Source organism: Ziziphus jujuba, chromosome 8, assembly GCF_031755915.1.
Source record: "Ziziphus jujuba cultivar Dongzao chromosome 8, ASM3175591v1".
Taxonomy (NCBI): domain Eukaryota; kingdom Viridiplantae; phylum Streptophyta; class Magnoliopsida; order Rosales; family Rhamnaceae; genus Ziziphus; species Ziziphus jujuba.
The window spans coordinates 15,176,904-15,248,478 of record NC_083386.1 but is presented as its reverse complement, the minus strand read 5'-3'; the positions used below and the strand labels follow the sequence as shown (position 1 = coordinate 15,248,478).

Below are 71,575 nucleotides of genomic sequence, written 5' to 3'. Positions count from 1 at the left end.
TTAGCCAACATGCCAAGCAATTATTGAATCTTTCATAAGTGTACAAACACTGTGCATGTGATTGAAACTCATTCTTTTTCTTTTATGGCTTAAATTGAAAACTCCAAGGAGGTAAGTTCTCTTTATACACAAACTCCATTAAAACTCTATGATCACACCTTTTAAAAAGTAATGGTGGTGATATATATGAAAATCTTGATCGACAATTATTTGTTAAACATCATTACTCCAAGGTGGTATGTAGTTGGTGAATCTCATATTCCCATTTGCATCTTGTTTTTACATACTAATTATATCATGTCCTAACCAAAAAAGGTGGTTAAATTAAGCCAACACATGCCAAGCAATTATTGAATCTTTCATAAGTATACAAACAGTGTGTATGTGATTGAAAACTATTTTCTTTTTTCTTTTACGGCTTAAATTGAAAACTCATTCTTAGACGTTTTAACAATCGGTTTGACTTTCTATATTGTGTTTCTTCAAGAGAAAGCAATTACATTATGCAATAATTAATGCATATTAGTATAGTCACAGGACTAATACAAGTCCGCATATATATATATATATATATATATATGCTTGTTGAGAGAAAAAGAGAGAGCATCAAAGCAGTGAGCTTCATATATCAACAGCTAAAGAAGTTCTTCAATATTACACTGTATATATGGCACCCATCACCACCTTTCTGTTCTTCATCATTTCTTCGTTCAATTTCCTTTCAAGGTCTAGGCCAATAATATTCTACACTTTCAACTCTGAACACTCCAATATTGCATTTCCTTCATCGGATTTTAATTTTGTTATCCCTCTTCTTTGATGGTCTTTGCCTTAAATATGCAAATCCTAGTTCTTCACGGATTCGACTCAGAAAGCTTTATAATTGATACTCGTAAAGTATTTTTGCAATTCAAATGATGAATTGTGCTGTTAAATTCATAGCTTAGTTTTGCTTTGTAAATTGTCACGGTTCAGTTAAAAGTTAATATGTTCATCTTTCATGTATTCAGCATATAGATTTTTAGCAATGTTTTAATTTCCATCTTCATATGGCCATTTCTATCAAATGAAGAACATGTAGAAGAAAGGAAAGAAGAAAAGGCTCAGAATTATTGGAGGAATTTTTTTTTTTTTTTTTTTTTTTTTTTTTTTGGCTTCGACATTTCATCAGTGTTTCAATTATATATTTATGAAAGTTTAGAGTTGACTATAAGGCGGTTGGGACCCTAGGCCTTTCCCATCCCTTCCCCACCCCTTACCATCCATTTCTTTTTTGTCATTTTCCAATATTGCAATAATGTTACATACCATTAATTTCTTATTTTCTTTTACTTTCTTTTTTTTTTTTTTGTGGACATTGAGAGTGAGGGATCTGAATTCGTGTCATTATTCAAAGAAACAACAGCTTTTACATTAAAGTTATCCACGCATGGACTTATTAATACCAATTTGTTTATCAGTTTTATTTAACAATAATATAACATATGTAGCAACAACTTTTTGTATTAATTTTTGAATTGAAATTTCGTTAGTGTTTTCATAATTTCATCTTTTGTCAACTCAGATTTTCGTTATTTAACAAGAGTAATGAAAAATGGTATAGATGGTATCTATGTGAAAAATAATAATAATAATAAAAGATAAAGTAAAAGGTTTAAACAACTTTTAAACTCACAAGTCAGTCCTTATCTAATTCATCAAAGAAAAAAGGATTAAAAAAACAAAAGAAAAAAAAAAAAAAAAAAGAGCAAAAGAACAAAAAACAAAACAAAACAAAATGCTGGTCAGTCCTTAACTGGATAAGCTACAGTACACGTTAGGCCTTTTGAACTTTTTTTTTTTTTTTTTTTTCCGAGGGGGATATTGTTTTGAGTTGCACTTTTCCTCTTGCTGTTTCTTCCATTTTCTCTTTCATTTATTTATTTGTTGTTTCTATCGGCCATTTTTCTCTTTACGTAACAAGGCAAAATGCAACCTCCATATACTTGAGAGACAACTGCATAAATATCAAAAAGAATATTTATCCAAAGCCATAGTTTTGTGAAAATGAGTTGTACTAGAAGCATCTTCATTGTTTCTTTTTTCAACAACAATGAAAATTTAGAAATTTGTACTAGTATTAAAAAAACTAAAATAATGTTAATAAAATTAATCATGAAAAAATTTGATCAAGAACGAAAATAGTTTGGAAAAAAATAATGAAATTTTTACAAAAAGATCAACGGAAAATCACTAAGTGATTTACACGCGACATACATAAAGTTCAAGGACTTAATGCCCAAGGAAAGAAGTAGAAAGCAAATGTGTAAAAACCGATATATATATATATATATATACATGTAGGGCAAACTTTATGGGGACCCCGTGGGGACCCCGTAATTGCATGTGGAAACTATAATTTTGAAAAATATCAATTTGCACCCTAAGGATGGTAAAAGTAACCGTGTGACTGGTTTGACCATAGAATTTGGTTATGGAATAATAAAATTCTATATAACAATTTATATGTCAAATAAGATTGATTCAGTTGATAAATCAATTATATCTACAATTAAAATATTATGCGTTTAAGATACCGAAGTGAAATGAGAAAATTATTATAAATGATAAAAAAATAGTTTTTATATAAAATTATTACTATTGTATAAAAAAAATTTCTATAGATATATATATATATATATATCTATGAAAGTCAATATAGTAGTAAAAAATCAAACTAACCGTCCATTATTGATAATATCAAAATTAATAAAACATTTTAAAATTGTTGAAAAACAATTTACCCAAAAAAAATTGTTTTTTTATGATAGTAATAATTTTTATAAGTACTAATATTATAAACATAAATTTGTTTAGTAATTTATATGACAAATAATATTTATGAAAATAATTAAATTATTAAAAAAATAATGAAGGAATATTAATAACATATTGAATATTGAAAATAAATATAAATGTTAAATTATAAAACTGTTATAATCGAAAAAAATTATTTACATATAGTGATTTTCATTTTTTTAAATTTCTCCAATAGTTTTATGTTCTCGATTTTTTTTTTCCTCAAATAATAATCTTAAGAGAAATTTAATGATAACAATATTAATTACATTTTTTTTTTTTGGCCCCCTCTTTCAACATCACCATATTCGAAGTCCCTACATGCTTTAGAGCTCTATTAGGGTTTATCTCGTATTGTTTACGAGTTTTAGTTTTCCTGCATGTTCTACAATAAGTTTGTTTTCTCTTTTAATTTCTTATTTTGCTGTGCAGGAAATTGAGACTTTGTTACATTGGCGGCTACGTCTTATGGATGAAAAGAATGATTCTCTGGTTATTAAGTCATCTCGTCTAGGTTTTGCAAGGTAGGATATGGGTAACTAGGTGCTGTTACAAATATATACAAAAAATTGATTTAATAATACTATCTTTATGGATTCTATTAATTCATTTTGGCGAACCTCTTGTCTGGTAGTTTTCAAGAAATTTCAACAAGATATCTTCTTGTGTTAGTTCCCAACTTTTAAGAAAAACAAGGATTGTAATGGATTCTCCATGGCACTTCGACAAAGCTCTTGTAGTCTTAAAACATATTGATTGCAAAATTATACCTTATCAAGTCTCGTTGCATTGCGCGTTATTCTAGGTTCAAGCCTTAACTATTCCATTAATTGGAATGTCCAAGGAAGTTAGAATTTTAATTGGTAACAAATTGGGAGAGCTGATAAAGGTTGATACAGATGAGGACAGTTCTTGTATTGGGAGACATATGCGACTTAGAGTTTTCATTGATGTCTCTAAACCATTAAGACATAGAATGAAATTTTAATTGGTAACAAATTGGGAGAGCTGATAAAGGTTGATACAGATGAGGACAGTTCTTGTATTGGGAGACATATGCGACTTAGAGTTTTCATTGATGTCTCTAAACCATTAAGACATAGAATGAAAGAACTAGAAGGTGGTAATGAATGTTGGATTGAATTTGTTTATGAACATTTATTAGACTTTTGCTTTATGTGTGATAAACTTCACCATATTCAAAAGGATTGTGAATTTGCAGATGATAAACAAGATTTTCAGTATGGTGCTTGCCTAAGAGCGGAATTTAATAATAAGTATTTGTCTACAACAAATAATAGAAGCAAGTCTAGCAATATAATGGGAAAAGAAGTTATGGAATGAGAAATGTACTCAATGAGGATAATGTGGTGGATAATACTGATAATGCTATTAAGAAGATTGAAGAAATTGGGATGAATTTTGATTAGGGCATAGGGTTAATGTCATCGAACATTGTTAATAATGATCATCATAAAAGTATGGCGAAGGAGCAATAAGACAGAATGACTGTAGATAATGTGGATCTGCATGAAATTCATGTGCATATTGATAATATGGTTGATAGGCAACAAAAGGAATTTAGGAATGGTTTCTGTTCAAAAATTGAGAATGATGGTTGTATACATTTTTGTGTTCAAGGTGAAATAGACGGTAATATTTTCTTGGTGGAAAAGGAAGATAGGGCTCAAGCTCGTCTTAAATCATGGAAGATGACAGCTAAAAAGGTCTACATTTGATAGTGCTTGTGATAGTTTGGAAAATTGTGGGATTGATGGTAGACATGTGAACATTCACGAATTTGGAAATAATCATGTTAGCATGGTGGGCATTGATGATCAACCCATCCATGAGCAATGAAAGTATTGAGTTGGAATGTTTGTAGGCTTGAGAACCCAAGAACATTTAAAGTGTTTAAGCAAATGCTCAATAAGGAAGCTTTCTATGTGGTCTTTTTATTGCAAACTAAATTATTGGTTCTTCAACTGGAATCTATAAATTCTAAACCAATATGGGTGGTTGTTTTGGAGTTGATAGAGTGGACCTTGGTGGCAATTTATCTTTATTATGGAAAAGATAGGTTAATTTAGTAATTTGTTCTTTCTTAGTTAGATATATTGATACTGTAGAAACTCATCCAATTAAGGGACAATTTCACTTGATGGGGTGTTATGGTAATTCAAATTCAAATATTCATAATTCATCTTGGAAATTGATAGAAAAACCCTCTTTAATTTTTCAATGGATTGGTTTCTTGTTAGTGATTTTAAAGAAATAATGTTTCATTTGGACAAATTGGATGGTTGATTGAGGCCATCTACTCAAATGAATCTTGTTAGGGATACTATTTATGCATGTTATAGTGCCTTACAAAGGACATAACCAGGAACAATGGTAGATAAAAGAGTGAAAATATTTAGGAATTACTTGACTAAAATTTTTTTAATGTGGATGGTAAAATGGTTTTCCATGTGCCTTGAGTAACCATGTTCCAAAACATGTTTAAGATCATTGAGCTATGATTTTGAATTTAATGGGAGCTAATTCATCTTGATTCCATTAGGGTAATCGATTCCATTTTAAAGAAGTTTGGATGAATGAAACAAATTATGGATGGATTTTAAAAGATGTTTGGAATTCTACTATATCTAGAACATTTGTTATTCAAAATATTTTAGACCGACTACAAGGGTGTGCTACAAAGTTTAAATCGTGGGATAAATTCCATTTACAAGTCAATAAAATTGTAACATCCCGATCCAAAAAAATGCCCTGAATTTGAATTTTGACCAAGTTAGATCAAGATTGACCAAGTGGATCCCATGGTTGACTTTTCACTACGAGAGGAATTTTGTATCGACCAACTTATCATGGTGAAGTACTCATTGATACGAGTTCGTAAACTAGTAATACGCCAAAATCATAGTTAAGGTTAGAAAATTATGGTCCAAACAGAATGCGATCTAAACTGATCAGTGAGTTTGAAGTTGATTTTTTTTTTTTTATTTGGGTTTTGATTTTGACCAATATACTATGTGACAGTACTTTATGCTATGAGTTCATAGACTAGTGGCACGCTTAATTTGGACTTAGATAGTACTTGGTGCTATGACTTCATCGACTAGTGGTACGCTTAATTTGAACTTATACTTGAAAAGATATGGATCTATAAAATTGGGATCAACATTTCTGGGCAGTTATTATAAGCATGTGGAAAATATTTTGAAAGAAAATGCACAAGACATGCCACATGTCACCAATCCACGGGTGCCAAGTGGACTCTTACCTTATCTTCTTCTTCCCTTTCCCTTTCTCCCTCCTCAGGCTTAAAACCACTTTCTCTCTCTCTCTCTCTCTCTCTCTCTCTCTCTCTCTCTCTCTCTCTCTCTCTATATATCTCTATCTCTTCCTCCTCAGATTGACCAAAAATGATGAACCTCTAGCCACCCATAAAGGACACGTATTCGCCGCTGGCATAACCCAGTTGCCGATGAACTCGGTCGCCAGATTTCACAGCTGGCCAACGAACGATGCTTTCAAATCGGGCAATGGAAGCTGACGACAGCGGTTTCTCTTTCTCTGATGGAACTGTTGTGCTTAAGCGTGCCCAAGCCACATCGCCACCAGTGTCTAACGGCCCATCACATTAGCTTCACCGAGGTGTGCTTTGATGACAGGGAAAATCATTGATGCGCAAGAAAATGGCCATGGAAGCCAGCGGCGGACACACCATCTGCCGCTGGATTCTGGCCATCTCGGTCCCCCCCCCCCCCCCTAATTCGAGCCTCTGAAGCTGATGGTGGCCATTGTTTGCTCCAATTAGAGCTCATTTATGGTGACAGAGGAGGCAAGTTGGCAACGATTTTTGACAAGAATTCCAACCACTGCTAGCGATATCAAGCTCACTAAAGGTTAGTATCATGTTTCTCATATCTCTAACTTTCCATTAGTACCTAAATTGTGAATTATGGTGGTGTATTTCAAAAGTTGCCATTTTTGAGTGAATTTTTATAGTTGTTGTGAAAATAATGTGAAATTGAATATATACATATATATATATATATATATATGAGTGTGTGTATGTGTGTGTATGTGTGTGTGTGTATGTGTGTGCTTAGATGTATATGTGCATGTATTTGTGCGTGTGTGTTTGTGAATAAATATATATGTATACATATGTATATGTGTGTATGTGAAAATGTATATATATTTATATAGAGAGAGAGAGTGCATGAATGTATACATGTATACATAATTGTTTAAATATATTTTTATTAAGAGCTTTTGTATTTAGATATGAAAATATATTTATGTGAACATTATACTTATTAAAAATATGCTTGTTAAAGGTTTGTATGCTTATATTTAAATGTGAGAATATATATATATATATATATATATATATGTGTGTGTGTGTGTGTGTGTGTGTGTGTGTGTGTGTGTGTGTGTGTGAATATATATATGGATATTTATTGATGAATATATTTATATATATACATATGTGTGTATATATATATATATATGAATGTGTACATGCTTGCAAAAAGGTTGTAGTGTGTATGTGTGTGTGAATGTATATTTTGTGTTATTTAGCATTTTGAAATGTATTATGTATGGTTTAAAAATTAAAAAAAATTGTTATTTAAATTTTATTATGCTATTTTGTGTGATTTAAATATATTATTATATAATATTTATTATATGGTTTGGAAAAATTAATTGTGTGTATTTATTGTTGTATTTATTTCGTATGATAAAATTTATTTATGTGAAATTTAATTATATGTGAATTTTATGTGATTTAATATAATTTTTACATATATAAATTTTAATGATTTAAAAAGAATAATCAATTTGAGCATATAAAATATATTGTCTATTTGGATAATCGCGAAATTGAAATTATTATGGAAGAAATTAATTTTATGAAATTGTTGGATTTATATGGTTGTTTAAAAGAAAATATGAAATTTATGGATTTAGTAAAAGTGTATAAACCTTTTATCAAATCTCGGTTTTTGTGATATTGTAAAATTTTTATAGTTTTTAGATGCACCATATAGTACCAGTGTTTCGTACTGTATTGTCGATTAGTGCGCAAGCATATATGGTCGTCCTGTAAGAGCCATGGACATGAGGGTTGGTAAGTATACTTGCACAATAAGCATCAGCTGCTCCCCTTCTAGGCCTTAGAATAATTGTTTATTATATTATTGCAATCCTGTAGGAGCCATGGACCTAAGGATACCAAGTATATATGCACAGTGGACATCAGCCACTCCCACTTTGGTCGTAGGATGGTTGTTTATTATACTATGAATCAGCGTGCAAGTTATATTAATGGTTATCCTTGTGAGTTGTGTTAAGAAAAGGGTAAGCAAGTATAATGCAGAGTAAGCACCAGTTGTCTCTCCCCTTGGCCACAAGATGACTGTCATTACGGATTAGCATGCATACATGTAAAGCCATCATACAGGAGCTACGGACTCGTGGTATGGAAAGTATAGTGTACAGTGAGCATCGGCCACCCTCCTTTTGGTCAAAGGACGATTGTTTTAGCCATGTCAAGTTATTACCAATCAACGCCGCAGGATGCCAAGGTGAACGAATATAAATTTTTCTCTTTAACCTTCCCGTCAAGTACTGCTAGGGACATCAGGTACTGTCAGGGACATCAGGTACTGTCAAGCACCACTGATATATTGTATGCTGCATCAAGTATCTTTTTTATAACTACATATATATATATATATATATTATGTTATGCGTATATGTACCACACTGTACAGGAGCAACAATCTGATTGGCTCATGAATAGCTTAGCTTTGTAACTTTGATGCCCACGAGTCAAGTGAGTCGGACAACCATTATAGGCAACTATCCCGGACCGTATTGGTAGCAGTGTACCTGCAACAACTAATATCATAAGATTGCGTATTAACATGTTATATAGTATCTTATGTACCTCCACTGCAAATGTGCATATTTCGTAGTATATTTACTGATTTTAAATTTTTATTTTAGTTTAACTTATATATTCGTGATTAGAATTTTCTATTATTACCATTATTTGTTATTATTATTATTATTATTTGTTGTTAGTGACTATTATTATTATTTTTTTATTAATATTACTATTCATCATTGTTGTTATTATTAATATTGTTATTGTTATTATTATTATTGTCATTATTTATTTATTTATTATTATTATTATCGTTATTATTTGTCATTATTATTATTATTATTATCATTATTGTAAATTATTATTGTATTTATTATTATTATTATATGTTAGTCTTCGGGCAAGTATGATGGCCTTCGGGCAAGTATCGCAACCTTTGAGTAAATGTGGTAGTTCTCGAGCAAGTTGTACTATTGTTATTATTAATATTAGTATTATTATTATTGTTTTATCACCCTTTTATCTACATTCATGCATTTGATGTGTTCATAAAGCAATATAGAAATATAGAACCGTACTAAGTGGGTGGCATGGTGAGAAGAATTCTCTTTGTTCTCTTTGAACACCTAAAACATTGAATAAAAATCAAGTGTTTTAGTTTGACTTATCAATAGTGTAACAGCTCAGACTACCTGCATGTGATATTGTCTTTTTTGGGCCTGGGGAATCCTCTTGCAACCCAGCCCTCAAGTTTTTAAAAGGTCTCGCAAGAGAAAGGTATCCACACCATCTTATAAGGCATGCTTCATTCCCCTTTCCAACTGATGTGGAATTTCACAAATTGGACATCCATCATCTAGTGTGATGACTTCATCATATACCAAAGTTTCTAATCACAAGTTGGTTAGAGATTAAGGTGACCATTAGAACCTGAACTTAATTGTGATCCGAACTAATATAATACGGATTTAAGAACAAGTCGACCTAGGTTCATATCAAACCGTGGAAAGGAGGTAGGCCATCAATGAAATCTATAGATATCTCAGTCCATATTTGTGTTGAAATAGTTAGCGGTTGTAAAAGTACTGCTAGTTTTGTACTGTTGGCCTTACAGTGTTGGCATAGACATTGCCTTTAAGCGTGGCCAAGAGAAATCACATTTAACCATAGCAAACGTTCTATGGTAACCAAATGCCCACCAATTGGGGGGAAAGAGAAATGGGTCTCTGCCAATATTGTAAAATTTAGAGTTGAGTTAGGATCAAATTCCCTCTATTTTTTATCGTGTTTGAAAGTCTTCCCATATATATAGAGCACTCTCTTCAGTAGTAAGCCAAACCCAGTTCAAAGAAATAAAATATCAATGTGTTTAAAAATCATGAGTTTCTAAATTTCCTCACTCTTCTTAAAAGTCTTTCTTTATGCTCAAACCAAATGTTCTTTGAGTACGAATGTGCTCTATCTTTGCTATAGAGTTCATGAATTCACAAGATGCTTATATGATCCGATATGGACTATGATGTAATGTGATTTAGAGGGGAAACTCAAGGTTTACCCTAAAAGTTGAGATAAGGATTTGTTTGTAAAACAAGTCATCTAGATTAATCTATGTCATAGACCTTTATGGTAGTATATATTCACAGCGACAAACAAAAGATATTCATTTTTATATATATTATGTATGTATATATATATATATAGAAATGCTAGACGCACTAGAAAAATTTTTATGCAATCGCATTATTTTTAAATTTCCATAATGCCCTTATTATAAGTTTTTCAATTTTTATTTTTTTGGGTCAATGTCACATAAGAGAGAGAGAGAGAGAGAGAGTGGGTAAAGAAACATGAAACAGGACAATTTTCTTTTTCTGATCCATTTCATGACCCAAAAAAATAAAATGACAGAACAATCACCACCAATGACCCAATGTGGGTGATCAATCTCGTTAAACTCTCTTTCTTGATTCTACAAAAAAAAAAAGTTCTCCACTCTCTCTGTACTTCTACTTCTACTTCTTCTCTTCTTTGCTTCATTGCGGAATTTCAACAAATGGTACTGCCGGCAATCCATGGTGGACCTTCTCTATCGAATCACAACTCATCTAGCAATTCCTTTGCTCCATCCTCTCTTAGCACAACCGATCGGCCCTTCCCTATCCATGGACACCAAGTGGCTGATTAGCTAGCACCTTGGCTCCCACACAATAAAGACCTGCTTTTAGTCCCACGCACGATATCAAGTAGCTTTAGCCCAGGTGAATCTAGATGGTTGAATTTTTTTTTTTTTAAATATCTAGGTTGGATATTACTTGTAAATATTTTAGTTATTTAAACTTTTACAGAATTGTATAGAGTTGTTTTGCATTGCAAAAAGAACTTCCTATACTTATATTGGTAAATTTGAGATTTTGGTATTTGATGTAAATTCATTTAGTGCGCTTATTTTCATAATCATAAATTCTTTTTTTTTTATTAGCTGAAAGTTTTTTTTTTTTCTATAATTAGCTTAGATATCTATGCAATAACATAAAATAAGTAAAAAAAAAAAAAAATTTAAAATGAGTAATGCTATAGATGGTAATTTTATTTACTCATTAATATAGAAACTACGGATGGATGAATTTTTAAGTAAATAACATATATATATATATATATAGAGAGAGAGAGAGAGAGAGAGAGAGAGAGAGAGAAATGTTAAACTCTAATACATTTTTTTTCCAGCAAAAAAAAGGAAAAAAGAAAAAAAATCTTAACTGGGTAAGCATATTTTTAAATTAAATAATTTTAAATTTTAAAAATTATTGAAAAATAATTTGGGGTGCCAGGAACCTTAAGAATTCCCCGAACTCCAAAACTTAGAGCTTGTATAGAGCGAGAGAGAAGATGCATCTATGGCCTTCAACGATGCTCAGGGACTCATTCAAGCATGCTTATCTGAAAAAGCTCGAATGGAACCTAAGCAGAATGAAAAGCGAGAAGAAATCTTCATCGTCTACAGAGGAGAAACTGTTGGATAGCGAAGAAGGTGAAGTCAATGGAGAAGTGGCAGGGACTAAATCACCAACTCCACAGGCTCCCAATGGGTTTCTTCTACTTTGCAACGAGATACTGCTGCTTCTCTCTTGCTGTTATTGTTGCTTCTGCTGTGGAGGTTTTATGTTTTTTTTTTTTTTTAATTTGTTTTTTTCTCTAATTCACTCCCTTTTTCAATTCCATGCGTTTCATTCATTTCCCATATCTTGTATTTGAAGCTTTTCATTTTCTTTCATTCTAATATGGGTTTTGATTATATGTGAATTTGGATTGTGGAAACTGCTGAATTTTTGTGGTGGGTGCTTTTTCCGGGGACTGTTGTTTAAAATTCTGCTTAATCTTTCCAAATTTTTAAGTATTTTCTTTTGTTCAAGAAAGAAGAACAAGATTGATGGTGAGCAGCTTTTGGTGATAATTAACAACTATAGAGTGGGATATTTTTTTATTTTATTTATTATTATTTTTAGGATATTTTTTATTTTATTTATTATTTATTTTTAGTATCTGATCATGGGGTCGAATTGGGAAAAATGATCTTCTAAGTCAAATACGTTACTGCTTTAAATTTGAGTTGGTGTTTGAGATTCTGTAACTTGATTCTTCATTTTTTTTATTGAGCCTTGAATGGTTAACATACATGTCTATAAATTGAAAATATGGATGTTTGTTTTTACCTTCTTTTTTGTGAGTACATGGAAATAGCAATGTTGAATCATTTTCTGCTTGTTATAGAAGGTTTGGACTTGGGAACTTGCTGGCTGATAAGGTTACTAAAAGACATTAGGTTGTCAAAGCATAAAATCTGGATGTTCAGTTAGGAAGCAAAGGTTTGGCAGATACAGGAAGATCATTCAACTTTAGCGAAGAATTCAAGTTGGCCAAGTGAGGGAAGGAGATTTGGGGCCTATAGAGCTTCATTTGCATGAAGATTTCTGGTAAAAATTTCAAGTGCTGGAGTAAAATAGGAGGACCAGAGAGAGTAACAATTGGCCTAGGCTGGATAATCAGGTTTGCATTATGAGAGTTTATGTCTTTGACCTGTCAGTGGATGGATTCAGAGAGGAGGGCTTGACTGAGTAAATAAGAATATCACTTTGAAGGAAAATAGCAAACAGGGGTTTGAGTCATTTAGGGGAGTTTTATGGCGTGAGCAATGACCTTATAAAGTTAGTCAGCTTTGGACAAGACATTAGCCTAAGAGTGCAATTACCATTGAGGTTCTAAAAGAGGTATTGGAAGTTCAGTCCTAATAATAGTGCAATTTTTCAAAGTAGTCTGCAGGAGTCCTAGCATACCAGAATTTTATGGCTACGGTTCTTACAGTCCAAGCTTAAGAAGATTAGTTTATCAGAATGATTGCATTTGGGGTACTAGTTCTATTCAAAAGTGAAGGTTTTGATTAGCTATTCGAAAGTGTATTCCTATGGATTTTGGAGATTCCATGGCATACAACTGATACAGAGGTCATTTCTCGTTTCTTTCTTCAACACATCAAAATATACTGTGTTTAACAAGATTTCAATTCAATTATCTATAACTTTGTTTCAATCAGTTCTTCATTAGTTCATTGGCCATACCCTGGTTCTAGTTTCTTGTTTCAATATTTGACTTTGTTATTTTCTCTACAATTTGTTTTTCCTTTTGGTCTAGCTTAAGTCCTTAAGATTCTAAGGCAAGGGAAAACCTTTACGGGATAACATTTTCTGCTTTTATTTAGTCATTTGTGGTGAGTTACCCTTGTTATGAACTTGCTTGCACATTTACATTTTCAAGGAACTTTGATAGTTTGCTTTCAGGTGACTCACTTGTAGATTAGGATAACAGGGTGTTGACTTACATAACATCTAATCCATTTGAGGTGCATGTTCTTCTGGTTATGGTTGTATGTCAATTTGATGGACTTATATTTTTTGGTTGGCCTAGGTTTTAAGCTGTAAACATGGGATATCAATGATGAACAGATTAGATACATTAACACATAAAAACTTCCTTGACAAATGAGGAGCACATTACATGCTCTTGGATGCTTGAGCATAAGAAGTCTTAGTTAGAAGTCTACGTTATTTTGATGTTATCACCTTTAATCTTTCTTGAGGTGAGGGTGTTGACTTTAAGTCTTAGTTAGAAGTTTACATTATTTTATGTTATCACCTTGCATGTCTTTCTTGAGGTGAGAGTGTTGACTTTGCACATGACCTTATGGCAAACCTGTTCATGCCTGTACCATCCTAAAACAAGGACATGGGGCCATTAACAGTATTAGGAATGAAATTTGAGTGCCATTTCCATAATTCAATGAAAGGAAGCATCTGGAATGGATTTGCATTCATATTTGGAAACTGGATTCTTCTTCATTATAGGTCTTGGAAAGAAATAGCTGGCACTGAGGAAAGGACCTTGCTTGGAGGCAAACTTCCCGCAAAATTGTTCTCTCTTAAATCTTAATGCTTTTCCTGGATTATCCATTTAAATACGCTCGCTCAATAAATATACAAAAAAACCTTGCATGTTGAGGCGCAAGGTGCAGTTCAAGAATATTCTGTGTTGAGGTTTTATTATTTAGCTAAAGCTACAAGATATTTTTAGATAAAATTTGTTTTAAAGTAGTGATGTTTAGAAGATCCATATATTGTAATCTTAATCTGCAAAGATTGATTAGTATTGGTAGGGTGTTCTGCAGAGTTTTCCATAGTGTTGGAGAGTATGACATCAGTTTTTATGTCTGAAACTGAAATGATGCTTGCGGACTGTTAAGGACTTTTGGATTAGTGTTGCTTATACAGAGTGAGAATCCTCTTGATCGTGTAGTAATGCAGTTCCTCTATTGAAAAAACATTATTTAACTCTTTTTTTTCGGGTTGATCTTTCATCAGCTGCTTCATCCTTATTATTTTTAACTGCTAAGGTGTGAACTTATCTAACTACCACTGGTCTCAGCTAAGAACACCAACTGTTCTATCATATCCATTTTCAGCGTAGGAAACCACTTCTTCTGCACATTTCAGTTGGTAATGACCATAAGTACTGGATGGGGTTGCTTCTTGTTGAGTCACTTGTGTTCTATATCATGCAGCTTGATACCATTGCTCTTTCAATATAACTAATTTGTGGTTTTTTTTTTTTTTTTTTTTTGGTTTAATATTTCTATACTTGCACGCTAGATATGCTGATGAATTTCTGAATGATCATAACTTATTTCCCAGCTGTACTTATCATCTAAACAGTATAATTTCACGTAGTTTGCATAATTGAATTAAAAAGGAATTTTTGGAAAGAATTTTGGTGATCTTATATGAGAGTTTTTCTGTTTCAGCTTGTATCGAAAATGAGAACTGATGCAGTATCTGTCCGGACATTTGGTTGCTGATGTACTTTCAAGAATTTGGATTATGCAGATTTAAAATTAAGGACAATATTCTGTACAGTATCTTTCACTGTTTTTATTTATTTTTATATTCTTGGGTTATATGTTAAATTGTAAAAGGGAATTTTTTTACCTGAAGCCGAAAGCAGGGCATGGTGATTAAATATTTGAGCCTTATTCGGCACATGGGACTTAGATTGGATATAATGTTATAATGTAGTTCTGTATTTAGTTTTGGGATTGGAATCACTATTTTCAGTTAAAAAATAATAATAATAATTTAGTTTATCCCTTTTCTTTTTTTTCTTTTTTTTCCTTTTTTGCGAATAAGGTTGTCCTGTTATTGCTAATTTACAAATTAAACAAAATCAATTAAATTGGATAAGTATAATATAATAATTTATTCAAGTATTATTTGTCCTCTGAATTCGTAATTTTAAATACAATATTCTTACTATTATCTTCAGATTAAAAAAAAATAGTTTATTGTAAATTAAAAAACTGTAAGAAAAGAAGATAATTAATGGCAGTAGCTGAAAGGAACCAAATTATTAATGTGCATTCAAGTGTGCAGCATGGTGTTGACGAATGAGGCTTTTGGAAATTAAAACAATGGATCTTCCTGTGATTGTCGTCGGTTCAAACAGTAAAAAACTGTGAATCCTTAGCAGTTGTGGTTTTATAACTATGGGTCTCTTTGTGATTATCTTCGATCCAGGCGGTAACTGTGGATCATTAACGGCTGTCTTTAACGCCCTTTCCCCCATGGTGTTTGCACATAGCACTCAAATCAAGGCTTAGATGGGGCTTATCAGAAATCGAACCCGCAATTCTTATAGCAGGGGTAAGGACGTGTTGGCTTCCTACCATCTGATTCATCCCCTTGGGTGGTGTTGATGAATGGGGGTTCATTCATGGCCCCTGCCAACCATAAAATTGAATAAATGTCGACAAAAATAATTTTTTTTAAATATAATTAAATACGGTTAGTCCATCCTTTTTCCAATACAGATGGGTTGATACTAGATTCTTTTGCTTTAAATTTGTTAAAAGGAAAAAAAAAAAAGTTAAAACCAATAAATAATAATATGATTAAAGATATTTAAAAAAATCTTAAATTTAGTTAAATCATATCAATTATTTAATTCAGGATTAATCACAAATTGTAGGAAGAGTAACATATAGATTTGATAATATATCATGTTAAATTGTATTTGTTTCACATTCATAATAAATTTAGTAAGTGAATGCGAACATTAACTCTATTATTCTTCTTCTAAAAATATCCAAATTTTGATGCCTAATACCCCATACATGGTTGGAACTGTATATGAACATTAATAAATTTTAAATCAAATGGTTTATAGAGGAACCCTTTCTTCTTTGATCCATTTGACATGTGCAATTTCTTTTTCCGTCGATATGCCCTGCAATTTGTACTTGAATTCTTTTTGTACTCTCACGCTCAGTTAATTCAATAGCTTTTTTTTATTACATTGCGAAATGAAACTTTATTTTTTAATTGTCTGGCTATAAATTCCGCAAGAATATTACGGTTTCTATTAGGGGTGGGCAAAATCCAATCCAACATGTTCAATCCGTCCAATCCAATCCATTTTTAACGGTTTGTATTGGATTTTTACATCAATTGGATTGGATTTGGTTCAAAATATTATAAATTGTATGGATTGGATTAGTTATGGATTGGAAATATAAATCCAATCTAATCTAATCCAATCCAAATAAAATATTATATAACTAAACAATTATATATTTTTTATTTTTTTCATTTTTATATATTAATTTTAGAATATTTTTTTCATTTTTATATATTAATTTTTAATTTTTTTTTCCATTTTTATATATTGATTTTTAATATATATATAAATATATATATATAATTGTTTTTTTTTTCTTTTACATCCGTATATCCCAAATTCCAAATCAAATTTTAAGTTGTAACCCTAAACTAAACATTTATCTTTGTTGCCGCCCACCACCAGTCCATCACCATCACCATAATATATATATATATATATATATTTTTACATCCCCATCATATATATATATATATATATATATCTACATATATTGTATCCAATTGTTACTTATATATATATATATATATATATATGTTTAAATATAATTTATTGCTAATTTTATTGTTTTGATCTTTGTAGAGCTTACAGAATCAACTAAAATTAGTGAACCTGTCAACGTTGATTGACTTATGATTTACCAAAGTTTTAAAGTTAAAAAAAAAAAAATTATGCATTGATTCTTGAGTGAATGAATTTTGACGAATGTATTGTTTTACATTATTTGTTCTAATAATTTTAATTTGATTTTATAGGAGTGAGATGATGACATTAATGTTTAGTATTTAATAAATGCATGATGTGTATCATTTGCTACATTTTCTTATTTATTTTCCATTGTAGACTATGTTGTATTATTCTAATTGTATTTTATGTTTGGATAATTATAATTTATTATTTATATTTTATATTTGAAAAATTTGTTTATTTGTATTATATATTTATAAATTAGTAAGTTTCAAACCGATCAACCAATCCAAACCAAACCGATCATAAATGGTTTGGTTTGGTTTGAATTTAATGCTTTAATGGTTTGGTTTGGATTGTAAATTAGAAAAACCGATATGTATGGATTGGGTTGTATTTCAGTCTAAAACCGAATCAATCCAATCCATACCCACCCCTAGTTTCCATGAGGGTTTTCAATTATTGTAACAGCAATGTTAAATTTTCAGTTCAGTTTTTGTGGAAAAATAAATAAATTTAAATATTTTTTTAAATTATCGTGTAATCTATTATTCAACCTATTAATTATGTTAAAAACATATATAAATTTAAAACTTTAATTTTAACTCAGGTTTCGAATGATAAAATGTCTTTTTATTTTTTTAAATCTTACAAATAAACTTGTTTATTTTTTAAATTTTTTAGAAATTAAATTAAAAAATAACAAATCATTACATATTTCAATAATACTTTCAAATATTATAAAGCTTGCATGCTTACAAAAATACCCATTTCCAATAAATTTATTATATTTTGTTAATTAAAATATATTAATTTATTGGATTTTATTATATGATATTAATACAGATTTAATATATCAATCCAAATTTATAAATTATTATATAAATCCATATCATATTATCATATTGTATAAGATTTTATCAAACCTAACCACATATGGTCTATTTACTTTCATTTTTATTATTATTATTTTGTTAAATCACGTCACCTTACCTATTTTTGTTATTATTAATACTTTTTTTTCATTATAATACCTATACAAATTTTGATACAACAGCATTGTGTAAAATCCTAGAAAGCTATTCATTATTACATGATTTACCACCAAGGTGCTAACAGACGGATGGACTCTAATCAAGGGAAAAAAAAAATATTTTATGCAACACTTACTTTGTCAGCATACATATTATGCTATTAAATTCTATTCGTCTCCTGCCATATTTTCCATCTAATCAAAAATGTTTTTTAATTCTCCACGTAAAATTTTTAAATAAAGAAGCCAAGAAATCATTTAAGTACAAAGGGAAAAAAATACTTAAAAGAAAAAAGTACAAAGGGAAAAGCCTAGGTCAGGGATGGCAAACAGGAGGTGGTGAGACTTGTGTGATCCTCCATGTAATCTGCCCCGTCCTCCAAAAATTAACCTCATCCTCGCATTGTACCCTCATTTCTCTTTTTTTTTCTTTTTTTCTTTTTTAATCGGGACAGGGAGGGAACTGGGGGCAACAGGGCTAATACATGTTAAATAATATTTTTTTATTTCATTTCATTTTACTTTTTGTTTCTATGAACATCAAATTGGATCACTATGTCAACGTTCCTATATTTTAGTCTAAAACAGAATATCAAATCAATATAAAGATTGTATTTCATTCCAACTCAATGCCTCAAAATATAAAACTCATAATATAAAAGCAATAAGTATAAAAAAAAATAAAATAAATAATAGTCAACAAAATTCCAACAAGATATGAAAAACCATGGGAATTGAATAGCAACCTTCTTTTCACCCGCACGCAATAACTACTTCCAACGGTCCCTCCAACGCTTTCCTAAAACCCCAATCACATTGATAGCACCGTTCCCAATACTCTCTTTATTACTCACTCTCACACTCTCTCCGCGTGCGTCGTTGGAAACGTATACCCACCGGCGCATTCTAGCACAACCCCCCACCATGTCTCAGTCTCACCCCATCGCCGACGCTAACGAGAGCAGCCCCTTCGGCTCCTACACACCCGACGAGTTCTACGCTCGCCATTCCGTCGCTCACGCCTCCAACTACATCACCAATGCCAGAGGTCTCAAGCTCTTCACCCAGTGGTGGACCCCACTCCCTCCTGCCAAAGTCATCGGCACCCTAGCCCTCGTCCACGGCTTCACCGGCGAGTCCAGCTGGTTCCTCCAGCTCACCGCCATCCACTTCGCCAAGGCCGGCTTCGCCACCTGCGCCATTGACCACCAGGGCCACGGTTTCTCCGACGGACTCACCACCCACATCCCCGACATCAACCCCGTCGTCGACGACTGCTTCCTCTTCTTCGACGAGTTCCGAGCCCGTTACGACCCTTCCTTGCCATCCTTCCTCTACTCCGAGTCCCTCGGCGGCGCGATCGCTCTCCTCATCACGCTCAGAGCCGGCCAGACGTGGGACGGGCTCATCCTCAACGGAGCCATGTGCGGCATCAGCGCCAAGTTCAAGCCGCCGTGGCCCCTGGAGCACCTGCTCTTCCTCGTCGCGTCCGTCGTGCCGACGTGGCGCGTGGTACCCACACGCGGCTCGATCCCGGACGTGTCGTTCAAGGAGGAGTGGAAGAGGAAGCTGGCCGTGGCGAGCCCGAGGAGGACGGTGGCGAGGCCACGCGCCGCCACGGCTCTGGAGCTGGTGAGGATTTGCAAGGAGCTGCAGGGGAGGTTCGAGGAGGTGGAAGTGCCGCTGATGATAGTGCACGGAGGAGACGACGTCGTCTGCGACCCGGCGTGTGTGGAGGAACTGCACAGACGCGCCGCGAGTAAGGATAAGACGCTGAGGATCCACCAGGGGATGTGGCACCAGTTGGTTGGTGAGTCTCAGGAAGACGTCGATATGGTGTTTAGGGAAATGGTGGAGTGGCTGAGGAGTAGAGCCCAACGCGCTTCGGCGGCGTAAGGTGATGCACGTGATTCTGATTGTGGATACCGGTGGCTGCTTTAGCCGTTGCAAAAACTTTATTAGGTATATATAAATATGTTATATTAAAACTAAGTTTATGGATTATGGTTATAATTTATAAATTAAAAAAAGGGAGGGGGAAAAAAAAAAAAAAAAAAAAAAAAAAACTCAATCGTCTTGTTAACAACCAATGGCGGCATGCCATGTAGTAGTACTTTCGACGAATTTTTTTGAAGAAAAAGTTGAATAGAGAAGGTTGTGAATGGGCATTTACTCCCAAAAAAAAAAATAATAATAATAATAAAAAGGTTGTGAATGGGCAATCTGACGAAAAAGCAATTGTACTAGTATTATTCGTTTTAGCAAAATAATAAAATAAAATAAATTTGACAAAGTATCAAATAAAATAATTGGAGAAAAGTTTGAATAAATTAATGCCAATTGAGTTGACATTTCCCTGCCCAAAAAAACAAAAAAAAAAACAAAAAGATTGAATGAACTTTTATCGAACTTTTGAGGTAAAATTTATAACTTTCAGTGGAAAATTTTCACTACTATTCTTAGTGTTTTTTAGTTCTGTTTAAAAATTTTATTTATCTTTATTGAAAGTATCTGGAACTAAATTATCTAGACCGATTTATGTATAAGCTAGTAAAGAGTTTTAATTATGTAATGCCACTAATCTATTGGACATCTCTTTTTCTTCTTGTTTCTGTTAATGACTGGGAAATATACCTTTGGGAATGACATATTTTAGTCTCGGTGCATATTTTTGTATTATGGCATTTTAACTAGTCCTTCTTTATTGCGGCCCCAAACAAATAATTGTAAAGTCAACAATCCCTTAATTTGCCACTTCTGGTGTCTATATAACTAACCCAAGAGGATACAAAATAGAGCTCCAAAAGCTTCTTCTGGGGAGATGGTTATGTGGTCCATATTAATGTTTTTTTTGGGTAAAAGTGATCCACATTAACATGTTTAATCTTGGAATAGGTCAGTGTAATCAGAATCACCCAAGTTTATAGGGGGCTAATGAGAAAATACAGATCTCAAAACCTCATTTTCATCAACTTGAAAACAAAAATTCTCACATTTTCACACTGCTCTAGTCTGTCTATCTATTCCAGATTCCATGTGTCAAAGCTCTAAAGCTTGTCCTTTACACACGTCAAAGCTCTAAAGCTTTTCCTTTATACATGATAAAGTTTTTCTCCTACATTTTCTATCATTTTGGTTGAGCAACCTAAGTTGGTGGGTTGCCTTTTTCATTTTTACTCTTTCTTTTGGTTCCATTTTCTGATAAAAATGGATGAGTTTTTTGGTGGAATGGATGGCAGACTTAGAGTCTCCATCACTGATTCAACCATGATGTGGATAGTTCACTATGCAATGGACAAAGCTCATGAGAAAGTGAAGTCGAAAGAAGGAGATATCGAGCGTTTGAATGAGATATCCAAATTTTACGAGTTGGCAGTAATGCAGCTTGATGGGTGTATGAAGTTTGTCCAAGAAGAGATTGATAACTACTACATTCTTGAGAGCAGGCATGAAGAGGTGCTAGCAGACTTGTCTGAAATAAGGGACAGGCTTCAATGCCGGCTTAACGAATCAGAGTTGGCTATAAGGGAGAAGGACAGAGAGCTAAAAGAGAGACTGGAGAATGAGTTGAAGCTCAGGCAAGCATTGGAGATAAAAGAAAGAGAATTGGATTCTATGCGTGCAAAAAACAAGCTTGGAAGGTCAAGGAGTGAGGGTGTTGATCAAGAACATGTCATTGGCAATTGGGCAAGTGCGGATGAGAACAAAGAGGGTGAATTTTGTGAGTTGAAGAATTCTGTGGATCAACAGGTTTGGAATATCAGACAGAAGCTTGAGCCTGATAACAAGTTCGATAAGGAAAAAGATCAAGAAAAAAAGATTGAACAGATGGGTTCAGATATAGATGTATTGAAGGAAACTTTGGATGTTGCTTTTGTGAAGATGCAGAATGCAATCATTTCATCTGAGGTTGCTCCAATAGAGCATCAATGGATATGGAGTATTGAGAAAGATACAATCGCCATCATGCTTAAAGGTTTGATGATGGATTTCCAGGAAGATTTCGAAGCAAAAGTATCGAATCAAGAGAAGCAAGTACCCATTGGATTGGCTGAGTTTTGGTCTGATTTGATAAATGAAGTTAAAGGCTTACGAAATGAACTCGAGCCTCTCGTTCAACAAGAGGAGGTGCAAGTACAAAGTGTTGATTCGTCTCAAACAGACCTCGGGTGCAAAATTCCAAATAAAACATCAGAAAAGCAATTATCAGAAGATTGTAGTCATAGCAAGTCTAGAAAGTCCTCCAATGGTGAAGAGTTGAATGTGGAAAAGCTTGTCGAAGAGGTTTCTGAAGAGAATGGAAGCCACCATGTTGCTAAGATGATTAAAAAACATCAGTCCATTATTCGGAAGAAAAGTGCAGAGGCAGAAGAGCTAAATTGGCTGAAGAGAGAAAAAATGTCTCCGTTTCAAAGAAGAGAAAAGGGTTCTGTCAGCCTCAAGAGAGAACTCCAAGAAGTTTTTGTTAAATTGGACAAGTTAATAGATTGGGATTCTAAGATTGGTGAACATTTTGAGAATCACAGAAACAGCCACAAGGAGGAAACAATTTTGGAACAAACATTTTTGAATTTTGATGCAGCTGATAAAGAAAAGTTGGGGATTCAAAGTTGGCGAAATGTTTGGGAGAATATAAATAAAGTACCTTGTGCAGAAAATGAAGAACTACCAATCAAGATGGGGTTGTTGATGCAAGAACTCGAAGAAATAAATTGGAAAACCATGATGATTGAAGAGACCTATCTCATTCTCTTTGAAGGTTTGCTAAATGAGTTTTACAGTGAGTTATATAACTCTGACTTGCAAAACCTGATAAGGGAAAGTATATGTAAGGATTTCTTAACAGAAGTGGTCAAGCAGTGGCATGAGAACACTGAAAGAAAAAATGATGAATCACAAACCAGAGAAGAGATATACAGCATTGTCTTAAGTGAGCTGATTAAGGATTGTAGCTCTAGTTATGACTTCATATTAGCAGAGTGTCAGGGAGTGAAGGCGGAAAATAAGGATATTGGAAGAAAGAATGTTGAAGCCCAAACTAGAGAAGATATTTCTTGCATTGTCTGCAGTGAGGTGATTAAGGATTGTAGCTCAAGTTATGACTTAATACTGGCTGAATGTCAGGGAGCGAAGGCTGAAAGTGTTCATTTCAAGGACTTGTATACTATAGAAAGTTCAGTAAGGGAGGATATGCATGCAATTCTCTTTAGGGAAATTTTTAAGCGATTCAATGGAAGCATGGAAAGCTATATTGTTAAAGAAGAGATCTGTCAAATTGTCTTTGATGAGATCATCAAAAGCATTGTTAACACCAACAGTTCTGTATTAGTTGATAATCAAGTGGTAAAACGTCCAGACAATTTTGATGGTGGCTTTCCATTTGCTAGCGAGTTTTCTCAAAGCACAGAAAGTTCTGTGAAGGAGGATGTTTATATGGTTTTCATTCAAGAAACTATAAAGGAGTGGGAGATGGAATTAGATGCTTACAGCGTGGAGAGTCTCCTTAGGGAAGAAATATATCAATTTATCGTTTTTGAGACAGCAAAAAATGCATCTGGCTTTCCTAGAGAAGCTGAGTCTGAAGGTAAAGACAAACTCTTGGAAGGTATGCTTTTTACTAACAAGTTACACAAACTTGAACAGGTCAGTCCAGATGACCACCTTACTCAAAAGCTTGTGTCTATATTCAACTGTCTAAAAATGGAGGAAGATCTAGTGCTGAATGCATGCTATGAAATAAAAGAATACAACACAAAAATTGACCAAGTGGGCTTAGAATGTGAAGTGTTGGATGTGTATCAAATTTTGAAAAACAAAAGCACCTCCACTTCAGTAAGTACTAAGCTAGAGATGGCTTTGCAGCAATTAGTTAAGAGTAAGAAAATAGTGGGTGAGTTAGCATCCAGTTTAGGCATAGTAATTAGTGATCCTGATGAGGTTCATACTCATAGTACTCTTGTTATGGATGTTGTAGAAGACAGAGAACCCTCCTTTTGTCCACAGGAAGAAAATGCAAAAGAGCAGTTAAACTTGTTCGGTTCTTCTATGCTGATCCTGGGATTTTCACAAGCTTTGGTAGATTTTGAGGTCACAGTGACAGAAAAGTTAGAGATAAACATTTTAAGGTACTATACTTCTCCACCACTGCAGCATAGGATTAACAACCTTTTTCATTTCCATTGTATATATCTGCCAAAAACATTATTTGCATTTTTTGCTAATTTAGCCATATATTTTATATTTCTAGACTTAAAGCTTACAACATATGATAATATGTCAGATCATATGGTTAAATAAAATTTACAATAACGGCAGTTTCTCCTTGTTTGTGTACTTTAGTTCGTTATCTCTCTGTTCACAAATAGTTTTTACAAATTTTACTTTTGGATACCAATTGATACTGTACAAAGTATGAACAAATAAACCACTGAGGTACAAGGTAGATTTCAAAATTTGATTGAACAATTTGATGCAGTAAAGTACTCTTTTATTGTTAGAAATGCCTTACCTGACACAACTTGGTCCCAATTCTGAATTTTCCTAGAAAGCACTCTACTTTTTATGTGGGCTAAGCAGAATCTCTCTGCTACTTCTTTATAGATTGGAAGAGATAGAGCACCACTTAAAGCCTATGATTGAACTCGTTTCGACCTTAAGAAAAAAAGAATCACTGTATAGGCAAGCATTTATGACAAGATGCCAGAATCTCAAGAAGGCTGAAATTGAGGTACTAAGCTGTAAACTAGTCTACCATCTTTTACTACAATATGTAACAGAATTACATTTAGACTGAAGCTTCCCTTTCTACAGTCCTGCTTGGACTTGGTAGATTGAAGCAAATTTCTAAATATTTTACTTTTAAAGTCTTCCTTAAATATTTTTACTGTTATGTAGGTGGATCTACTGGGAGATCAAGTGGATATGCTTCTAGGCCTACTTGAGAAGATACACAATACGCTGCATCACTATTCACCGGTTTTACAACAATATTTTGAGGTAAGAAAATGGTACACATTCTTAATTGGTGGTGCAAAAGCTTAAATTTCTTCTTGGTGGTTCAAAAGCCTTCTATAATACCATAGGGAGTGGTTCAGGGCGAGGACAGTGTTGAACTTCAGTGGCTTATATTTTGGTTCCCCTGCAGGTCTCGGACGTCATAGAGTTGATGAAGGTGGAACTAAATGGAGTTGCTTTTGCACATAAACATTGACATAAAGATCAATAAGTACCATAAAATTGATAATCATTTACTAATTCAATGTCCTTAGAAATCCTTTTCTCTCTTCCATTGTTACTTAGAGCGAATTATTTCAGTAGCCATGTTTTTATAAGTAAACATTCTAGATTTTCATAAGAACAAGATGGAATGTTTTAAGAAATAGCCGACAATGTTTGGTAGATAAATATATCAGAACATTTATCTTTTCATGAAAATAGTATTATTAATTAACAAAATTACACAGATAGATGGCAAAATATTTGGCAAGAATAAGGTTATAATTACCAAGTTGGTATAAAATGTCAATATGTGAGAATACATAAGCCGGCAACACTTTGAATATTCTGTTTTGAAGTCCTTGAGAAAACCCAAGTACCAGATAAGCATCTTTTTTGTCCATTTTAAAATATATCTATTAGGCGTGCTGCACTATGTTCTACAAAGCTCCAAGAGAAAAAATAAAAAATAAAAAATAATAATAATCCTACATACACCAGGCTTGACAGCTTCATCAAACTGGGTTTTTCCGCCATTGATGATCACTTCTTTGTCCCTTTTTCCATTCCTCTTTTTGGAAACAGTATTTGAACTTCATTTCCTTTCGAACCTCTTGGCATTTGCGATTCAGTTTCTCTTGGTCTAATGGCAAAACTAGTACTTCCATTGCATTGCCTATTTTCTTTACTAGTTCTTTCTCTCTACACTGACTTCCCGACCTTTGTGGATTCAGTAGCACCAGCACATGCTCCTGCACCCAACAATCCACCACCACCTCCTCCTCCTCCTCCTCCTCCTTCTCCACCTCCTCCTCCTGCAAATGGTGCTCCCCGACCACAACCAGGTAAGCATTTACCGAATCCACCTCCACCGCCACTGAAAGGTTCAGGGCTAAGTGGTGGACAGAAGGCAGGGATAGTGATTGGAGTTCTGTTAGGGACAGGGCTGCTGGTGTTTGGTGGCTTGGTGTACAAGAAACGCCGCCACAATATCAGAAGAAGCCGGTTCGGATATGCAGCAAGGAACACCTTACTTTGATACATAATTTCTGTTACATCTTTTGGATTTTCCTGGATCTGCACTTTGTTGTTTCTATTTTCTTTTGGTAGCAGATTGATTATAGTGCATTGGCTGATTTTATTATTGCTATTTTTTTTTTTTTGGGGGGGGGGGGGGGGGGGGGGGGGGGAGAATTCATCAGAGGAAATTACAAAGTAATAAAAATTTATTTTTTATCTTCCTTTATACATTACCCTTTATACATTACCAAAATCAAATTAACAGTTGTATGAAAATGGTAATTATGGCTATTTTTAGTATACACTTTTGCTAACATTTAACTCATATGAGACTTTGGAAGCTACGGCTAGGCAGAGGTTTGGCAGTGTATATATATATATATATATATGCCATATCTTCTTAGACTGCATCCTACTACCACTCCAACTCCATTCTCTCTTTTATATATATATATATATATATATATATATAAAGACACTCCACTCTCTTTTTGGCTGCCTCTTCAAACAATTCTCAATTAGTGAAAAGATTATACGTTTGTTCTATCAATTCATTTTTAATTAATTTCTCAACTAAGAGATACAATATGATCATATGTTAAAAATTAATTCTTGATTTATGGTTTTACAAATTTTGCGACCAATATTGCTACATGCACAAAATTGTTTACCAAATCATATGATAATATTTTATTAATTGAAAAATTGTATAATTAAATATGACTAAGTAAAGTTTTAAAAATTAAATAAAATTTAATTATTAAATAATTACATTATTTACCACGTTACTTTTTTAAATAAGTCGGTGAATAATTGGGTGTCCATAGCATTATTGATTTTTTGAATAACCTAAATACAAAATTTGAGAATTTATTTAGAAGATGGAGCCCATAAGTAGGGAAATAGACAGTGATTGATGGGCATGTAAAAAGTTAGCGCCTCATAATTCCAACCAGACAGCTATGGCCATACTAATATATGAAATTGCTTGCTGAAAAACAGATCCTATAATAATATATACTTTTTCCTTACAAAATAATAATAAAAAAAAAAAGGTAGTTTAATAAAGTCTATTGTTTTTTCTTACTCTAGTTTTATTTATTACATTTTTTTTTTGAAAATTTTCAAAATGCCCCTCTCAACTGTCATCCTTGTTTCAATTTGTTAAAGATGTAAAAATGAATTTGGAAGTACAACATGGCATGGGAACGACACATTATAATTCTGTTTTTTTATTTATTTTTTTTTTTAAGGTTTTAGATTTTCAATATCCAAATGGATTTCATCTTTTTTTTATCATTAAATCATAGGATTCCATTTTTTCAATGGTCATTAAGCCGTGACTATTCCAAATCAAACAGGGTCGGACCATAAAGGTATAAAGCTCTTCCAGAAATAATTTTTTCCATTCATAAGATTTAAATCCGAGACAAATCGAAACCTTATTTAAGAGGAACAAATGTCCAACCATCTGAACCAACTAGCGTTAGCACAACACATTATAATTCAACATGGCAAAAATACAACATGACATAAATCATGTTATTTGAGTACGAAGCACATAACAGATGATTCCATTTTATACACCATACGAGTTCATAATTGACAAAATATGACGCGTGCTCATGGCACAAACTAGCATAAATAATATACTAATATTATATTACAGTTAACTTATATTTTTAACTATATTGTTAATAATTTTCAGATCAATCAATATAATACTTCACTAAAATTAATATTTATGGTACCTATTCATATTTATTGTACTTTTGTTTATTTATATTTTTTAAAAAGTTATGTAATTGATTAATGGCGTAATTTTTTTTCTCTTTTATGTAAATATATATTGTTTAATAAGTCATAAAATAATTTATTATACTTAATTTAAGTTATTTATTATATTTACTTTATATAATATATTAATTTTAATCAATAAATGATTAAAATAAATCAAAAAATATGCTGATACGAATATGAATTAAATTGACAAGGCTGTATTGGTATAAATATAGCACGATAAATAAATAAGTTACACAAATGCGACATAATAAATAAATAGATCAATATGAGTACAAATATGAACACAATGGACCAACGTTTAAATGGATGCCATTAACACCTACAAAATTTGTCCCACTGTTATTAAAAAAAAAAGTTTCTCCCTCTAAACTTTTGTTTTGAAAAACTTTCCCCTTTAAAGTATTGCATAATGTTGGACTGCAGCATTCTAAAATTTTTTGTTTGAATTTGACTTGAAATATTCAAATTAACTATATGTAAACATTATATGTCTATATTATAATATTGAACTATAGCATCAATTAAAAAAAAATGTTTTATATTTTTTTTATCAATTTTGTTTGAATTAAGTTATAATTTTAGTCCAAGTCATTTATTTGAATATTAGTTTGTCAATTTCGTCAACTTTTATAAACCAATATTAGAGAGAAGACACATTATGCGATACCTTAGGGACCTAAAATTGCTTCCAAAAAAAAATTATAAGGTAAATCAACAAGGATGAAATTTGACAAGACTACTATTATATATATATATATATACATTTTTTTTTCACGTTTTGTTACGAGTTAATTACTACTTACTATTGAAAAGAAATAGAAAATAGCCTATTTTTATATAATATATTTTTTAAATAACGATTTTTATATTTTTTTCATTACAAGATTTTTATATTCAAGTGCTTAGAAATTTATTTTTGCTTTTAAAAAAAAGAAAAAAAAATGGGGAAAGACGTGAGAAACAAAAACATACAGACCAAAAGATAGAAGGGCAAATCAGTCAATGAGCCAATTATGAAGTTTCGCGTTTTACAGCGGTGATGTCATTGTTAAGCCTTTTTGGCCGCTCCAAATAAGTATTGTAAGAGAGAGGCTGATAGTTGTGGTTGAATCTTTGACCAAACTCCGGTTTCTCAGGTTTGTCTTCTCTCTCATTATTGTCTTTGCTTTACGCAATTGCTTCTCTTTGATCTTTCTGCTATCTGCAACTACTTTGTTTCAAATCCCATGTTCAATAATAATGACCCATGAAGCTTTTCTTCAATCCCATTATTTAAATTCACTTAATGGTGCTTGATATGCTAGTGCTACTGGTTTATTTCATTTTTTTTTTTTTTTTGGATGAAAACATCTTGATGGGTACTGCTTTTTGAACTAAGATTTGATGGTATTTTCCTCAAAAATTGTTTCTGTTTAAACTTCCATACTTTATATAGCTTCTATTTTTGTTTACTATGAGCTAATGTATTGGAATTGTGTTACTTGATAGATTATGAATACATAAATCATGTTGTAATGTTGTTTGATAAGATGATTTGTTAGATCGGTCAATGACTGTTTGATCAGATATCAGATTCATAAAATGTTGTGCTCACTATTCAACAAATTAGGTTTCTTTAGCAGTAGGTTGTGGGTCAGTTTGTAGAGATGGTTGAATTCTGAATCTGTTTTGCCAAATCTTATAGGCCCTCCTTACGATCCATTAGATTTCTGGATTCAATTTTTATTTGAAATCGAAAATTTTCTCTTTGTTTAAACGTTGGACTGAAGTTGAGTGACGAATCAGTGATTATTTGTGTGAGTGTCGCAAGCACCATGCAAATTAAAAGGATTGAACTGCCTATTTTGAGAGGATCTAAAGACCATTTAAGCCTTCCTAAGTTCCTTGTTTCAAGGGGATAGAAGTAACCTTCGAGCCAATCCCAATTTCGAGTGAAAATCATACTTCCCAGCTAGACCAATCTAACTTGCTGCTTTGAGAATGGAAGATAAATCTCAATTTCAAACAAAATTATTCCTTAACCTCCCATTTCCGTACCCCAATTCTACAGAGGATACAAATTTGGTCGTAGGCTGTTCTATGCCCAGAAATTATATAATTTGCAGTATATATTGTACTTCTATGCTTTTTTGGGCATGGGTAAGGCTTCAACCTAAATTGCAAGCTCATCTATCAACTAGCAAATGTATAAGTATATGTAGAGGAATTTTGTTGCTTTATAATTATTTGCAAATTAAAACTAATCTCTGGGCAAGGGTCTTAAGCCTGACGAGAACAGCAATTCAAACTTTTGCTGGTATGTTTGGGAAAATAGTTGAAACCGCAAGAACCTGGTTTGAGAATCTTTCTGAATCCATGGTCCAGGCTACCACTCACTTAATCCTTATATTACATCCTCCAAAGTATATTGAGACTATCGTGAATCCTTTGACATGTTGGACCCAACTCCCTCCTCCTTAATCATAATATGCTGTTGTATTCCATCTCTTGGATTTTGGGGAATCATTATTTCCAATGTTGGTGACGTGCTTGTCTATTTCTATGTGTAGTAGTTGTTCATTGATTGTGGTTTCCTATTATGGTGACCCAACTGCTGGTATTTGATGCACAGTCAGTCCATGCCTACTTGTCAAAAAATAAGAAATAGGTAGTGCAACTTGTAACTAGAATGCATGCATATTCAGCTCTACTTTGAGGGCTTCTTTTGCAACATTTATGTTTTATGTTTTTCTTTTTTGTTTAACAGACTAAACATACATGAAAATAGAAAACCAAAAACATAAATGTTACTAAATGAGGATGAGTAAACTGCCTTCCCAATTTATCCTATGAAGATGCAATCTACAGCATATATTTTATAGTATTAGCTTGCAAGATGACCCTGGACACTTCCACCATAAATTCATTAGAGGGTAAAGCAAACTTTTTTTCTCGACATCATTTTATCTCAACTACTAATAGAATTGTAATATCCAGGTTCAGGTGCATTAGCAATTCCATCAGGTATGGCAGCTAACAGGGGCCAGAACGGAATTCAACAACTGTTAGCTGCAGAACAAGAAGCTCAGCATATTGTAAATGCTGCCAGAAATGGTAATTGTACTTTTTATTGTTTTTACTCTATGAATTGTTTTCATATACCTTGGTGGTAGATATTAGAATGTACCATATTTTTTCATATTATATGGTGTTATGTAATATATTAATGAATTATTCTATATGTATTTGTTTGGAGAGAACACATTGACTAGGAGGGAGTATGATCTTCAACTTTTTATGCACTTATATTTCATAATATATCATTCAGTTTTATCTTTAGGTGCCCCCACAGAAGCTGGTTAAGGTCTTTTCTATATTTTTCATGCACTTTTTTCTTTTTCTTTTTTGTTGGTTAACGATGAGTCCTCTGTGGTTTCAAGTAAACATGGAAGATTATTTTATCTGTGTATTAGCATGCATGTTTTCTTGCTGGTATGAGAGTAGAATGAGCTATCTTTGTTGAATGCTGGATGCTGGCAACTGATTCAAACTCTATATTTGCAGCTAAAACTGCTAGGCTAAAACAGGCCAAAGAAGAAGCTGAGAGAGAGATTGCTCAATTTCGTGCTCAAATTGAAGCTAACTTTCAGAGAAAACTTAAAGAGGTATGTAGGGGTCTTTGATTGCTATTACAGTTTATTTCTCTTTTATTAAAAATTTCTTCTCGTCTCTAGGAAACTTTATGAATTTTTTGTGTCTAAAACTTTATAATTTTTGACACTAGCATCTGTCTCTTGATTCCCATTTTACTTTTGTTGGTCATTTTTGTAATTCGTAAATAGAAGTCTTCTTATGTTGTCACATTACTAGTATTAGATTTGTTAGTGGGAAGTTTCTTAGTTTTGGAGCTTTCAATTACCATATCTGTAATCATTATTGTGTCATTTTCTTGGTAACTAGAAATTGCTTTATATGTATTATCAAACAGGGTAGTGGGGATTCAGGTGCTAACGTGAAGCGGCTTGAGCAAGAAACAGAGGCAAAGATACATCATCTAAAGAACGAGGCTGAAAGAATATCACATCATGTTGTACATATGCTTCTGAAACATGTGACAACTGTGAAGAATTAAGATCATGCAGAAGCTTGGGCTAAATGCTTAAATACTAAGTTGCTTCCTATTATTATTTCTATTGAAACTTGATTTTTGCTTGGCAACAATAAGGGAATGTATTTGTTATGAGTAATCTATATTTTTAACTTGTATTGTTTGATTATGTTTCTTTTATGAAATAAAGGGCATTTTATGCTTGTTTATATGATTTCTTTACTCTACTAGTTGTTCATCTTTCGCCTGAAATTGTTATTTTTGCTTCACTATGAAGGTATTGGCTGCAAATTGCAGTTTCATGATAACGAACATGACTTAACTCAGAATTGCTGGGAAGTTCATATTCAATTATTTAGGAAATATGATGAAGACTAAATTTCCAACTCAGTTTGAACCTGTTTCCAGGCTTTCAGGTTGCTGCTTTGGTAGTGGCTGTCAATAGCGTTATCATGAACTAAGCTTCAGCAAATGGGAATTTTCAAGCCTATTTTATGAACCAGAAAGAAGACTGGTCGCAATCTCACAATGTCGGGGCCACAGTTTCCATGATGCCAAATATAGCTCTAAACTCATTCTTCAAGAGGTTTGTTATATAACTAGTACAACTATGACTTCAGGACTTAGAGTAGCATCAATCTTCTGAACTACAAGCGAAGTCCCTGAAACACATAAAGTACATATGCTAATCAATTGAATAAGGAGATTTAAGAAGCCATCTTCATTAGGATCATGAGATCAATGTTCAAGAAATTTTAAACCTGGAGATCCCATTTTACTCCTAACGAATACAGCTTAAATTGATTTTAGACTTTAAAAAATCAAATCCTCTATAGTCTTAAACTTATAACCAGGGAAACAAATGTTGCCGAGACGGCCAAGAAGTCGCCGATACTATTGGTTGTCATCCACCCCCGACACCGAAACGGGGGGGAGGGGGGGGGGGGGTTTCTGTCATGGTTACCGGAGAAATGTCGCCGCAGTTGACGCGTATCGCCTGAATCGCCATGTGTCGATGGGAGTTTCTTTTTTTGGGTGGAAATGGTGGAAAAAAGGTGGATAAATCGACGGCTTGTCGTCGATTGTCGGTGGAAATTTCGGGAAGATCTCAGCCTACGTGTGTGTGTGTGTGTTCGAGATCTAATCTAAAAATGGTCTGTGTGTTGTGTGTTTATGAATGTGATATGTTCTGTGTATTTGTGTGTTTGTGTGTTTAGGCCGAGAAAGAGAGGGAGGAAGAAGACGAAGGGAAGAGAGGAAGAAGAAGAAAGGATAAGAAAGAAATATTTCTTCCCACGTGGGGGAAAAAGGAAAAAGAAAGGAAAAAAAAATAATAATATAAAATAATAATACAATAATATTATATTGTATAAGGGATGACACATGGCTTGGTTTTTATATTGTAGCATACCAATACAATTCCTTTATATTTTTTATCTTTTTGTTTTAGTGTTTAATTTGATTTTATCTATTTAAAAAAAAAATAATACTGTTAATTTTTTTGTTATATAATATATAAGATTTTAGTATATATGTCTCATTGGATGAGTATTTTATTATTATTGTATTTTTATATTATTTTATTATATTAATTATCTCATATGTTAAAAAATTTGTATTTAAAATTAAAAATTTACAGTTTCCGTAACCTTATCGATAATTCCATCGATATCAACATTTCCATCGACATTTCTGGAAATTCATATCTTCGATATTTTCATCGATATCGATATTTTTTTCGCTGCTTATAACTAATGCCCTTACCTTGCATGCTGTATTTGTTTCCTGATTCCATCTTAATACTGAGTTGCGCGCCGGGGAAGGGGGGAGGGTGTGAAGTGGTTTGTAAAATTCATGTAATTATTTAAGCTTAAATTTCACTAAAGGAAGCAAATTTATTGATCCTTTATATATGAGAAGTCACAGTTTGGAAATTAATATAATCAGATTCATCAATCTACAAAAGAAATAAATAAAAGTTGCATTGAAAGACTATTATTAATGCATTTATTAGAAAATAACTGTCTTTGGAAAGTTTTTGACACCAAAATGGGAGACAAATTGAACACAAGTCAACAAGGCTTTGATATCCTATCGAATTGCTGTTTATCTCAAAACTTATATAGGTGATAGAAAATAGGTCCAACAATCTATAATAAATATATTTTTCAATAGAAATTACATGTAATTAGATCACTTAAAAGTTAAATTAGATGAGGAAATAATCTAATTGCTTCTCATAAGCCAGCAATAAATCACCTTGTCATATCTTTTTGTTAAGATCACCTTGTCATATCTTTACTAATCTTTTGTACGTGCTAGCTGTTAATTGCCGGCGTTTTATGAAAGTAATGAGTTGGTGTGAAACAAATCAGTTTCACAATATTATTGGTCACTTGGTCTTGGGATATAGACTGAGAAATTGCAAGCACAAGCAAATGGACTTTAGTTCAAAATGTGACACTATTTTAACTATTTAGTCCAAGCGGTAAGTTTAACAACAAAACTGGTTCCAAAACCCAATGAAGTAGCTGAACTGCATATATTTCATTTGCTATATGTATAAATATGTCAATCTTAATCTTATTAAGGCATAAATATTTTATTACCCAAAAAAAATGCTATAAATATTTTAAACCAAACATATATTATTTCATTTGCTCTTTCTCTCTCCATTATGTAATAATCTAAACATCATGATCAACATTGCAAGAGAGTGGAACATGCAGAGAATTTTCAATGCACCAGCACTTGATTAGTTTCCTAAAATTGGAATTTAACACTGCCTTTTTAGGCCCAAGTTGTAAGATCATGGCATAACTGGCTCCCCAAATATTAAGGGACTATATTTCCACCAAGACATACATACATATCCAGCATCACTAAGTTGTATCATCATGGTCGTATCAGATAGAGCTGTTATGAATCTTTTCCTTGTAATATTACTCTCATAAGCAAGTATCAACGTGGGTTTTAGAAACGGCACCGATGTAGTAGCATGCATTGAGAGTCAGAAAAATATTGAGTTTCAAGCAAGATCTTGTTGATCCTTCAAAGAGGCTTTTGTCTTGGGTTTCCCAAGAGAACTGGTGCAAATGGGATGGAATTGTTTGCAACATTTTATCTGGTCATGTTGTTGAGCTCCACCTTGCTAATATTCATCAGGATGATGAGAGTAATAGTGCTTTAAAGGGCAGGATAAATCCTTGGTTGCTTGGTATTAAACATCTAATTTACCTTGATCTAAGCAACAATGATTTTGGAGGGATTCAAATCCCTAGCTTCATGGGTTCTTGCGAGTTTTACATATCTTAACCTTACAAATGCAGGATTTAAAGAAATAGTTCCTCACCAACTTGGAAACTTCTCAAGCTTGCATTATCTTGGTCTTTGAGCATGTTACTATCCTAACATATATGCTAAGAACCTTCACTGGCTTTCTAGCCTTCCCTCACCGCAAAACTTAGATATGAGCTATGTGGATCTTAGTAAAGCTTCAAACAATTGGCTGCAGGTAATTAAAGGCTCTCTTCTTCGTCTGAATTACACTTATCCTTTTCTCAACTTGCTCATATTCCTTCTGTATTCCATGTTAATTTTACATCCCTTTCCTTGCTTGATATCTCACTGGACAAGTTTGATTCTTTCATCCCTGAATGGATTTTTAATATTAGTTGTCTGATCTATCTTGATCTACATGGAAGTAGATTTAAAGGCCAATTTCCCAATGGTTCTTCAAAATCGACTTCTCTTTTGAGTCTCAATGTTGCTTCTAATAATATAAATTCTTCTCTACCCAATTGGTTGTTTGGTCTTAGTCTAGTCTATCTTGACCTACATGGAAATGATCTTGAAGGACCAATTCCATGCAGCATCCAAAACTTGACTGCTCTCAGATATCTTGATCTATCAAAATGTTATTCTACTACATTCCAACTACCTCTATGATTTTTGGAAACTTGAACACCTGTACCCCAATTCAAATAAATTAGAGGGTGCTATTACAAGTTAATCGAAAATCTCACATCAATTGTTCATCTTGACTTGTCAAATAATGCAATTGAAGGGAATGTACCTAAAGCAGTAGGAAATCTTTGTAGTTCGAACTTTATTGATTTGGGAGGTAACTAATTTGGTGGAAATGTCTCAAATCCTTTTGATAGCTTGTCATCAGGCTGCCTCTTGAATAATTTGATCTCATTGAATTAGTATGAAAATTCCTTTTTTGGTTACATGACGTATCAAATTGTGGAATTCAAAGTCTCTTAAAGGTAATATGATATCTGGTCCTCTTTCATACTCACTAGGCAGATAATCATTATTGCATACATTATCAATTGGTAGAAACCAATTCAATGGATCCCTTCTCGAAAGCCTTGGTGAACTTTCAAATTTATATTTTGTTGACATTTCTTCGAACCTTTTTGGAGATGTTGTTTCTGATGTTCACTTTGTAAATCTCACAAATTTGATCAGATTACATGCATTTGATAATTCATTAGTTCTAAGCGTAAAACCAAACTGGATTCCTCCCTTTCAACTTGAAGCTGTAAATTTAAGATCATGGAACTTGGGACCTCATTTTCCAACTTGGCTTCAAACATAACGTAACTTTGAATTCATAAACCTATCAATCACTCAAATTTCAGAGATAATTCCCAATTGGTTTTGGAACTTGCCTTTTGACTTTACATACTTGAACCTCTCTCATAATCAAATCTATGGGAGATTTCTTGATGTGCCTAATATTGATGGAAGTTTCTCATCTATATACTTTGACTCCAACAACTTGCATGGTTTACTGCCTCGTATCTATTCAAATTTAAGAGAGTTAAATCTTTTCAACAATTCCTTTTCAAGTGATATCTCACCTACTATGTCATCCAATGGCTGCAACAAAGCATTAACTATTATTCATCTTGGAAAAAATCTTTTATTATGAAAATTTTCTGATTGTTGGATGCATTGGCCTTAATTACAAATCATAAAGTTGGGAAACAATAATCTGACTAGGGAAATTCCAAGCTCCATAGGATCGTTACATGACCTGTCTTATTCGATTATCCCTAGAAAAAGTGACTTGGAGCTTGGAGTAAATTGCCCTCTTTGATACTGACGGTTCAGCTTTTAATGTCCACCTTGTAATTTTGGTCCTAGGCACTGGAACACTAACTTGGGACTATGAGTTTGTAGTTCTCGGGTGACAACTTTAGCACTTTCAGCTCACATAACTCTATGGACTCATCTTTAACTTCATATTTGTACGTGTACAAAGCACCTTAGCGAACGGTTTGACCTTTTTGGTCTAATACTCCTTTTTAGGTTTGTTCTCCCTTTTAGTGACTTGGAGCTTGGAGTAAATTGCCCTCTTTGATACTGACGGTTCAGCTTTTAATGTCCACCTTGTACTTTTGGTCCTAGGCACTGGAACACTAACTTGGGACTATGAGGTTTGTAGTTATCGGGTAACAACTTTAGCACTTTCAGCTCACATAACTCTATGGACTCATCTTTAACTTCATATTTGTACGTGTACAAAGCACCTGAGGGAACGGTTTGACCTTGATTCTAGGGTTGGTTAAGTCTGAAACATTGACTGAAACCATATCCACTTCAATCAATGGAAAATGATTGCTGTCAACCTCTTTTACATCCTTCCTTTTTTATAGGAAATTCAAGGTGCCCTTGTTAATTAGTGCTTTGATTGCATTTTAGAACACTACATAATGAACAGTTTGATGTGTCAACATACCTGCCACTTGCAGTATGGTTTCTTCTTCATCTCTTCAACTGTTGGCAAAATATGGCTATCAAGTAATTTAATTACCTTGTCAGCTAACAAATGGTCAAAATTTTAGTTGGATTTAAAGATGTTGAAATTATAGACTTTCTCTGGCTCAAGTCCATAACCAATTGAGGAATCATATGGTTCCTTGTTGGTCTAACTAAAGCTTTGCATATGTATTTCCTAGTAGCCACTACTTCAGCTATATCGATTTTGATAACGGCATTCTCGATTCTTTGGTCCTCAGTCAATTGAATAAATCTCAACATTAGGGTGGTCTCTGTAGTATGAACCCCAAGATGAGTTCTTCCTCAGATATTCTTCCCCTAAAATGCTTTTATACCTAGATGTTCGAGAGATTAACTCGAACAAATCGTAGAACATCGTCCCTTTAAACTTATTTCAAAGCTTGTAACTTAGTCCACTCTGAGTTAGCTTGACAAACTCTCCTTCTAGTATATTCAGATGACATTTGATTATTGCCCTCTTAAATTGAACAATGTAGTTCTTCATTAATTCTCCTTCCATCTGACACAAACACTATAAGTTAGCCATTGAAATCTCTGGCTCAATCCTGTAAAATTGCTCATGAAATTTTTGCTCTAACTCCTGCCAAGTATGAATCAGATTTTGTTGCAGATTGATATACTAGGAGAAAACAGAACTTGTTAAAGAATTTGCAAATAAGCAGAGCTTCAAAAAGTCATTAGTAGCAACTTCTCCACACTAGATAGTGAAATAGCCCATATGTTCCACAGTAGACCGATTCTCTTCATTCGAAAATAAGGCGAACTCATGAAACCTGAATCTCCTTGGAAATTCTATTCGATCAATAGTTTAGGGTAGGCCTTCTGTAGGATGGTTGACCAACTCTTCTGAATGCAGGATCGATCATGTCCTGGATGATGGTCTCAACGACCTCCCTATCCATGCCATTACCATTGTTCATCCAGTTTCGGACATTATTTCCATGTCTCCAGGCCGGTCCGTGGTAATTGGCTTAATAGTGATGGTCTTCATTCTGACCATACGGAAAGTTTTGGTCATATTGTTCAGCATCCCACCTATCATGATCTTGATTATGGACAAGTGGGAAAACCTAGGCCTGGAAGCCTGCTCTTCCCCTATGAACATTATTTACAGCTTGAAAGGCCTGCACGCCATAGGGTGAAGCTTGAAAAGCCCGCACTGCATGAGGTAAGGCTTTAGGGGCTTGTACAATATGCTCTTCTTGGCCATTTCTAATGCTTTGGCCTTGGTTCTTAGTTGGTCCGCCACCATGACCTGGGTTCCGAGCTGGTGGGGGAATATAAGGTTGGACTTGTCATTCTGGCATGATTGTCCTTCCATTGTTTCCATTCGTTCTCACCGGAATGGCTGATACATCAATCCTTTTCGTGTTACCTTCATATATGGCCGAAAAGGCTTGCACTTATTCTTCCTGGCCAATAAATGGTCATGTGCCAGTCAACGAGGCTTGGGTAACCTGCAATTGTTGACACAAAAAATCCATAATGCCTTCTATCATTCGTTTCTTAGTCTCCTAGAATGCTTCCATCTTCCTTTAACCCTCCTTTAGATTATGAAATAGCTCACAGATTGACTCTTAAGTGGACATCTCTGTCGGATCTTGAGTTTTACTGGCTCCTTCCACCTTATTGTTGTCGTGAATGTCAAACTCCGGAGACATTGATCGAGTATGAACCATTGTCCTCAGTTGAAATCTTGAGTCCCACCGAGCGTGGCAAAAAGATATGTTAGAATATGTTGGAAACTTTCAAACAATCTGTTGTCTCCTAAATATACAAGCGTGCCACTTCAAACCTTGAATCAAACTATTATTGATTATTGGAGAATAATATAATCTACAAAGCTCAATTGCTTTAATAACTAAAGGGCTTTTAATAAAATTTCAACTAAAAAGAATAGACTAATGAAAATAAATTCTAATGAAAAACTAAATAGTTTATAGTCTAATAGTTGTATGTAGAGGTGTGTAAAGATGTCATTTCAAAACCAATGGAGCTTCAATTTATATAAGAAAAGTTGGCCAAAACACTTCACACGCTTCCGATGTGTGCGACTTTTTACAAACTTCAACTTCACAATTTTAATTTATACAAGTGCAAATCATATGACCCTTAAATCTCCAATTAATGTGGGCTATTGTCAATTAATTAATCCTCCAAAGAATAATATTGCAATAAGTTAAAGTATTGATTTTTAAAAATTAATATTATGGTCCAAACAACTTCATTTTGTTTACTTTGAAGTGTTGTATTGGAATTGGGTCACTTGATAGATTATGAGTTCCTAAATATTATAGTAATGTTGTTTGAAATGTTTCTCTTTTTTCAATCGTTCGACTGAAGATGGGTAAAGAATCCGTGATCATTCATTCGTGCGACAAGGATAGAATTGCCCATTTTAACAGGATCGAATCTCTATCAGAGGAGTAAGCCCTCCTAAGTTGCCAAAAAATGTATATGAAGAATATAAAATTGATTGAAGGTTTTCCTATGTTATACTTCTATGCTTTTTTAGCATAGGTAAGCATTCTACTTAATTTGCAAACTCGTCTATGAACTAGTATAATCATGTGTATGTAGAGGGGAATTTGTTGCTATATTAATTATATGCAAATTAAACTAACTCTTTTTCGGAGAGGTTCTTAAACCTGACGAGGTCAGCAAGAAAAAAAATTTGCTCAAATCACTTTATGTTGGGGAAAATAATTGACACAGAAAGAGCCTGGTTTGAGAATCTTTCCAAATGCATGACCCGCGAGATGCTATCTACAATAACAAATATTTGCCATCTACAATAACAAATATTTCACAGCATTAGCCTCCAAAATGACCCAAAAACTTCCACCATGAATTCATTCGGGTGTAAAGAAAACGTTGTCTCTACAATATTTTTTATCTCAAGCATTGATAGAATTATAATACTCAAGTTCAGGTGCATTATCAATTCCATCTAGTATGGCAGTTGACAGGGGACAATAGAATTCGATAGTAGAACAAGAAGCTCAGCACATTGTAAACGCTGCCAGTAATGGTAATTGCACCTCTTACTGTTTTTACTCTGAATTGGTTCCATATTACCTTTTTGGTGGACATTAGAATCATACCATATTATGTCACATTATATGGTGTTTTGTAATATATTAATGTATTATTCTGTATAATTTATTTTATCTTTTCTGTATGTTTGTTTGGAGAGAGAACAGTGACTAAGAGGGAGCATGGCCGTCAACTTTTATGCCCTTATATTTCATAATACGTCACTCAGTTTTCTCTTTAGGTACCATCACACCAAGCTAAAGCCGTTAGGTTAAAACAGGCAAAAGGAGAAGCTGACAGAGAGGTTGCTGAATTTTGTGTTCAAATTGAACGCATTTTCAGAGAAAAGTTGCAAGGAATCTGTTAGCCCTTTGATTCCTCTTGCAATATTTTTCTCTGTCATTATAAATCAGTTCCAATTTTCAGAAAGCCTGTCCAATTTTTTTAGTCTAATATATTTCAAGCATCAAATATTTTAATATAGGAGGCTCCTCAGTTTTGGAGCTTTCAATTACCATTTGCGTTGCACAGTCATCATTGTGTCATTTACCTGTTAACTAAAACTACTTTATATGTATTATCAAACAGGGTAATGGGAACTCAGGTGATAACGTGAAGCGGCTTCAGCAAGAAACAGATGCAAGATCCATCATCCAAGGAACGAGGCTGAAAGAATATCACATCATGTTGTACATATGCTTCTGAAACATGTAACAACTGTGAAGAATTAAGATTCTTATATACTATTTTGCTCCCTATTATTATTTCAATTATGATTGAGATATATTTATAACTTGTATTGTTTGATTATATCAATAACAGCATGTATTTTTCAGGTTGGCGCTTTGGTAGTAGCTGTCAACAGGATTTTCATGATCTAAGCTTCAGAAAATGGGAATTTCCGAGACTATTCTATGAATCTGAAAGAAGAGTCATTACAATTTCATTTATGAAAGTGATAGTTATATATTACAGATTATGTATCTATACATTTTGGTTCTGTAAAGAAATGCAGAGTCAACTGCCTTTTAAACTTCCCTTTCCTCCAAATAATAGCTAAGGAAGGGAATTTCCAAAATGGAAATTTTAATTGATAAAATTAAACATTGTGATGAAAGGATTCATATGTGGAAATAAGAACAGTGTTTATCCCGGCTACGATTGCAGTGCTAGGATATCCTGCAGTATTTGCTCCACCACAATCCCGCAAGCAAATATTCCTACTCCAAGAAGCAAGGGCCTTGCTCTGGATAATGCTTGTTGATCAGCATCTCCATCTTCTTTTTTATGCATTGCCCAGGCCATTGCTGGTGGGAGAACTCCATACAGCATTGTCATACAGTATCCTCCCTAATCCACAGTAATGTCAGTTAAAAGATTAATTTATGATAATAATAAAGTAATACAACTTTTTTAATGTCTGCAAATCATTTTTAGAATTCAGAAAATTGACATCCTATAAAGGAAATTTTTGATACTGATTTGAGACAGTATTCCTAAAAGTGTTTTTTTTTTTTTTTTTTTAATGGTAAATATCAAAATTTTCATCAGTTTCAGTTCATATAAGTTCATATATTTGGTTAGACTTGCTTGGAAACACTCTGTTAGGCTGACTCCACAGAAAGATTATCCTTTCCTATACTCCCAGAGCAAAATGATGACACTAGGAAATTATGCTATAAATGTGACTCTAATCTTGGCCAAGAAACTTGTCAGGAATAATACCTTTCAAAATCTGATTAAAACTCATGGAAATGATTGTGGCAAGACATAATATTGTAGCACTCAAAACTCTCCAGAAGTATACTGTCTTTGGAAATTGACTATTATTAAGTTTATTTTGGCATCAAAATTTTCTTCTACTTCTTTATTTGTTTGTCTCATGTTTTGAATGGTTCTTTTACTTGGTGTTTGATTTCCTCCCCTCTACTTACAGCAATGTCTGTGGCAGCAGAAAACGCATCAGGAATGGTGGTTGAGACAAAAAGAGATGGAGCAACAGCAACTGCCATTGCAGTGAAGCTGATTTTATTTCTTCCCCACCAACTTTGCAGCCCAAAGATCAAGTTTGTTCTCTTCTACAGTTCAACAACACATGTTAGTCATGCAAGTGCCATGCCTTAACCACAGAATTAACAAAATACACAAGCCTTACTTGAGGGGAAGACTTTAACCTGTAGCACCGGTGTGGTGGAAGAATTCCAAGAGAGGTTAGTAAGTTGCTCTTTGAAAAACTCAAAGAAGCCGAGAAGAGTGCCAATCAGTGAAGTTCCTACGGCAAGCAGTGAGAAAGCTTCTACCATATATGAAACTCCACTCAATTTCACACTGAAGGTGGGAAATTTGTGTTATTAGTCCCTCAAAAAAAGAAAGAAGGTAAAAATCAATTCTTGTTTCATTTCCAAATTGGCCGACAATATCAGATATAATAACCTCATAAGCAATTCAACAGGGTCAACAACTTGATCAGCCTGGGAGGAAAGGCTAAAGGCAATTGCATCCCAAACAAGCAATGTTATCAATGGAACAATACTACCAAGTAAAACCGAAACTCTTAGACGTTTTAGGTCACTTCCCAAATAAGCACATAGAACTGCAGAGAAAAAATATCAGATTTTGTAGGAAGTTATACCTCATTTTCATTGCCTACTACTCAACCAAACCAAACTTTCAAATACTTGAATTGTGTTCCTTACCTGGTGCTACATCATGATATACCAAAGAAAAGATTATCACAGGTATTGTAGGAGGGACTTTTGCCCAGTTTCCACTTCCCGCTAGTCCCGACCACCCACCCAAAACAACTGCTACCACCTCTATTGCTAAGAGTAAACCTGTCAATCAGTTTGTGTGCATTTATTAGTGTCAACATAAAAAGGTCATGCCAATTTCTCACTCTGAACGTCTGACAATTTATTTTTCTGAATTTTCACAATTTCTAAAAGATTGTTGATTAGGAAGGATATGAAAATCTGTATAGACAATAAATTCTACAACTTTGGGAGAAACCAGTGCTCTTCATAGTCACCTATCATGGAAGCAGTGAGCAGCTGATTAACTTTATCAGTTGCTACGGTCCCACCTAGGGAGATTAGCATAGTGAAAAGTAAAGTGAAAAAGATGCCCGATACAGGAGCTGGAAGATTGAGCAAGTGAAAGAGAATCTCCCCCGACTTTGAACTATAAGCAACCATAGAAGTGTAGCCCAAGAAAACATAAGTGGAAGTGGCTAGATTTCCACCCCAATCTCCTAATGTCTCTTGGGCCATCGTTCTAATGGAAATAACCTCCAATTCATTCTCTTCCTCTTTCTTTATCTTCTCCCTCCTCAGCCTCACATTTATCTCCACAAGCAAAAGTGCTTCAATTAGGAGAAATGCCCAAAATACTACCATGGATATTGAACTTGGAACCAGTCCCTAACCATCCCCAAAAAAAAAAAAAAAAAAAAAAAAAAAAAACAAAGTTTCTGAGATTCCATTTTATCAAGTTATGGTTAAACTAAATAAATAAATAAAATAGGAGTTACTGCTTGGGAAGCTTTCTGTGGGAGTGCCAGAATCCCTGAGCCTATACTGGTGCCGATGATCAAAGCAACTGCGCCGGCGACAGTTCCTTTCTTCTCAGGTACCTTGATGGGCTCTTCATTCAATAGTGAAACACCATTCTTCGGCTTCTTAGCAGAGGCTTCAGTGAGCAGCAATTTCTTCTGCTGGTGTTGGTGATGGTGAAGTTGAAAAGCATGATATTTAATGCTGCCGGAGTTGGGAGGAAGAGGTATATGCATGGAAAATCATTTTGAATGAAAGAAAAAAATGGGAATAAAATGGAAAGGAAAAGAGAGAGTTGGAGTTGAATAAATCATACATCCTGAATTGTATGTGTATGCAGCCTCTTCTACTGTTGTAATGGTGAACCCATGATGGTTTAGTGTATGGAAATCTGTGGGTTTTGGGATTCAAGGAGGAAGATGCAGTCATACACTGTAAATGTGAATCCATATGAATCACTGTGTTTTCAGTGTATGTGTGTGTGTGTGAGAGAGAGAGAGAGAGAGAGAGAGAGAACGATTTGATAATGGATGGATGGAGAAGATTCGTTTATGTTATTTATATAAATGAAGGCTTAAACTTCCCAATTATCTTGGAAGTGGGACAGTGTTAGAGTAGCATCTTTCAGATAAAGCAAGAGAGGGTAAAGCAAAATGCCGGGACCCATAGCCAGAAGATATTTACATAATGGCTCTCACTTGGCAATATTTTTCACAGGCTAAATAAATTGGTTTCTTAAATCTACTTCGTCAAGAAATTTACCACTAGTCCTTTTCTTACTCGTCAAAGGAGAAAATTTTAGAAGTCATTTTTGAATGAACATTATCTTACATTATTCATCAAGTTTGTAGACTAAAAAAACTACAACTACAGTTTGTGGTTTGCAAGACAATATTTAAGGATTCGTTTGAGCATGCTCAATTGTACTGAATTATATCGTTTATATAAATGTGACTTTATATTTATAGATGTAGGTCTTTATTTATTAAATATTTTTCTGTTTTTGCTATTTTTTTTTTATTTGTTAGAGACTGGAAATACTTGTAAGACACAATTTATACAACTTTTCTTTTACCAATTTTTAAGATAGACATGCTGGATAAAGCTAAATTCATATTTCAGCCATGTATGATTCGATAAATGTCATAGGAGGTTCGAATGATCTCTAGTTGGTGAACCATAAATATATATATATATATATATATATATATTCTCGAGGGGAAAAAAACATGTGAAAAATGGCTTTTAGAAATTGACAGCAACTCGGGTTTATAAGTTGATCTAGCGTGTGTGTGTGTGTGTGTGTGTGTGTGCAGCGTCTTTTCAGGTTTGCATAGAACCATCTTTTAGGTAGCCTCTAATGGTTTTGTACTGGACCCAAGCCCAGGCCCAAGGATGGCTTTGCAGAAACTTATGTTAATAGTAACTGTGAGAGACATGGTCACAATTTTTGGACTATGATATTTGAGCATCTCCCAATCATTTGGATCCGGGATTGGACCATTTCATCCTCAAAAAGAGTGGCCCTGTCACTGTCACCGGGGTGACAGTTATTGGATTTTAAAAAATATATATATATATATATATATATATATATTCAGTCCGTCTACGGTGTAAATGGTTTTTATGCGGATCATAATATTATTGACAATTTTTCATAATATTAGTGACGATTTTTTAAGAAACCGTCCTTAATACTATGAAAAACCATCACTATTACTGCTGTCCTTATGCGAACCGTCTTTACCATAAAATTTACGTATATATATATATATAAAATATATTTTAGAAAAATGGATGTGTAGGTAAATTTTCACAAACAAATTTGTAAATAATAACCATGTTATTTATGTTCCTTTCAATCTTTTGTACCAAAGAAGAAATTTTATGGAGAAAATTGTTGAAAGGCTCAAAATCTGGTTTGGAAACCCATAACTCGATATTGACAATGGATTAAGTTATAAAAAAAAAAATGGGCTCTCTTTACAGAACAACGGTCAAATGAACCATTTTTAATAAACTAGATTTCCATTAGACTATTTTAGGTTGAATCTAATTTAATTTAAAATAGTTCAGTTTAATTAGATTAAAATACAAAATAGTTGTTGACAAGTAAGAGTATCTAAGTTGTATATTTTTCAAACCCATATTTGAAAGATTGTGATTTGAATCAAATATAATTCTTTCCATATTAAAATTTTATTATAATTTTCACAAAAAAATAAATAAATAAAAATAGTAGTTAAATACCAAAATTTTGAATAATATGAAATTGCCAAGTAACAGAAAGAGCAATGGTGAGTTACAGGGTGACAACAAAATGAGATGGGGCAGACAGTGAACAAGGCGTGGGAATGGGTTAGAGATAAATGCGAAAAAGACCAGAGCATATGGAAGGAGAAGCAACTTGAAGGGATTGTGACAAACAAGCATGAGGCAACACAGAGAGGAAAGAAAGAGACTGAATGAACCAAAGTTATAGAAATAGGGTAAACATTACAAGCATTCTTGTAAGTTGTAAGTTAGAATTCCATGTCTTCTTGTCCCTCCAAAATTGAATAAAATATTCACCTCCCCCAATCCTAATAGCCCTCCTGTTCACTACATTCCAAAACACATTTATACTTTCCAACACATCCAACCTATACTCATGTTTCATTGTGGGTAAATGCTATGTTTCAACCAACGTCTATCTATAATCTTTTTTTTCTTTCTTTTTTTTTTTTTTTTTTTGGGCTAAAACGTCTATGTATAATTTTTATGTATATAATATTTATATGGATAATGAGATCAATAATACAAGAGTGGTAAATTTGGTTTTCAAACTTTTGATATCAAATTATGTGTCTTTATCATGTCCTTTTAAAAACAAATCAGTATCAAAATTACTCTTTTTAAAGAAGTGGGGTGCCTTTATTGTATTAGCTTGTGTTGGATTTTTTACTTTTGCATGCTGACCTCATGACTTTAATTTGTATAAAACATCTATATCGATATGAAATCAATAATATTAATACAGCCGCTAAATTTGATACTTTATCAAATTTTCTCTTTTTTTTTTTTTATGTGATCTTTTATTAATTTAGTGACATAAATGATCTCATTATAAAATCAAGGTTCGAATCTAATCTGTTCAATCTATTATGATATGTGTATTGATTTTGGTCTTGGAAAAAACTAAATATAAAAGAAAAATAAATAGACCCATTTACTTTTAGGATATAATATATTCTAAATCAATCACATAGATAAAATAAAAAAATAAAAAAAACTTCTTGATATAAATTATAAGAAGACCCATTATTATAATGGGATTAGACATTTGATTAGCCTAGCAACCACCTAAAATAAGTAAGTGGTGGTGGAAGAAAGAAGATAATTGTCTTTTAGAGGGTGTTTCGAACCAATCTTTTCAAAAAGCTAAATCGATTTTAGTGATTCAAATTGTTGGGGGCCAACTGTGTCTTGCTATCCCTTTCTTATCTAATCAAAATTATCAACAATCTTAAGCCTCTACTACATCAAAGACACTATTATAACCGGCTAATCAACGAAGTTCAAGATTAAATTTTCTCAATAGACAGAAACTATCTTCCCCAACCAATATTCTTTGCAACTTGACCACCAATTTTCAAAAGCAAGTTAGAGTAATTTCAAGACCACAAGCCTGTCACGTGAGGTCCATTAGCGCCTTAATTTGCGTGTACATTGCTTTTTTTTCCATACAGATTTATCGTGTAATTAACTTTACCTTTTTGTTTATCAAAAAATATTATTAACTTTACCTTTTTGCAAATTAAAGTTATTTATTTATTTATTTATTTATTCATTTTTTTTATTTTTTTTTTGGTATGAAAAAATTTGGTAGGTTTTGATAAGAAAAAAATATTTTTATAACAAAAGAAATAAAGAAAAACATAATAAGTGGACTTTTACCATAATGTTATACTAGGGAATGACAGCACGTTTTTAGTATTTCTGTAGTTTGGACTTGGGAGTAATTGCATTTTAAATTTTAACTTATAATTTAGATACCTAATTTATAATTTGTTATTTGTTTGATACAATCTACTAATAAAGCTATTATTTGTTATATATATATATATATATATTTAAGTTCAATATTTGAGTCTCTCACTTCTAATATAATAAAATAAAAATAATTGCAATTTGTGATATTACCTTAATTTCTAAACTGTTTGTGGAGCAAAATGGTTCCATCCTACTCTATATATAAATATATAAAGAGTATCAAATAAGATTTTTAATACGAGGTGTAATATAGAATTTTTTTTTTTTGATTTTTAAATCACATTAAAAGTTCATATTTAAAATTATATTTATTAATTACAAAATTTTAATACGGTTTACTTTTTTTATATAGCGTTTTAGTTTATTATTAAAAATATATTTGATTATTTTTAAAATTTAAAATTTTAATATTTAATATGATATAATGTTATCAAATATAAACGTTACTTTATTTGATAAGGTATATCTTACTTGAACCTAATTATGTATATATATTTTGAAATACCAATTTTACATATATAAACATTTTGATTTCCAACCTATTTTAAACCAAATGCATATGCCTCGTATGATGCGCTGATGTGTTATTAGCTCTACCATTTTAGAAAATTTAGAGTTTAATTAAAGTGAAACAAATTGTTAATTAACGTACTCAATTATAATGTTTTAAAATTTAAATGGATGAAAATTAAATAAACTTGGTTCAGTTGGTAAGCTATTTATATTTATAGGGAGGTTATGTGCTCAGAATATTTGGATTCTTTATTATGTAATTACCCTAAGCAAGAAAATAATAAATTGCAATTATATATTCCATAGAGTAGAGTATAGACTTATATTGATTCATTTTTATCCTTAGCTTTCATATCATAAAAGAGATTTGATCTCATATTCTAAGCATCATACAAAGAAACTTTACCAATTACGCTACTATATTATATGCAATGTGCTTGGTGAAAATACTACACCAGGATTTCTTTTAAAAAGCTATTATTGTGAAAGTTGGAGACAAGATATCAAAGCATAAAAAAGTTGCATATCAGAAACAGAAAAAAGATCATACTCGGAATTGGATGTCAAAAAAATTAAACTGCAAACTAAGAGGAAGATAAATTAGGGTTGGGTAATTTTTTGACATCCAAAAACCCTGTTAAATGCTGTCCAATTTTATTTTTTATTTTTTATTTTTTCGAAAAAAGGCCCAGCCAAATCCCCAACATATTATATGCAAAACTGATTGGGTAAGTATTTTTGTTTTTTGATTGTAATGTCTATTTTTGTTTGTTATATATTTTGAAGTATGGTAAAATAGTAAATGCAAATTCTCTATATTTGGAGCAGTACTTGAAATCTACCACCAAAGGAAAACCTAAAATAGAGAAAATTTTAAACAAATTTCTATTAAGAAATAAGAAAATTTGTTATTTAATTTATATATGGTGTATGTGATTTTATAACTTGTTATCTGATTTCACGTGCTTCATTTTTGTCCATTTCAATAAATTAGTGCATTTTAGATTTGATAGTGCACTAGTATTTTTCCGATAAATCAGACGTAAACAGGAAAAGAATTCCAAAATTCATGATCATGAATTAAAAATAAAATATTACATGTTTTTATCAAAAAATAAAATATTAAATATTATTCTTTTTCAAGGTTTAAAATTTGGATATAGATTCAAAATATGAAAATATCCATAAATGTATTGGAAACTATTGAATATCGATAAAAATTCATAAAAATAATAGAAATTAATGAAAATTTATTTAAAAAAATAAATTTTTTTATTGAAACTTAAGAATTAACTTATTTAATTAATTAATTAGCTAATTAACTATTAAAACTACAAAAATATTGAATGGATATTATATTTCTCTTAATCAATCGATTTATAATAAATGTTAATCATTAAAAATATATTATGATAATAAAAATACAAAAAATACATATTTAGTAAAATTATTTATTAATTAAGATATATAAAATAATTATTACAATTACTTTATATTTTATAAATATAGTTTCAATACTATAAAGAATTCTTTGACAGTTGAGAATTATTTGTATCTTTCTCATTTTCATTTTAAAATTTAAAATGTAATAATTAATTATTCCTTAATAATTTTGCATGTAATTGTTAATATACTATCGTTATAAATATTTGAGAGTTAAATTTGCATGTCTAAAATATTATCGATATTGAAATTTTGAATCTTAGTTTGTAGAAAATATATTTCCTACATATTTTTTAATTTTCGTCTACATTTTTATTTTTATCTATTTTATAACATTTATACAAATATTAAATTTATTATTGTAAAAAAATAATAATAGGTAAGTAAACTTGTAACTTGTTATATCAATCTTCTCTAAGAATATGACACGTAGACTGGTCTAAACTTGTAACTCGTTATATCAATCTTCTCTAAGAATATGACACGCAGACTTGTCTAATGCAATCTTGGACATTATTTGTTAAAATATGAATTTTTTTTTATTTGCCCAATAAATGGAAGACAATTAAAAGGTTAAAAAAAAAAACTATGGATAATATTAATTTGGCAAAAAGTTTTACTAAACATCAATAATATTTATAGAAAATTTTGATAAAAAATTATAAATATTTTAAAAATTTCTATAGAAAGTTTACAAATTTTTATAGAAATTATGGATTTTTTAACAAATTGTAAATGATTTGATGTAGATATTAGGATAAAAATTTCTATAAAAATTATGAAAAAATATCAAAAATTTTAATGGATATTATAGAAATTATATTCATTTTTCAATTTGAGAATTAAATTTTATTTCGATGTATTTAAAAAATAAAAATGTCGCAGAAATTTCATGAAAATTATCAATATTTTAAACTATTGCTCTTTTACGTCAATATTATTTTATTTCATTTAAATTGTTCATGACTCATAATTGCATTAAATGTGTAAATTAAGGTTTTACAAATCTAAGAGTCTATATACAGAGGGGAATGTTCTATATAACAAGATGATTTGTTCAAATGATTTGCCAAGAGGTAGTTGTTAAATATCTTGATATATTAAATGCTCTCTCTCTCTCTCTCTCTCTATATATATATATATATATATATTATACGTTAACAAATTAAATATGTATACAAGGGGGGTGTCAAATATAATGGATATGATCTTCTTTGTTCTATTTATTTATTTATTTAGAATAATTTTGTGTCATATTTTCAAAAAAAAAATATTTATTTGTTCTGGATCTAAGTAGCAAAGCCACTTTTTTTTTCCCCCCTTGTGAAGGGCTTTAGAGTTCAAACTACGTGTATTAAATTTCCACTGTCATTGATATGAATCGAATGGAATATCAAGGTAATTTACACTAATACGGCCAATAATTTTATAAATGATATATTTAAAATCTGTATTTTATTATCAAAAAAATACAAATTTCTGTATTTTAAAAGAGCATAAATTAAAGACTCTCTATCAAACATTATTTAATTTGACCATCTTCTTTTTAGTATATAATTTTTTTTTCAATTTTTTTTGTAGTTGAGGAAGGATTATTATTATTATTATTTTGGTAATTCTTAAGAAGGATTGTCTGATTTAAAAAAAGGGGTATATTTATTATGTACTTTATTATATATATATATATTTCGGATCAAATTAAGAACTAATGTTTAAATTTTATTTTCTAATTTTGGATCATATCAAAAATTAATATTTAAAATTATATTTATTAATTATCGATTTTCTACACAATTTATTTTCTCTAAATGTAGTTTAGAATATCATTAAATTTAAATTTGACAATTTTTTAAATTTCAAATCTTAACATTTTATATGATTTAAGAGCTAATAATAATATTAAAACCATCATATCATATTTATATAAACCTGACTCTCTCTCTCTCTCTATATATATATATATATATATCTATATATATATATATATATATATGTATATGTATTTAATTGCTATATAGTTTCAAGGATTATAGTACAACATATTCTAAACTAGAGGGGAGGAGATTTCACCTAGATCCGCTCAAACTTAGTTTCTATTCATCGGCCAATAAAAACAAAATAATAATAGTAATAATAATAATTAAATATTTATGAAAAGTCCAAGTAAAAACAAGATAATTGACAAAATACCTCATCAATTTTCACTCATATTTGTATTTAAATACTTGTTTTAGTGGTAAAAATCATTCAGAATATACTTTTAAATTTTAGATTCAAATCTTAATCTAAGTGAAATTTCCTTTCTATAATTGTAATGAATTTAAATATTGTCCAAAAAAATTTTTTCTTTCACTTTAAGTTGCCTCATAAATTTTAAAGCAATTTCCTTCTAGCTATAACATAATATCAAATTACAATTTCTCTATTTTTTTTTTTTTAAGTCTGACGAAATTGGCCATCTAATATATAAATTAAATTTGTTACATAAGCAAATATATGTCTAAATTATAAGTAGTTTTAACATCAAAGTTGATAAAAAAAATGCAATATATTGAAGTTATTTAATTTTGATAAAATGCAATTAGACCTTAGACATTTTTTTTTTTATATAAACAAACTATTTGAATATCATATAGTTAATTTTGTAAAATTCAACAAAAAAGACATTATGCCTTAGTCTAGAGGGGAACTTAATTCAAGAAAAAAAATAATTGAGGGATAAATTAAAAACTAGGTGAAAGTTGATGGTGATATATTTTTTTTTCCCTAAAAACAAATAATTAAAGTATACATATTTAATTACCCCATCATTATATAAAAGTGTGAGAAACTTTATTTTATATTTTATCAATGAGAAAAAAAAAAAAAGTGATTATGTTTTTACTATAATAGCATAACCAAATATCTAATAGCACCAAAGAGGCAGTTAGGTTAAAAACTAATTTAGGTCCTATAAAAGCACGATTATAAAATAATAGATAGAATTATTTTTGAAAAAAAAAATTAAAATGAAGCAGTTTCAGTGCCATTTGTCAACTTGTTGGATACTTAACTCTTTTGCAAACATATGCCAGGTAGTACTGTGTCCCTGCATCGAAAGCAAAGGTTTACTTACAACATGTTTATTTAGAAGTTAAAAATTGTACATTCAAAAAAATAAATAAATAAAAATAAAAATTGGAAAAGTTATAGAATAGTAGGCTTGGACTTTTATTGCAAATTATTTTATTTTTCACTTATCTGTATATTGAACTAAGACAGAAAAGAAAAAAGGTAAAAAAGAAGCAAAAACCCAACTATTAATTGATACTGATTTTTCATGGCTCTTTAGAAAAAGGAACAACCACTGAAAATATAATTTTGAGATAGAGTGTGTGTATATACTGATTGTGATTGTTAAATCCTTTTAACATTGCATAACTGATTTACATTATGTTTGAAAAAAAGAGAAAAAGAAAATAGAACTTGCATGTTGTTTTAATTTTAAAATATTAATTTCTTCTTTTTGGGACATTTTGTTATTTAAAATAGTAGAGGTATCAAAATATCCAACAAATAATGTGTTAATACTTAATTATTTTTTTTATTTTCATTTGTCCATTTAAAAATTTATTTATCTATATTTATTTTATATGAGTATGTAAACCATAGTCAGTTAAAAGACATGACAAAAATACTTTAAAAAAATGCATAAATTGAGAGTTTATAAATTTGTCACATACATATATAATACATTATAACGGGACTAAAAAATATGGGCAGTAAATATACATTAAAAATCAATTGTTTTTAACATACATGATAAAAACATAACTGTTAGTTAGATTAAAAAAAATAATTAATATATTAAAAATAGCAAACAAAGGCGAAAATAATTAATAGTTAAAATAATCAAATAATGAAATAAAAATATATTTTTTAAGTTGTCGTAAAAAAAAAAAAGTTGAAAATATTTATTCTTTTCAAAAATATGTGTTTTTTTACTTGTATAATTTGACAACACATTTGAAACATATTTTAAAATTTTTCATTAAAAAATGCTTTTTTTTTAAAATTTTTTTATTTTATATATATTTGAAATTGATACGACAAACTAGAGTTTTTCCAATAATATATTAGTATACTGTATTTGAAATCATAGTTAATCTCAAGTTCCTAACATAATGATTTATCATTCTCCATACAATTTTTATTGTTATTATTATTTTGGACATCTTGGAAGCCTTATTTGTGATATTAATTATTAATGATGCATAAATACTAAACATTTTTTTTTTGATAAATTGGGTAAAATAAATTTAACACTAGTTCTTTGAACTAAGACATAGGATTATCACCGTAATTAATCCTAATTGGGTTGTTTCAAAGAGATAACTTTCTCTATTTTACCTACATTTAATACAATAATATCATTTACCAAAACAAATACAATACTATCAAAATTAAAGAGAGAAAGGGTAAGTGGGGCCGCCTTACTGTCAATTCCTCATAAATAATTTGTTTATGGTATATATTATTATTAATTAATTTAAATTTATGAGATGTCATTTTTATGGTATAACATATATATATATATATATATATATATTGCTTCAATTTTATAGTATAATAATTAATATCACAATCAGTCTGTACTAGTTGTCTATATATTTACGCTACTAAATTTACATTACTCTATATATGTAATCTTATTCATTTAAACTGATGTAATATAATTAATTATAAAAATCACATCCTGTACTTATAATTCAAATTTTATAAAGATGAATAAACTGACTTTATAAAAACGAAAGCTCTAGAATCCCCCCCCCCCCCCAAAAAAAAAAAAAAAGCTATAGTGACTGAAAAAAGTTTCATTTGAAATAAATTCATACAATTTTTTATAATTGCTTGAACAATTTTTCTTTTATCTTGATGTAATTTTTTTTTCCCCTAAAAATATAAAACATCCCTCTTCAGCAAAAATAAAATATCGCTTCGTTGTTAGTAGTGGCTTTTAATTTGCATACTTAGATTTTTTTATTATTATTATTTTCTATTAGAGGTAGCTAAATTTAGGAAACATATAAATCCTTTCCATGGATATAACTTCCATATCAATTATGTTTCAAGTTTCACTTAACAGTATTCCAGCAAGAAAATAAGGAAAAAAAAAAGAAAAAGAAAAAAAAAAAAGTTTCACTTAACAGTATATGTTCTCTTGGAACAGCACATAACAAAGTACTATTTACTATGTGTGTTTATCTAATCAGAAATCATCCACATCAGAAAAAAGAAAAAAAAAAATGTAATAAAATATTTATTTCTCTACTTGATTGTATTCTATTCATCATTGATTCCTCACAATTATTGTTCCTATTGTACTATTAAAATACATCCTAAAAGATTTTATTCAATAACAATTATATTGTTTTTTTCTAATTTTTTATTTCTTCATTGCAAATACAGTTAAATTGCAAGCATGTATGTATGGATCTAGAAATTAGAATCCAAGAAAATTGTCATGTCACTCACAATCATTAGCAAATGGGGAATTGAAAGAGCAGACAGTCAAAACTCCTACAACAAGGTGTCACCAATCATCCCATCTAAATCCCCTATTATATATGGTCAATTAGTCATTATCATTTTATTTATTTTTATTTTTGAAAACTATGTTTTATTTTTCCTATTTTCACTAAATTACGGTTATCAAAAATTAAAACTATCATACTATTCATTAATGGATAACATAATAATGTTTGATTAATTTATTAATTATATAAATTTAATTATGATGGATAATATAATAATATGTAGTTAATTTTTTAATATGTATTATTCGATAAATAAATTTAAAATAAAATCAGATAATTTTTAAATTATTTATTTTTTTAAAATTTTTCAATACATGATATAAATAAAATAAAAAAATTTAAATATTAAATATATTAATTATTTTTTATAATTTATTTATAAAAAAAATTATGTAAAAATAGATGTTAAAAGACAATTGAATTTTTCTCCAATTTGAAAAACATTTTGTACCTAATATTACTGTTACAGTTATAATTCATTTTCATTTTGTAGGGCCAACCAATGGAGCACTTCGTACGAGGTAAGGACCCACCCTAGTCATTGACCCACTATACCAGTCACCACGTAGCCTTATACGCTCATACATTGGACCCCACCAGTCACCTCTAATCTCAACCTAATCCAATCTAAATTCAGGGGTAAAATCGTCTCAAGGAAATTTGATTGTCAAATTTTAGAATTCCAACATTATACAGTGTATTCTTCCAAGATAAACATCATACAGTGTAAATGTTAGAAAAAATAAAAAGTATAAATAGTTAAAAAATTGACGAGTCAACATACCGAAACCAAAAAAAAATTCAATATAACGTAATTCATTAAAATTGTTTTTGTTTTTTGAACTTTATGCTAAAATTGGGAAGAAAATATTTAAAACCATATAATAATCCGAATTCAAAAACTTAATGGTATTCACTTGTCCTATGATAAAATTCTTTATTTTCAAATATAATTTAAATGAATTCAGATATTATCATCTACAACATCTAAAACTAAAACTACATGATTTGGATATTCAAAAATCTAAAATAGGAATGCTTCATTATTATTTTAACTTGGTAAAATTGGAAAAATAAAAACATGAAATTATTAATTTTGTTTCTAAGGAAATAACTATTAAAGTTGTTTTTTGAAAGGCAAAATGAGCCGCGCAAAGAGAACCAGAAAAATGTTTTTAGTGCTCCTCCATTTTATTTCACCGACGACTGGGCCGCTGGGCCCCACGCGTAACGACAAGGGCGCGAACAAAAATATAAATTTTTTTGTTTTCCCTTTTTATTTATTTATTTTAATATATATGTATATTTATATATTTTTTTTTCTTCTCTTCTTTTCCTTAATTTGACCGTTGATCGCGGGCAAACATGGAGAGAACATCACGACCGTCTGATGAAACGGGTCTAGAAAATGACCACCCTAAACCGCCAGTGACTCTAGAAAAATAAAATAAAATAAAAATGGTGGCGTGGAAATAATAAAAAATTAAAATGTTACTGTTATATGGTTATATGCTTATTATATTTACAAAGGGGTTGGGGAGGGGTACGCTTTTATAAGAAACAGACATGCTCTCTGCAATTTGTGTTTTTGCCTGCTCCTTCTGTTTCGCTCCCTCTTCTTTCTCTCTCTAACTCTGTTTTCTTTTTTTGGTTTTCTGGTTCTGGTTGTTCGGTTTCGGTTCGTTGTTTTTCTCTCTGTTTTTTTGAGCTGCTGCTGGCAAGCTTTTGGCATGCTCTATTAAAACAAAAAAAAAAAAAACAACAAAAGCAAGAGAGAAAAAAAAAAAAAAAGAGTTATCAAAGGATTTTTGAGAGAGCTAAAGAGGGACAGAACTCTGCAGAGGATTAATTATTTTTTTTTTTATTTTTATTTTTTGTTGGCTTTCAACTGGGTGTTTGGAAAGGAAGAATTTTGACTAGGTGTTTTTTTTTTTCCTTTCTTTTTTCGGTTTAATTTGGTTTTTCTTTCTTCTGGGGTGATAGAGAAAGATGCAGTAGAAGATGATGATGTTTTGGACTGTGATGATTGGAGGAATGTGTTTAAGAGGTTGAGATTGGAAGCTTTCAATTTAATTCCTGCAACTCAGATTCCATTTCAAGCCCATTTTTTTATTATTTTTTGGAGGTTTAATTTTGGAATGAATTTATTGGGCGTGGAATTCAAGGTAAACTTCATTTTGCCTGGTTGAGCTTCATTTAAGGAAGAGAAAAGAAAAAAAGAAAAGAAAAAAAGAAAAAAAAAATTATTAAGAAAGTTGCTTTTTGTTCGTATGATTAGGAGCAATTGTTGTAAGCTGGGCATGCAAGGAATTTGAGCTTTGGACGAACTATTTCCTGGATTTTTTTTTTTTAAAAGGAAATATTGTTTGTTTCGTAAGAAAGTTTGTTTAATTGGAAAAAAATGGCTTCCAACCCGTCGTCGGAAATGCATGAGCCGAGCATCGATACCGATAAGTTAAGCTACGAGATATTCTCGATTCTGGAGAGCAAATTCCTATTTGGCTATGATGATCAGAAGCTCTGGGTTCCCAAACAGATCTCTTCTCCGACCACCGAATCCAAACCTGAAACTATACCTCAAACGCTCGCCTCCGATACCGGCGTCTCGGCGATCAAAAACCAGAGGGGCAAAATTTGCATACTCAGCATCGACGGCGGAGGCATGCGTGGAATTCTCTCCGGTAAAGCCCTAGCCTATCTCGAACACGCGCTCAAGGCGAAATCGGGCAATCCCGACGCTCGAATCGCCGACTACTTCGACGTCGCCGCCGGTGCCGGTTTCGGCGGCATTTTCACGGCGATGCTGTTCGGAACCAGAGACCAAAACCGTCCGATTTTCAAAGCCGAAGACACATGGAAGCTCTTGGCCGAGCAAGGGAGGAAGTTTTACCGTTCGCCGGCAGGTTCAGGCTCAAGCACCGGCGGTGGTTCCGGTTTCTTTCGGAAGCTTCGCCGGAGCACCGGAGGTTCTTCGACGAGCTCGTCCACGGCCGGTCTGGAAAAAGCCATGAAAGAAGCTTTCGAAGACAAAGACAAGAAAAGCTTGACTCTCAAAGACACGTTGAAGCCCGTTCTGATACCTTGCTACGACCTGTCCAGTACGGCGCCGTTTTTGTTCTCCAGAGCCGACGCGCTCGAGACCGACAGTTTCGATTTCCGGCTCTGGGAAGTCTGCCTCGCCACGTCAGCCGAACCGGGTATGTTCGAACCGGTTCAAATGCGCTCCATCGATAAACAGACACGGTGTTTGGCCGTCGATGGCGGTTTAGCCATGAGCAACCCGACGGCGGCGGCGATCACGCACGTGCTCCACAACAAACAGGAATTCCCGTTCGTGCGAGGGGTTGAGGACCTTTTGGTACTTTCCATAGGGACTGGTCAGCTTCTTGAAGTGAGCTTCGAGCACGAGCAGGTAAGGAAATGGAAGGCCAAAGAATGGGCCCGACCAACGGCTCGAATCGCCAGCGACGGTTCGGCTGACATGGTGGACCAAGCCGTAGCCATGGCCTTCGGTCAGTGTCGAAGTAGTAATTACGTGCGAATTCAGGTACTTACGAAAAAGAATACCCCTCAGAAAACAAAACTAAAAATTACAAATTTCTAACTTAGCCCTCTGTGCAGTTAATTCCGGTTCATTCTTTATTTGACCCCTAATTTTTTTTTTTTTCTTTTTACAATTATGGGTTTGGTTTTTTTGCATGAGACACTGTTGGCCAGCTGGTGGGGATATCAATCCCTTGTCCTTAGCAAGGGACACTATATCTATATCTATATGTATAAAAAATATAATATATGTATATATATATATATATATATATATATATTTTATATCTATATATTTGGATTGCTGACTTGGCTGGAGTGTTTAGTTTTGGGACTATGCAATTAAATGCTATGATGGGTTTATTTGTATAAAACGTAAACTTGGCGTGGTTCGGAGTGGGGAGCAGTAGAACCTATGATGAGGCAGTGACCCAACTGGTGCAAAATGGGGGACCTGTGCCTGTGTCTGTGTGGTGCTGGGTTTTGGGTTCTCTGTTGGATGACACGTGAATGTTGGGATTTTTGAGAAACTCTTTTAAGTCTGTTTTTTTTCTTCTGGGACCAACTCTGGTGGTCTTTTGGGATTTTAGGTTTTCTTTGGCGCAGGTTAGCCGATTGTAGGTATTGCATCCCCTGGACCATTTAGGCCTAACTTTGACAATTGTCCTAGAAAGTCGGTTACTTTAGGTTTTTGGATGACATTTTTTTTTTTGGGCGGCAATGATTTTCTCTACATTTCTCACCTACTAACATTCCTAATGCTACTACTTTACGTGTTTATTTTTAAGGTTTTCTGTCAGCTAATGTGATCTAGATTAGTACTTACCCAAACAAAAAAAAAAAAAAAATGTGATATAGATTAGTGATTTTCTTACACTTAAAAATTTTTAGACTAGAGATTTTCCCACCTCAAATTTCGCTATGGTTGATATGGGTAACCTTTTTCTCTATATCTTTAGCCAATTTAGTTGATGAGGTTTTTAAAAACCATGTTCTGAACCATGGTTAGAAAAATTTAGTGCTAATGACCATCATTTTCATACCCTTTTGTCTATGTACAAATAAGATCTCGATATGCTGAGCAAAAAGTGGTTGTTGTTGTGGGGGATATCTGATCCTGCAATGTTGCAGGAAGTAGTAAGGATAAAGCTGGAGTCTTGGGGAACATTATTGCTAGAATTGGTCTCCCTATGCTAAAAGCTTATAATTAGTTTGGATAACTTTGAAACACGCTTTCTATAAGTAGGTTTTTTGCCCTTTTTCATTAGAGCTGGTTATGGTGGTCTTCATGTGCTGTCATTATACCGGGAATTAAGTCTAATTTTCCACTGAATTTTGTGTCTCATTGTCCGGCTCTAAATATCAATGGTTGGGAAAAAGGAAAAAAGGAGTGGGGTGTTCTTTGGTTTGGAAACTGTTATGGATCTTCTCTCCCACATTGACAAAACTTTTTGGCATATTCAATCTTCTCTTCCAGCATAGTCTATTTTGGAGAAAGTGGCTCTAAATTGGTTACATGATGAAATTCATCTCTCCATTGGTGACAATTTTAAATATAATTTGATAAATAGTGGATATATTTTCTACTTTCCATTCAGTGGAAAATATCCTACTTGATTCTAATTGTGCAGCCAAAGCTGCCATTTCAGTATGCCATTGTTGCTATTCTCGGAGCTCATTGTTTACAATCCTACGATTATTCATCTTTTTGCTGCGTACAAACATCAGGCTATTAGCTTGGGGCCCTAGTTGGCATGGTCCATGAATTTTGGGGAGACTTTGAATTTGGTGCTGGTGTTTAATTACAAAATTTATTGCTGTTCCTAAAGTTTATTCTGAGCTGCCATAGAAATGTTTGACTTTTCTTCTGAGCTGCCATAGAAATGACTTATCTTTTTCTAGATAAACATTTCAATGCTTTTTGGGGCAAAGTTGGCAACGAATGCTGGAGTTTCCGTTACATTGACTAGGCCTTTTATGATCTCATTTCTATTTAATTTTCGTGGGGTATGAGTGGAGAGGGTGGTAGAAAATGGTATTTTTAACCAACAATTTCTGGTTGCTTATGCGTCTATAGTTAATGAATAGTGTGTATACCAGCATATGTAATGTAGCTAGAATGTGGTTGGATGTTTATGTTGTTGAACAACATTTGGCTAATCAAATATCAAAATTTTCAGGCAAATGGGCCAAGCTTGGGACGGTGCGGACCGAATGTAGATACAGACTCAAGTCCGAGTAACGTAAAAATGCTGCTTGGACTAGCAGAAGAGATGCTAAAACAGAAAAATGTTGAATCAGTACTATTCGGTGGTAAGAGGATTGTTGAACAGAGCAATTTTGAGAGGCTTGATTGGTTTGCTGGGGAACTGGTGCTAGAGCATCAGAGGAGGAGTTGCAGAATAGCTCCCACTGTTGCTTTCAAGCAGGCTACTCCAAGAACAACCTAGATAACATCTAGCAACAAAAATCAAAACCCAACAACTAAAAAAGGTAAGTGTTCCCTTCTATTATATTCAAAATTATTAAATGTCTCCCCTATAATCCATTAATAAATATTCCAAAGAAAAGAGTCATATTTTCACACACTGGAAGGTCTCCAACTTCAGGGGGATGACTAAAGCAGTCATCGAACGTGTAGCTAATTAAGTGGATACCAATTTTTTGAGGTCCAATGGTTTGACAATTCAGTACAACAATAACAAAGCAGTATGGGGCCCTGGATTTTAATTGTCTGCAACCATTAACTTGAACTTTTTAGTACTAAGTTCGAGTCGGTTCGAATTTTATTGACATGTCTTGGAAATTTCTTGAAAGCAAGATTTTCTCCAGAGTCCCTGTTCGTATATTGTGGCCTCAATTAAATGAATTATATAAACATCAGCCATAATCTATATATAAAGGTAATATAATTTTTTTCAGGTTCTGTTTCATCCGTGGGATGGTCTTGTCATTTTCTTCTTTGATTTAATAGGTCACAAGGCTTGGTAACAACTGCTTTGTTGTTGTTTAACAGAAAGGAAAAGAAAAAGGAGGAATGGCTGATGTGCAGGTGTCCATGGCCCCATTGGGCTGTCTGCCGACCGACACTGATTTTTTTCGATTTCATTTTAGAGGCGTGTACATAGTGGTCAATTTGTATAAGCAAAATTTATATTTAAAAAAAGAGGCTTAGGGTTGTTTTGGTCATTTTGAAAAACTGTCAAATCATTGTGGTACCCAAAAAGGCATATTTCCGTAGTCCGGAAATAAAAGAAATTCCCACCTCTTGATTATGTTTTGTTTAGATGTCTGTAGCAAAGTTGGTTCTTGTGCTTCTTATTGTTTTTGGCCTACAAAATCACATCTGCCTCTTTTGCTCTGAGGCTATTTTAGGTATTTTGTTGGCTAAATTTTCCTCGTTCAAATTACTAAAGTACCCCTTGTTATTTTATTTTCATAATTTGAATTCCAAATTATTAAAAATATATATATATATATATATATCATTGATTTTGCCTATGAACTATTTTGACAATGAATAGTCGCCTCTTGTTTTTCGGAAATTAAATGTACATAGTATTGTTTTGTATATAGACTAATTTTTCAAAATCTACTGACTTAACTGAGCCATGCTTCTTAATGAGGTTGTAGCTTTTGCAAAGAGTGGTTGGTCTGAATTTAATAATTGTAAATAAGTGAAGCATGTTTTGGGGGGGTCATATGCTTCCACTAGAAAAGTCTGGTCAAATGTGTTATTACACTGCCCAACTAACTTTTAACAGACAAGACTAGGGTAAAAAACAGAGATATGGTCAAAATGAACATAATGTAAAGCAAGTGAGAGACTTGCTCAGTGTTTGGAAAGAAGAGAAAGTGCATAAACTTGGCTCATTTATCCAACCAAAAAAAATTCACATTGTCTTGGCCCTTCAGTAATTTCTTCGTTTGAGTCAAACTTTTCCTTTTCTTGTTTATGATGTGGGTCTGTTAGACTCTTTAGTTTTAACTTAGCAACTACATTTGATATGTCCATAGCATATATGCAATGTAAATAAATACTCCACATGAATTTTGATGGAATTTTTTTTTTTGAATGCAGGGGAAAAGAGACATTGGAGAAAACAATAAAAGAAATGGGGAAAAAAAGGTCATATGTTTATAGTTGCTTTTTTTTTTTTTATATTTTATATTTTTATTTTTTTAGTGGTGATAGGAAGAAAAGAAGAGCTGGGGGAAGGGAATAGACTGAAAAGGACAAGTACTGTAAAAAAGATGCAAGATCTTAGTGCGATACTTTGCCTACCTTAGGACAGGCATTGGTGGTGTCCACTCCAACCTTTCTACAATGGCACAGAACCAAAAGAATAGAAAAGTGAAAGAGTTCAAAAAAGCTTTTGAAGGTCAAACAAGTATCAGGTGTGAATCTATTGATTTTTAAATTTGCTACTTTACCTTAGGGTGGGAAAACAGAACTGTTTCCATATATTTCCTTTACCCTTTTACCATCATAATTTTTTTTTTTTTTTAATGTTTTCCACTATCTTTTCCTTTTTTCGTCATTTCATCCCTAGTCTCAAGAAACTTGAGTGTGGGACTGTTGGATGGTGGGCAACCTTCTGATTGAAACCCAGAAAATATAGCCAAAGTTCTTTGTCCGTCTTTGGTTTTTTTTTTTTTTTTTTTTTTTTGGAAAGTATATTTTTCTTAGTTCAGTATAGATTGTAGTGGAGGAGAAGAATTGTAAGAATGGGTATCTTCCTAAAGAAACAGCAGATTATATATCTCTTGAATGGGGATTGATTGGTGGGCCATTATGGATCAGTAGTCATTTGGAACCCTTTTCTATAGGGGTGAAAAAAGAAAAAGAAAAAGAAGATAGTAAATTCTTGTACACTGTACTGTATCATACAGGATTGAAAGGTCCTCCATTTGGAATTACTCTTTTGACATTTTGGTGATTGTTTAAAAGCTTAGAGCAAGAAATTTCAACTTTTTTTTTTTGGTTGGTTGTATATGTTTGTATTACAAGTAGTATTGGTTGATGGTTTGGATTTTTCCTGGGGGTTATGCCTCTTGTGGTTTGCTTTTTCCTCTTTGCCTCTTTGTTGACCATTGGCAAATGATTAGTGGGTGCTATGTGCATATATGGTTGGTGGATTTGAAAATCTTCAATAGAACTGAGCAAATTGCTAATGGGTTTTGCCTTTGTCCTCTACCTTTCCAAAGGAGCTTTATTGCGTTTCTGGTCTTTATTTTCATGCACGAAAGGGTCAGCGAATGCTACTCCTGCTGCATGAAGCATGCTCTGCCTTCTTAATAAACTTTATCTATTAAAAAGAAATTTTGTGGAAAGAGATCCAAAATATCTTTTGGTTTTCCATACTTGGAACTGATTCCAGCAAATTTTCAAAGGTGGAAAAAAAAAAAAATGTTTCTTATGGATTAAAAAAAATAAAAAGAGTATAAAATGATTAAACAAGAAGAGAAAGATAGAAGAGGAAACAAAAAAATGTTTAAACCACTTTTTTTATTTTTATGGTGAATGGTTAAAAGACATTCGTTAATGTTTATGTTTTTGGTTGGTTTTATATTTTTCTTTCTTTATTTAAGAGATTAAACTTTTGGTAGGATGCATTTAGTATCTATTAGTTTGAACAAATTTTATTTAAAAAGTATTATTTGTTATTATTGATAAATTATTATCGATTTAAATAGTTATCATCTTTATAGGTTTTTAAAATAAAAAATAATAAAATTAGATGCCTCAATTAAAATTTGTAACATAAATTACTGATTATCACAGTAGCAAATAGTAAACCTCATTTTATTTTTGATTTTATTTATTTATTTTTGTTTTGTGTTTCCAATTCATACCTTCTAACTTTTATTAAAAAGTCACGTACTAATGATTAAACAGTTAAATGCTGATGAAACCCACGGTTTATCCATTTTTAATCCTTAATGATTTTTTTTTAATTTTATTAAATTTATGAATATTAGCCCATCCAAATAAATCCACAAAAGAAACTCAGCATTTATTAAAAAAGTTAAATAGAATAAAGAGAATTTAGGGTTTTTAAAAGATGCACCTTTTAGGATTGAGGATTCCATTAAATTTAGGAGTTTTCTCACGAATACACAACGTTTTGGAACTTAGAAAAGGAGAAAACCGTCCTTTCCTGTCATTGATTGAAATATTTCCATCCTCGTCCTATCTTTAAAGAAAAGAGAAAAACTAGGACAATGGAATGGAAAATTCCTCGTAGAGATGGGATTTTAAAAATTGATCCTGTCTTATCCTCGTTAATATTTTTATTTAAAATATATCAAATGTAAAATAAATAAATAAATAAAAAAATTTTAAAAATCAGAAAAAAAACTGTAAAATGAAATTTATCCAAATCAAAGAGTAATAAAGTGTATTTTAACTTTTTTTCTGGTTGCGATATTGAAGATACATAAATAATAAATAACAAAAAAAGAATGCTTATCAAAATGACCCTCATTGTAGCATTTTTTATTATTTATTTATTTATGTTTTAGCTATGAGAACTAATCTTAAGTATAAGCTAAAAAACTGAAAATATAAAACCAAAAACATAACTTTTACCGAGGGGTAAAGTTTTCAGTATATTTCCTTTAAAAAAAAAAAGGAAAAAAAAAAACACACACACACACACACCCCACAGTTGACCTAATTGATTGATACCATTACTTAATATTGTTCATAATAAACTGGTAAATAATATCATTAATACTCATATATAATATTAACTTTCAACTAAATTTAGTGGTTGTTTTAAAATAGCCTAAATGATGATATCTATGAACGATAATTCTTAAAATACTAAATTCAGCTAAAATCCTCCTTTCCAATTTATTAAAAAAGAAACAGTAAACTCAATAGGTAAAAAATTAAGCATTGAGAGAAATCAAAACATCCTCTTTTTTCTTTTTTTTCCTATTCCTTTTACCCTTGTTATATATATGTATATGTAGTTTTGATTTTTTTGTTTTTTGTTTTTGTTTTTGGCTTTTGCTGCTATATACATTCTACAAAATATCTAAACACAATTCAATATATTGGCAAAAAGAGAAGAGCAAATTTACTGGAGTCTCGAAGCTTAATCAGCCAGAATTCACAAGTATAAATGGTCTTTATGAAAATTTTATGCCAAATTTTTATACTTCATGTGAATCAACCAAGCTTTTTCTCTCTGCATGCAACACCAATTCAAAGTACTTTTGATGTTGATTATAGAAAGAATTTTGTTATGTATAAAATTATAAATCTTGATCTAATACATAACCTTTTTTTTTTTTTTTTTTTTTTTTGCCCTTTCTTACTAAAAAATAATAATTAATAAAGTGGTTTCTCTTTATTTTAAGCCACTTTCGGACCTGTTACCCCAAAACAAATTAAAAAAAAAAAATGAAAAAAGTTTCCGACTAACAACTTCCTTTTCACTATAATTCTTTTTCAAATTAACCTTTTTACACTAATCAACCAGTCACCATGCCAGTTAAGCTATTGATATGATATGCCTAATCTTGACTATGATGCCTGCCTAGTTTAAAGCCTATAACTATAAGTGGTATTAATCGAATTATTTATTTCACATCTCTGCAGCAAAAAAGTACCCAGCACTATCATTCAAATTCCCCTAAATTTTATATCTTGGCGGTTAAAGACTATTACTGATTATTGATTAACCATATTATAATAAGCAAGGAAAGGCAGCGCAAGTAAACCAAAAAAAAAAAGAAAAAAAGAAAAAAGTGAAGGTTATTCTTTTATTATTTTTTAAGCGTTTTGTCAAAAAGATGAATATGGGAATCTTTTGAATTGTACGTGATGAGTTAGATTATCAATTAGTCCAAAACTAAACCAAATGATATATATTTTTAATTATTATTTTTACTTATTTATTTATTTGTTTCGTGTGGGTGCCAAGTACGTCCTTATTAAAAAGGGTATATAAGTGGAGGGTAGGCTAATTTTTGTTAGCTTTCTCTTTCGTGTTCAAAGGGTTGGCTTTAATTTTGTAAGGATTTGGTTGGTCGTCTATCTATACATTCCCTCTTCTCTTAATTTTGTATAAATATTATGCATATAATCTTTGTTTTGGGTCACAATTAATGGATGGCTAAACTATCTTTTGTTGGGTTTGGAGTTTCTTGTGGCTTTTTATTTCTTTTTCTTATTCCCTGTCCACAATTTGCCATTTCTTATTTAATTTTTTATGATCATGATGCAACGAGATGATGATTGTGACCATGGATGATGTTGGGTGTTGTCGTGTAGTTGTTCATCAGCACACTAATTTTTGCTAAATTATTCAGCTAAACTCTCTCTCTCTCTCTCTCTCTCTCTCTCTCTCTCTCTCTCTCTCTCTCTCTAACTAATGTATATATATACAACAATTTAATGCTAGGCGTGCTCAATTTATACTAGGCCTCAAAGCTCTAACATCCAATTTCATTAATGTAATCCCCATTTGTGGGTATGTATTTCCATATATAAAAGAAATATGAAAATGAAGATAAATTAATTTTTCAATGATTGCAACTAACTTATGAATGCAAAATAATTAATTCTTTTTTTATTTTCTTTTATTTTGGTTTTTTGTTTTTTTGTCTTTTTTTTGGGATAAGGGAGGCTTCAGCCACCAAAGAAAATCATTCATTAATCCAGAACCAATATTTAACACCTGAATAGCTCAAAACACGTTTCTCAACTGGAGAAGCAATTGCATGCTTTAGAAGTATAAATTTTAATTATCTTAAATATGTATATATAATTGATTTTTATTAATTTGTCATTAGGTTATATTCTTGATCAAGTTTTTATTAAATCGAGATTCATTTCTAAGTATATATATATATATATATATATATATATGTAGTCGTTCTATGGTTATAGAGTCGTTTTATGGTATGGATGCCCATATCTTTTTTAGAGAAGTTCTAATTGTATTACTAAATGAATTCTATACAGTTTCATTGTAAATTTATATTTTTATTCCCATTTAAAATTATCATTAAGGATATTTACTAATTAAACATATTGGTATTTAGAAGTATAAGATTCAATATTTCAAATGTGTTAAAAAAATATGTGATTGAGCAATTTAAATTTATTTAAAAATATGCTTCAAATGTTTTTAGATATGAATATCTTAGATGTGTTTAAAAGTATGCGATTGAACATCTCAAATGCATTTAGAAGTATGCGACTAAATATTTTCTTACATGAATATTTTTAATATGTTTAGAAATATGCAACTAAACTTTTTAAATGTGCACTCATACAGTACTGATATTCTGTACTATATATGTGGATGAGCGCGCAAGTTATAATGTCTCCCGTAAGTTGCCATCGGACTGAGGGCAGGCAAGTTTTATATAGTGCACATAAGCCGCCTCCCTCCATGGCCGGGATGACGGTTTAAGCAGCGACGCTGTCGGGACGTCGAAGCGACCGTATGCAAGTTTCTCTCTTTAACCTCCCACCGGACGGTGCTCGGGACGCTGGGTTTCGTAGGGCATCACTGGTATATAGTGTGGTGCGTCAAGTATAAATTTCAGATAGAAATTTCAAATCCTAAATGTTTTAAAATCGTATTTAAATTAAATGTATTTAATTTGTTTTATCATCTATTTATAATTATTTAAATTATATTTTTGACATTGCTTATTTTGACTTATTAAATCAAATTTTATGAATTGCATATATTGAATTTTTCCTTTATGTTATATTTCTTTAATGCAAGTATTCTAAATTTATTTTATTATATTTCATTACATTTATTCGTATTTGGATTATTTAATTATTTATTAAATTAATTATTCCTTGATTTTTGGAGCATAAAAGATTGGGTTTTGCGAAAATATTTTAAAAGGGGAACCTTTCCAATGGAGTGAATAGTGAGGGTTTTGAGAGAAAATATTATTTTCAATTAATTATTATTTACTTACTTATTTATTCTTAATTAACCAAATGTACTATAATTATCGTTGCTTTATAATTGTACAGTAGATAGGGTCACTCACTGAGATGATTAGCATCTCATATTTTTAAATTCCGTTCCCCTAGGTACAAGGATTGGTAGACGTTCGTCCGGAGCAAGTTTAATCTTCATTGCTGTCGTACCTCGAGGAGTTCTCTTTATTTTCATTTATTTCTATTGTAATTTTCCTTTCATGCTTGTTGTATAACTTCCATACTTAATTGTACTCTATGAAGCTCTGTATACCGTCTTGTACATTTATTTATTAATTATGCACTGATTTCCTATTATTAATTTGAAGTGCTGCAAATTTGTGGAATTAAATTGTAATAATGTGGGAGGAATAAGGTGATGTATATCGAAGTGTGTTTCCAGTGCAGGAAAATTTTGGTAAGTCCAACCTTTAGGGGAGGTTCTGCCGGATTTTCCATTGGAGGATCCGGTAGGGTTTCCCTGGAATCAGGACTTATCTAGGGTTCCGATGAAGAATTTTGGACGGGTCCTGACAATTTTCCTTAATTAAAGTTTTAGCATGTCATTAAATTCATATTTTACGAGTTTTGAATTTTAAATTCTAACATTTAATGTGATCTATTGACTAATAAAAGAAAACGTAACATTAAAATTATCAAATCGTTCCGATGTGAGCCTAACTGTATATATATATATATATATATATATATATATATATAAGCCTCTTTTACTTATTTAAATTCACAAATATAGAACAAATAATAATAAAACTATTATAATAATCACTGAATATAAAACTATTACATAATAAAAATATAGCATTTGAATTTTTTTTTACCCACATACCATGAAAGAAAAAAGTACAAGTAAAACACTTAATTTTTTTGGATGCATTTTAATTTTTTATGGCCAAAAAAAAAAAAAAACCTAAAAATTACAGGAAAAAAAAAAGACAAATACAAAAGTAAATAAAGAATATAAAAAATAGAACCTGATTTATGGTAAAACAAGGATAGAGAAGTATACTATCAAGAGCTTCATAATTATATTGCTTATGGAGAAAATTCAAAACACATAAATAAAATTTTAAGTCATACAACTACGGAGAAGATGAAGGATTTTTTCTTTTTTATATTTCTTTCAATAAGAGAGGATTTCCCAAGAGCTATTAATTTTTGTCTTAGCGTAGTTAAATATGAATAAAATACTTTTTTTCTTTTCTCAGCCAATAACTTTCCATAAAATAAGATATAAATATATTTTTAGTAATTAGTTTTGTTAGAATATGGGGCAATGTTAAGCCTTTTGTGTTCAAACCTGAGACAAACTTATCAAAGCTGAGGGTGTTTGTTTTACATGTTTTCTAGTTCTTTTTGTGTCTTTTTGCTCTTGTATATTTTAGGACTCTTAAGGAGGTGTCTAAGAACACCAAATGACATGAAATTAGTGAAGTAAGCAAGATTATGTCATGGTTTAGTGAGGTACTTGAGGAGTTTAAGCAACTTAACCTACTTGG

At 31.8% G+C, this 71,575-nt stretch overlaps 7 protein-coding genes across 13 annotated transcripts; 6 read left to right on the top strand and 1 right to left on the bottom strand.

Annotated features, from left to right (window-relative positions):
* Window positions 1-11,442: 11,442 nt before the first annotated feature.
* On the top strand, window positions 11,443-15,431 carry LOC107421463 (uncharacterized). Its single transcript, XM_048470674.2, has 2 exons — window positions 11,443-11,897; window positions 15,093-15,431. The coding sequence occupies exons 1-2, from the start codon at window positions 11,630-11,632 to the stop codon at window positions 15,113-15,115; spliced, it is 291 nt and encodes a 96-aa protein (XP_048326631.1). The 5' UTR covers window positions 11,443-11,629; the 3' UTR covers window positions 15,116-15,431.
* Window positions 15,432-19,079: 3,648 nt separating this feature from the next.
* Window positions 19,080-20,414, top strand: LOC125421489 (caffeoylshikimate esterase). Its single transcript, XM_048470663.2, has one exon. It carries the CDS (start codon window positions 19,386-19,388, stop codon window positions 20,355-20,357), a length of 972 nt encoding a protein of 323 aa, XP_048326620.2. The 5' UTR covers window positions 19,080-19,385; the 3' UTR covers window positions 20,358-20,414.
* Window positions 20,415-20,844: 430 nt separating this feature from the next.
* LOC107421457 (WPP domain-associated protein) lies at window positions 20,845-25,863 on the top strand. The gene is made up of 4 exons (XM_048472816.2): window positions 20,845-24,586; window positions 25,062-25,188; window positions 25,356-25,457; window positions 25,606-25,863. The coding sequence occupies exons 1-4, from the start codon at window positions 21,669-21,671 to the stop codon at window positions 25,669-25,671; spliced, it is 3,213 nt and encodes a 1,070-aa protein (XP_048328773.2). The 5' UTR covers window positions 20,845-21,668; the 3' UTR covers window positions 25,672-25,863.
* A 459-nt stretch (window positions 25,864-26,322) lies between these two features.
* Window positions 26,323-26,715, top strand: LOC125421560 (uncharacterized). The gene has a single exon (XM_048470767.1). It carries the CDS (start codon window positions 26,323-26,325, stop codon window positions 26,713-26,715), a length of 393 nt encoding a protein of 130 aa, XP_048326724.1.
* Window positions 26,716-29,488: 2,773 nt separating this feature from the next.
* On the top strand, window positions 29,489-32,808 carry LOC125421730 (V-type proton ATPase subunit G). 3 transcript variants are annotated; one of them, XM_048471131.2, is made up of 4 exons: window positions 29,489-29,635; window positions 31,476-31,592; window positions 32,043-32,143; window positions 32,467-32,808. In XM_048471131.2, exons 2-4 carry the CDS (start codon window positions 31,505-31,507, stop codon window positions 32,608-32,610), a joined length of 333 nt encoding a protein of 110 aa, XP_048327088.1. In that variant the 5' UTR covers window positions 29,489-29,635; window positions 31,476-31,504; the 3' UTR covers window positions 32,611-32,808. The 3 variants fall into 3 exon arrangements, with proteins under 3 accessions (XP_048327088.1, XP_048327086.1, XP_048327087.1); XM_048471129.2 differs by lacking the exon at window positions 29,489-29,635 and adding an exon at window positions 29,724-29,787; XM_048471130.2 differs by lacking the exon at window positions 29,489-29,635 and adding an exon at window positions 29,835-29,857.
* Window positions 32,809-42,357: 9,549 nt separating this feature from the next.
* On the bottom strand, window positions 42,358-45,523 carry LOC125421748 (uncharacterized). Of its 4 annotated transcripts, none has more exons than XM_016030709.4 (8): window positions 45,304-45,521; window positions 44,966-45,191; window positions 44,465-44,855; window positions 44,133-44,270; window positions 43,870-44,029; window positions 43,611-43,764; window positions 43,371-43,514; window positions 42,358-42,786 (listed from the first exon to the last, which is right to left on the bottom strand). In XM_016030709.4, the coding sequence occupies exons 1-8, from the start codon at window positions 45,435-45,437 to the stop codon at window positions 42,592-42,594; spliced, it is 1,542 nt and encodes a 513-aa protein (XP_015886195.3). In that variant the 5' UTR covers window positions 45,438-45,521; the 3' UTR covers window positions 42,358-42,591. The 4 variants fall into 4 exon arrangements, 2 of the variants coding, with proteins under 2 accessions (XP_015886195.3, XP_024930197.3); XM_025074429.3 differs by having other exon boundaries at window positions 43,371-43,511; XR_003056246.3 differs by having other exon boundaries at window positions 42,646-42,786; window positions 43,592-43,764; window positions 45,304-45,523.
* Window positions 45,524-58,082: 12,559 nt separating this feature from the next.
* LOC112490050 (patatin-like protein 6) lies at window positions 58,083-65,131 on the top strand. Of its 2 annotated transcripts, none has more exons than XM_048470054.2 (3): window positions 58,083-60,098; window positions 62,275-62,587; window positions 63,111-63,559. In XM_048470054.2, exons 1-2 carry the CDS (start codon window positions 58,953-58,955, stop codon window positions 62,542-62,544), a joined length of 1,416 nt encoding a protein of 471 aa, XP_048326011.1. In that variant the 5' UTR covers window positions 58,083-58,952; the 3' UTR covers window positions 62,545-62,587; window positions 63,111-63,559. The 2 variants fall into 2 exon arrangements, with proteins under 2 accessions (XP_048326011.1, XP_048326010.1); XM_048470053.2 differs by lacking the exon at window positions 63,111-63,559 and adding an exon at window positions 64,176-65,131 and having other exon boundaries at window positions 58,084-60,098.
* Window positions 65,132-71,575: the final 6,444 nt, after the last annotated feature.

What these genes read in the sequence shown, in the direction of transcription:
- LOC107421457 (XM_048472816.2), top strand. Translation starts at nt 21,669, where the DNA reads ATGGATGAGTTTTTTGGTGGAATGGATGGCAGACTTAGAGTCTCCATC. An exon ending in TTAGAGATAAACATTTTAAG is followed by an intron (nt 24,587 to 25,061) that starts GTACTATACTTC and finishes ACTTCTTTATAG; the next exon opens with ATTGGAAGAGATAGAGCACC. An exon ending in TTTTACAACAATATTTTGAG is followed by an intron (nt 25,458 to 25,605) that starts GTAAGAAAATGG and finishes GTTCCCCTGCAG; the next exon opens with GTCTCGGACGTCATAGAGTT.
- LOC125421560 (XM_048470767.1), top strand. Translation starts at nt 26,323, where the DNA reads ATGGCAAAACTAGTACTTCCATTGCATTGCCTATTTTCTTTACTAGTT.
- LOC125421489 (XM_048470663.2), top strand. Translation starts at nt 19,386, where the DNA reads ATGTCTCAGTCTCACCCCATCGCCGACGCTAACGAGAGCAGCCCCTTC.
- LOC107421463 (XM_048470674.2), top strand. Translation starts at nt 11,630, where the DNA reads ATGCATCTATGGCCTTCAACGATGCTCAGGGACTCATTCAAGCATGCT. An exon ending in TTGTTGCTTCTGCTGTGGAG is followed by an intron (nt 11,898 to 15,092) that starts GTTTTATGTTTT and finishes TTTCTGTTTCAG; the next exon opens with CTTGTATCGAAAATGAGAAC.
- LOC112490050 (XM_048470053.2), top strand. Translation starts at nt 58,953, where the DNA reads ATGGCTTCCAACCCGTCGTCGGAAATGCATGAGCCGAGCATCGATACC. An exon ending in GTAATTACGTGCGAATTCAG is followed by an intron (nt 60,099 to 62,274) that starts GTACTTACGAAA and finishes CAAAATTTTCAG; the next exon opens with GCAAATGGGCCAAGCTTGGG.
- LOC125421748 (XM_016030709.4), bottom strand. Translation starts at nt 45,437, where the DNA reads ATGGATTCACATTTACAGTGTATGACTGCATCTTCCTCCTTGAATCCC. An exon ending in CACAGAAAGCTTCCCAAGCA is followed by an intron (nt 44,856 to 44,965) that starts GTAACTCCTATT and finishes GGGGATGGTTAG; the next exon opens with GGACTGGTTCCAAGTTCAAT. An exon ending in CCTGTTGAATTGCTTATGAG is followed by an intron (nt 43,765 to 43,869) that starts GTTATTATATCT and finishes TCCCACCTTCAG; the next exon opens with TGTGAAATTGAGTGGAGTTT.
- LOC125421730 (XM_048471129.2), top strand. Translation starts at nt 29,739, where the DNA reads ATGACCCATGAAGCTTTTCTTCAATCCCATTATTTAAATTCACTTAAT. An exon ending in TGTAAATGCTGCCAGAAATG is followed by an intron (nt 31,593 to 32,042) that starts GTAATTGTACTT and finishes CTATATTTGCAG; the next exon opens with CTAAAACTGCTAGGCTAAAA. An exon ending in TTCAGAGAAAACTTAAAGAG is followed by an intron (nt 32,144 to 32,466) that starts GTATGTAGGGGT and finishes ATTATCAAACAG; the next exon opens with GGTAGTGGGGATTCAGGTGC.